Consider the following 72089-nt stretch of genomic DNA (forward strand, 5'->3'; position numbering starts at 1 on the left):
TGGCGGACCCAGAAATTTTCACTTGTGGGTGCACATTTTAGTCGAAGTAGAGAAAATTTAAATGAACTAGAATAATTCATATCATATATAATTGACCACACTAAATTTTTATTTTTGACACAATATTAGATTAGAAAATTCTGAATTTTCAAAAATTAAGAATATTTATTTAATTTATTCTATGAATGTGAAAGACAATAGTTCGCCGAAAGAATGTAAAATAGAAGTAAAAAACATAAACTAAAAACTAAACAAATTAACCACTGAAAATTATATCAAAGATTGTTAGTTCATTTAAGAGATGTGCGTGTGTTAGGAAAAGGATTGCCAAAAAAATATAACATTAACAAAGATTAGATAAACAAAACTAAATTAGCAAAAAAAAATGACAAGAAAAAAATTATGTCAAGAGTATGGGGCAAAAATTGGAGCTAAAAAAATGGAGTAAAAAAACACCACACGGTGGAGTTGAACTTGAGACCTATAGAGTGTAGGATTAACTAAGGAGCCACTTGACTAACTATAATTAATGTATATTTATCACCTATTAAGCTTAATATAGTCTTCTGGCCAGAACTAGGGAGTCACTCATCGTAGTGCCTCTATGGAACCCAGCTTTGGGCCGTGGGGGCACGAGCCCCCGCAGGTCCCTTGCTGGGTCCGCCCCTGGCGTGAGCCTACTTTCTTTACTTTTTATCTTTCTTGAAAATATTTTTTTCTATTCACTCAAATGGAAGTCAGACTTCAGAAATCATTTGAAAAAAAAAAGACAACTATGAGGACCAAGCCAAAACTACAAAAGAAATTAAACAAAATTTATGTGTGTAAACAGATCCTTTTGCCACACTTATATTCATTGTAATTTAAATAGAGAAATTACACTAAATGAAAAAATAATAATGTAAGTGAGTGCGTGAGACTATTTTTCTAATCAAATAGTTACATTAATTTGATAATCCAGTGAACACAACAACTTTAACTTGTTCCTGCAAACACCTTAAATCATATTGTTCATCAATATATCCACATAACTTTGAAAAAAGGGGAAAGAAAAATAACTAAAAAAAAACTAAATCTGGAAAAAGGAGAGAACATAAAATTTATACAATGTGAGAAACAAAGATTTAACTGGAAAAATGTTATCCTCTTTAAAATACAAAGATTTAACTGGAAAAGGAATCCAATCATCCTCTTTAAAATTTGAACATCTTAATACATCTTTAATCTGTAAAAAAAATAGAGAGATTCGAAAAAAAAATTAGACACTATGCAAAAAAAAAGTGAAATTTGACTTGCTTCAACAAAAGAAAGAGAGATTCGAAAAAAAATTGACAATTATGTTTGAGATTATTGACACATTAATATTTGTAAAAAGCCTCTAAGACTCATTACTTCTACCAAAAAAAATAATTAAAATCAGTAAATTAAAATTTATATTGTGAGTCTGACACTACGTAGAACAAACCATTATTCATAACATGGTTCAAGAGAGTTAGAGAGTCCGAGAGTGAGATATGAAGATTACCATAAATATAATGATCCATCACTTTGCACATATCTTCTTATCAGCCATCAAAAGAAAATGAGTTTGATGATTAAGTAATTTCATTTTTGCACTATTATCATAACACATAACAACAATAGACTAAATTACCAATATAATAAGGAATATATATATATATATATATATATATATATATATATATATATATATATATATATATATTCAATAGCATTGATCTCTTTGAAGAATTCCATACAATTTTCACTCTCATCTCCATTGGTTCTTTCAAAAGGTATAGACTCCACCATTTTCTTTCATAATTTTAACACTCTTGGATAAAGAACTATCAAATTTTTATTACGTCTTCGACAAAAGATTCCACTTCGTTTATCCAAAACTAATTATACTAAAATGTGAAAATTTCTCTACTCTCTAACACAAAATTCATATTCTCCATTAATCATTTTTTATTTATCTCCTTTTCTCCCTGAAAACAAAATGAACAACTTTGCCAATAACATCATATGCAGAAAATGGTTAATAATATCCACGACCGTCATGTGAGTGAATTCAAAAAATATGCTTTCTGCAAAGAAAAAGAAGATTAGTACAAAGTGAAACAGTAGAATGAAATAGAGAGCAAATCGAATCAAAGAAATTCGAGAACATTAAAACTTTAGAAAAAAATACTTTCCCCCTCAACAAAAAAACAGGAAACCGATATTCAGAAACAAATACTTATCATCTACTCACATTTTTCCTGCAAGATTAAACATAACATCAATTAGCAAACCACGATTCATTATGGACAACAAAAAAGAAGTTTCTTGCAAAGAGGAAAAAAGATTAGATAAAAATAAAAAACAACCAAAGAAGATGATATTATCTGCAAAAAAAAAAGTTAGAGGTAAAGATTCACACATTAGCAAAAAATTAACAGAAGAAGAAGACATTACCTGGAAAAAAAAAACTAAGATAAAAAAATAGAGATGAGATTAGGTCAAAACAGAATTTCAAAACTCAAGTTTAAACTCAAGTTTTAAAGCACGGTTTGATGAATCACCTATCTATAAGATCCCCACTATTTTTTCTCTCCCACGATTTCCTCCCATGTTTTAGGAGTTAAATGTTAAATGATGATATTACCCTTTTAAGTATATTTTTAGATGTCAACCTACATTTTGAAAAAATGAGGGTATAAAAATATTGAAACAGTTACCAAATAACTACTTAAATCATGCTTAATTAAATGTATCGAACACATGGGCAGGTAAACAACGGATAAAGATTGGAGGATTCCAAGACGACGGTTAAGATTTACAAATAAAGATTGCACGGCCAAGATTTATAGACGCCACTTATGACATGGCAAAAAAACCTAGCTGAATTGTTATATAGATATATCGAGCGAGGGAGACTAGATAGACATATTTGTGAGAAAGAGAGACTAGAGAGAAAGAATTTACGAAAGAAAATCAAATTATTGGTCAAGCTCATGAGAAAAAAATACACATATATGTTTGGACATGGTCTCGAACTCATGACCAACGGCTTGGAACCAAGACTAGTGACCATTACGCTACTAATGTTTCACTATTAAAGAGTGAACCGTGAGTTTATTAACCATTAATACAAGATATAGTCAGAAGTAGGCTCCTTGTGGTGGGCGACCAGTGCGGGCGCACGACCCGCACCCCCCACCACATAGGCCTGGGTCGGATTCCGCAGACCCTTGCCGCAGTGGAGAAGAAATTGTCAACAAATTTGTTTTCTCCCTTACAATTATAAAATATATTGGTCAACTAAAGTTGACCAGGTTTTGACAAAGCCTTTAAACTTCGGAACTATTTTGATTTCTCAAAAAGGATGGACTTATTGAATCTCGATCTCCACCTATGTGAACCTCGTGTTTTACAAGAAAAGGTGTTTTCATGTTTTTAGCGAGAATTTAGGACAAAGCAGACAAAAAGGGCGTACAAGAAATCAAGGACTTTAGGTTTCAAAAAAAATAAAGAAATCAAGGATTTTCAACCGTTTTCAACAACCCAAAAAAAAAAAAAAAGGTCTTCCCACCCGAGGACCACAATATCTTCACCTAGTACTAGGTATGACAGGATCACATTGATGGGATTTGATAGGTGGTCCCTCTCCCTCTCCTAATAATAAGAAAAAGGATGGGATTTGATAGGTGGTCCCTCTCCCTCTCCTAAAAGGTCGTCCCACCCGAGGACCATAGTGTTATAAGCATCAAGATTGCATATGAGACCTCTCACAATTTGTACTTTGATTGAGTGCATACAGTAATTTGGTCGGGTACTTTTAGCCGCACCCTAAGAAATAAAAGAGGATGCAAGTCATGATTCCCCTTTCCAAAACATAGTTTCAAGACGAAAAAGTACAGTACCAAATATACGAGACAATAGTTCAACAAAAAAAAAATATATGAGACAATTTATAATAACAAGAGATAACCAACTAAGTGTTGGATACAACACTAACATGTATCAACCTCCGGGAAAAAATGAATAAACCTTTTCAATTAAATTTAAGACTTGTACATAACTCGGTATAGGGTTGAAATTATTAGACGTTAATTAAGGGTTCGGTGTGACCACTCTGAAATCCAAAGTAAGGGTTTGGACTGGACCAGTCCGAGACTTTTTGGACTAGTTCAAGTCTGAGCCTTTGCTTTAGTTTTCAAACCGACCGTGAGTGTCTTTTATATCTGAGTGCGAACAGGTGTTTGTGGTCAAAGGAGATCGACTAGGTCAATTTCTTCACCAGGGTGCGAAGCAACAATTTTCTCGGGTGTATTAAGATAACTAGACCCAAAGTCAAATTTCAAATATTAATTTGTTTGTACCAAAGTCCTAACTAAGGTTGTTTTGATCCATTGGAAATTCACAATTTGAAATCAAAGGAGTCATATTAAAGCAATTATGAGAAGTAAGCAATACAGCATCATGTTTTGGTTGATGGAGAATTCTGTGTCGAGTTGTTATACGAGTCTTTGTCATGTTAGTGCATTTTATTCATTGCATATAAGTGATTGCACTAGCCCAATATAACATAAACATTAGTATCTAATTTACTGTGTTAATGTTGGAGACGTTTGTATTTGTGTCTCAAAAGTTGTGCCAAGTAATAATTTTGTAGGCTAAAAATAAGTAATCATGTGTTATATCCGATTTTATTTAGTACAGATGAATAACCCATATCCAAACAGTTTATGTAGAGCAGTTTATTTTGTAGTTTCTACATTTTAAACAATGAAAAGTTCAAGTTGATTAGAACTACTTATAGTTCCTTTGATGTCAAATTTATAGGGGGGTAGTGGAGCAAGACTTTCGCGGACTCTTGAGAGTCCGCGAAAGTCTGAGGCATTCAAATCCAGACATTTGAGAGTCCACGAAAGTCTGAGGCATTCAAATGTCTACCAAATGTCCATCAATGTCCACAAATATTCACAGATGTCTACGAAAGTCGAAAAATATATTTTTGAAATGTTAGTATTAATATATTATTTCATGTGATTAAATAATAATAATATTAAAATAATAAATGTCTACCAAATGTCCATCAATGTCCAGAAATATTCACAGATGTCTACGAAAGTCGAAAAATATATTTTTGAAATGTTAGTATTAAATATATTATTTCATGTGATTAAACAATAATAATAATATTAAAATAATAAATGTCTACCAAATGTCCATCAATGTCCACAAACATTCACAGATGTCTACGAAAGTCGAAAAATATATTTTTGAAATGTTAGTATTAAATATATTATTTCATGTAATTAAACAATAAAAATAATATTAAAATAATAAATGTCTACCAAATGTCCATCAATGTCCACAAATATTCACAGATGTCTACGAAAGTCGAAAAATATATTTTTGAAATGTTAGTATTAATATATTATTTCATGTGATTAAATAATAATAATAATATTAAAATAATAAATGTCTACCAAATGTCCATCAATGTCCACAAATATTCACAGATGTCTACAAAAGTCGAAAAATATATTTTTGATTAGCACAAATATAATATGCATTACACATTTTGTCAATGGACTCAAGATCTTAAAATGTCCCCAGGACATTTTGTCTATGGATCAAATGTCTTGAAATGTCTATAAAGACATTTTGTCTACAAACTCTCAATGTCTTGAAAATGTCTATGAACACATGTTGTCTATAATAACTCATCCGAAATGTCTTGAAATGTCTACGGGACATTTTGTCTATGAAAGTCTGTGAAAGTCCCGCTCCACTACCCCCCTTAGATTCCAGATGGTCCTTTTCAAGCAATTAATGTACTAGTACTTTATATGACTCAAATGAAAAAAAATTCGTTCAAAATGATTCATCAAACTTGTATTTGACTTCTTAGCTCTGTTTTTTCTTCTTGCCTTCTCAAAAAAAAAAAAACTTGTATTTGACTAGAAAATCATGTACTTTTTCAAAAAAAAAAAAAAATCATTTACTGTATTAACATTGGTTTTTTTGCTTCATTTTCATATGAAGGCTTTGACTAAAAGAAGTTTTGAGTGTGAGACATAGGGCATTGACTAACCCACACAAGACTATAATGTCTATTATGTTAGGAGCTTCATCATAATCGAAGGATCGCGCTTGTGAGCTTTTAGCTCTGATACCATAATCGAAACAGAAAATTGTATTGATTTAGAAAGTGATTACAACTCAGTTAGAATTTGTTAGAGGTGGTTACGGTTGGTGAGGTTGTTATGAATTACCTATTCAGTGTGACAGGTCACACTAAACAAAAGTACTACACACTCTAAACTCCCTGCTATGTTTACTCACACCTCTTGTACACCAAGACCAAACTTTGACTTCTCTTGACTATTACACCATTGAAGTATATGGATCTCACCATTAAGGAGATGGTTACACCCCAAAAAACATCAATGTATATGACCTTTCAGGTACTATAGTTGAATACAAGGAAACTACTTATTCTCTTCATTTTGGTGATATCATCTTGATCTTTTAAAAAGATGAACAACTTAAGAACACCAACAATATATCTCATAAAAAAAAAACATGAACAATATTATACCCCATGCTAACTTACTCCAATAGGTACATTCCGTAGAAGAGGAAGGTCAGGAACCAATGTTTTAAGCAATATGACAAAAGAAAGAATTTCCTTATTTAGATGAAGTGTTCAAATTGGTGTGGTGGAAATAGTATAACTTATTTGCATCCTAACAATAGGGGGGTTGTCTAACTAGTCATTCATGACTCGCCCCAATTTTTCCTAAAAGGACGCCTAAATTTAATATGTGGAGATGACAATATTTAATATGTGAAGAAAGAATTGCCTAGTTACTTATGGTTGCCTTTGTCGGATGAGGATGTCCTCATTGTCATAGAAGTTTGCATTTTATCTACTAAAACTTGTCACCCTCGTGTCTATCGGGGGTGGCCCGTGATCAAAGCCACCAAAGTGGCCGCTTTGGGCCCAAATAATAAAGGGTCTCATGTTTTCTATTTCGTGTGTAACTTTCGAAAAATTAATTATACTTTAAACCAATTTAAAATATAATTTAAGGCATAACTTAACGGTAAAGGGTTTAGATCTTAGATAAAAGATCAAGGGTTCGATTCCTACCCTTTACATTGTTTAAATTTTATCTAATTTTTTTCTAATATCCATTGTACGGGACCCCAATTTTTAATTTCGTTTGAGGCCTCCGATATACTTGGTCGGCCCTGGTGTCTATAAAAAGCCAAAAGTAAGAGTATGGGATTGTCTTTTTTTTTTGAGAAACCCAACCCTTAGTCGTACAAGTTTTAACAACCCTAAGTTGATTATAGGAAGATTAATAGCAAAGTAACTAAGGCTTGTACCTATTTGAAGTTTGTATTGAATATGATACATGTGTAGAGAAACTAAATTTGCCATGGCAACCAAAAAAAAACTAGAACTTGGCAGATGTACTATATAATTAGGGATAATTTCTAGAAAGGTCAAAATAATATTGAAAATGAGTAGAAAAGCACAAAACATTTGAAAATTATTATTCAGGTCAAAAAGTGTGCAAATACTAAACTACCCCTTTTTGTCATTTTGTGTAACTAAATTATTTTATTTTTCTTTAAACTTTAAATCGATATAACTTTTGTTTGAGATGCCGGATTTCTATAAAAATTATATATTTAGAAATGATTTTTCATTAGCTTTCCAACAAGATCCACTTTCAATACTTTTTTTCAAAAAAAAAAACTCAGAAAAAAACGACGTTTTTTTCTTTCACGTTTTTCTGCAAACGTGTTTGCAACAATCTGTTCTGCAAACATGTGTTTGCATAATTTAAACTGCAAACATGTGTTTGCATTTGCGATATTGCAAACTGAGTTTGCGATTTTGCTAACTGCGTTTGCATGTGCGTTTGCATTGTCGCACATTGCCAACTCAGTTTGTATTTCCGACATTGCAAACTCAGTTTGCATACGTTTACATCTTCACAAATTACTTAAAGCCAACTTTTGGTTTCCACCCAAGAACTTTCCCTACTTTACTAGTATTGATCTCTCCCTGTATATACGAAATTTTTACCATCAATCCATCTGATTTCCAAATTCCACTTTTTTTTTCCTTTTCCTCTTTCTTCACCACTTTTTTCCCATCCGAGTAAATAAAACTTGCTGATCAACAAATTCATATATTCATAAAACTTGAAGCTGTAGTGTATCTTCTAACAAACGATTCAATAGAACAACCATTAATAGCAAGAAGACCCTTGATTTAACATAAACCCAAAAACATTAACAAAGATTAATTCCACATGATAAGATTTTACGGAAAAAAAAATCAAAATCCATTTAGGATCTAAGCTCTTTCACCACGGATTCTACGAGCGGAACAAAACAGAATTCTAATGCTAATACAAAAAAGAAAAATCACAACTTTACATTTTCTGATGCTTTTCTACCTGCACCAAATACCAGAAACATATAGTATATACCGACCTAAGCTACGCCTTCAATTTGATCCTGTAGTGAAATTATGTGCCACAATGTAACAGAACGAGAGCATAACTGATGCAATTGTTTATTGCGGGTCCCCAACCGCTTCTTAGCAACAACCAAATCTACTTTTAACACTTTAATGCCCTCAGCAGATTCACCAAACAACCGCAATATCTGAAAAGGTGTATAGAAAAATCAAAGACCAAAAAAAAAGTTGAAATGAAATTGCAAGGGTGTCTTTGAACTAAGTCACATAGTTACTCCTTCGGTCCTTCCTTTTCGTACTTTTTCTGGCCGTCTCAGATTCTAATGCAAGGACACTTGGATATACGTAGTCACCTCAGTGAACTGAAGTTTTTTTTGTATGTACATATTATGTGCATGATGAGTCATGAAAATGCCTCATCTGAATATCTTAATTTAGACTAGTTAGTCTAATTCGAGCTGTTACTCTGATGTTTTGCTTGTGTTTCCTTGCTCAGGTACCTTTTTCAGAGTTATGTGTGCAAAACGGATAAAATCGGAGAAATGCAGACTAGGGGTATTTTGGTCATTTTGTGATTCTGATCTCATGATCAGTATTAGTGCTCGGATGGAAAGTAGAGTCCAAGAAGAACCCGTAGGCGAAAACGGAAGTCAAATCGGAGTCCGGATGAGTAAGATAGAGCTAGTCAAAGTTCGAGTCAAATTTGGTGTACCAAGAGTCAAGAAGGACACGTGGTGCGCATCGAGCAAAGTAATCGGAGGAACAAGAAACAAAGTGGGCTACTTTCGGTTTCATCAGAGGTACACCGAGCTTTAAACCGAGATGGAAAGAGTAACAACAAGAAAGAAGGAAAGAGGATAATGTAAAGATAGAAGGAAGGAAAGAGTGGTGGAAGATCTTTGATCCTTTCATCTTCTCGGCTGGAAGGATAGAGAGAGAAAGAGTTTTTTTTTTAGAAACCGAGAAAGAAAAAGGAAAGAATAAGATAGAGAGAAGGAAAGTTAGAGAGAGAGGGGATACTCGGGCTATATGAGAAACAGGAGGTTGGAGTCGATCATCATCTCCTCACGGCTAGAACAGAGAGCTGCTCACGGTTAGAAACAGGACCTCACACCTGAGAACCATCCTTGTTTGTATCTTTTCTTCTTCTTCTTGTTCTGTAATTTTTAGTGAGAGAAAGAAACAGAGAGAGAAGAAACAGAGAGAAAGAAACAGAGAGAAAGAAACTGAGAGTGAGAGGATTGTATTCCAATTCGTTATTTAATATAATCTCCATTTTCAATTGGGTTGGTGTTAGTGTTTTCAATTGAAATAAGAAATAGAGAGAGAAACAGTAAAGAAAAAAAGAGAGAGTGAGAGATTTTCTAAGGAAGAAGAAGACCTCGTTTGGTTTGAAGTTCTGCTGGAAAATAGTTTTCTCACAGTGCTGGAAAAGTATTTTCCTTAAGGGACTGTTTGGCTGCCAAAGGGAAAATCAGCGAGAAAATTGGTGATTTCTTATCCAATTCTTTTTCTTTCTCTAATGTTATTATTTCTCATTTATCCCACCATTATTATGATCTCTTTAGTCATGTGTAGCTAATCTTATTACTTAGAGTTAGGATGAAATCTTGATTATGTATGAGTATGTGGCCTCTTTAACACAACATCTTGAATGAGTTATAATGTTACCAAGTTTAAATTCCTCACACTTCACTCATGATATCTCTTTCATTAGTTATTCTTACATTTTGATGTTTCATATTTAGACTTAAAGTCTTTAATGGTTCATGCTTAGGGTTTGATAGCTAATAGTTAAGTTTCTTGTGTGAATGTGTTGGATTTAACGTACAAGTTGCTTATAAGGTTTTAACAAATATAATATTCCGAGGTTGGAGCAAGTGGCTACCAATTCTCGAGTTATAAAAAAGATTTGAGTTATTAGGTCATAATACCTACATATTAAGTGGGATTCCGAAACTCTAGGTTGTTTCCTCTACAAGTTTCTTGATTATTTACTTATTCATTATTTAAGTAGTTTAGTAACTTTAGTATTTCATCACAAAATCAAAATCTGAAGAAAATCCGAATTAGTTATAGGAGTTAGAATAGATTGACTTAGTCTCTGAGGAACGAACCGGTCTTACCGGAATTATTACTTGACGCCCGTATACTTGCGGGTGGAGACCTATTTAGGAAACTTTCTAGGCCCATCAGTGCACTTCACAGAGTGCATAAAAGGTCCTCTGGTTGACACATTTTATATATGTATACACAAAAGTAAGGAATTGGAACTAAAAATAGAGACTCTAATAACGAAGATAAAAGAATATGTGTGTGCATAGGACCATATCAGGGAACTGTTTTTTAACTCACGTATCTGACACCTACTTCCTCTGCCGGAATCGATACAGGTATCCATGTTACATGGATTTGTAAATAGCTATCTTTCCTTTCTAGAGCAGTAACCCTTTTCATTGTATTTAACATATGGCTCTTGATTATGAATTAGCCAGCTTTCATGTTAAGTAAGATCATACTTAAGGGAGTATCTGTGTTACCCTATACAGTGAAGACTTCACAGCTGTATGATGACTAAATACTGTATAAATTACTCGTCTTTCATTGAATTAGCTCATTAGCATATAATTTGTAAAAAAGAAATTCTAAGCTAACATAATAATAATGTTAAACTAGTCTAAATCGTTCAATAAATTCTGCCCACCTAGAATTATGGAACACAAGAATTTGATTTTTTTTATGAAAGATTATGAAGATGTTAACAACTCCAAAAGGAAGAACGGGACAAACTTGGGAATAATTCGGCATTGTTTTGTTAAAGCCAATATGATATGCATGCAAAACTTCATCAACAACTTCTTCAACAACATCACTTTGTTCCTTCAAGAACTTGACTTCGGTTTTGCGGTCCTTTGATGTCAAAATGTGTACAACATAAGGTAACGAATCAAACCGAGCAGCTGCCCAGCTTTCATCTATTGATGAGAGCTCTTCTCTCAAATACTGCATTCCCACAAGGAAAAACAACAAAAATATGAGGCACAGGTCAAAATAAAGTAACGATGAAGAAACAACAGGGAGCAACGACATAGACTTCTTCGCCCTAAAAATGTGATTAGTACATACAAGGAGAACAAAGAAGAATTATTGCGCATCTTTAAGTGCATTTCAGTTATAACTACTTTCTAACATTCACAATTATGCATGCGTATATGTAAATTTAACGAGTAATCGACCAAAGTAACTTGCAGCTTTCTCAGAAGAAACAGGCAATCCATCAAAAATTCCCATTTTGAGTGATCAAAATCCACTTCAAATCATAAAACTACACAACAGTAAGACAAATATTAAAATTAAGTAAGAAATTCAAAACTCAAAAGCAAATTAACCTAAATCCTAAACAAACTAAACCCTAGATTTATCTACAACGTAAAAACTCCACGAATTTACTTAAAACCTATCAAACTAAACTTCAATCCTAATAAAATCGATAAAACAACACATTACAACCAATCAGTCATCGTAAGATTCCGGCGGCGGTTCAGTATCGTAAGATTGAATGCCGGTGGAAGTGATTGTTGAATCGGAAAGGTGACCTAGGGTGTCGTATAGGAATCCTGCTACCTCCAATTACAAATCTTTTGTGTGTATAGATAATTGGGGGTTTAGGGTTTAACCAGTTAAGAACGAGATGAATTTCATCTGTGGTTTTAGATCGAAATCCTTCCTGTTTCAGAGATTACAAAGATTGAAGAAGAAGAAGAAGAGGAACCCTAAAAAATTTTGAGTTTTTTTTTTAGAGAGAGTGGGTTTTGATGGGGAAGGGTATTTTGGGAACCAAATAATTAGAAAATGACCTGAATAGTAATTATCAATATTATTTCAAACTTAATCTATTATTACCCATAATATTTTGGTAATTTCTACTTAATAAGAAAAGATCTAGGTGTTTTTAGTTATTATGATAATTTTGTAAACCCAAATAGTCATTTTTCCTTCCTATGGCGGCCAGTAATACAAAGTATGAAAAAGAGCCGGTAGTTTAATTTGTACCAGAATGTGTACTAATGCATAATTGGATAAGAAGCAATATCCAAAATAGTTATGTGAAAGGGTTTTATTTGTAAATCCCATATAGGGAGTATGATTATCACACACAACAAGTCAACAATTAAGGTTTAATATATTCTACCGGGGTATTATTAGTGCCCTTCAGGCACAATTTTGAAATAAAAAGTAGAAGCATATAAGGAGTAGAAGCCAGATAATTGAGTTTGGTAAAAAAGTTTATAAATATCCAAAATACATGTAAAAAGTAGAAGCCAGATAATTGAGTTTGGTAAAAAAAATATCCAAAATACATGTAAAAAAGTTTTATTTGCACGACGCACATAAGGAGTATGATTTTGACACACAAGAGTCCAGTGCCCCGAGACAATTTTGAACTTGAAAACCAGATGTCAGATGATTGGGTTTTGGAGATTTCGTGAAAACAAAGGGGGATATATTTTTGTGTAAATTCAAAGATAACGTTTATAAATATAATCAGTAGTTAACGCTGGAAGTTGTTCCACACATTCCACACATTTCTTAATCAGATAAAATTCAAGGCCTTAAAGACCATCAACACTGTCCTGTAGACCATCAGAAATCTGTAACCGCCAATAAAAACACTTTCTCCACCGTAAACTCATCCTTGATAACTGTGTTTGTTAGTCCAACGCTCGAGAGCAATTGAACCCTAAATGTTATTACCCAGACTGGTTCGGCCCGTTAATGAGACAACTGGCATGATCGGCCCGACTAGGTCAAACTCACGTCCAGATCCCGAACTGGACCAATGTATAGCTAACCGGGGCTAGGCCCAACTCGGGATTATTTTCGCTCGGGGTGACTAGGCCCGGACTAATAAGCACCATTAGATTTTATCGATGTTCATGGAAGAAAAAAGAAATCAGTTTACCACTATCTTACTCATCGAATTCTTCAAGTAGCAAAATTTTTGGCTACAAATGATTAGGTATCTTTATTTTTGCTAGAATTTCAAAACTCCAGTTTTAAATTGGCACGATATAAAATTCAAAATTGTTATGTTCTTAAGGAATTGGGTCGTCTGTCTACTCCTATTCGTATATATCGTGACAAAAAAAGTGTCATCCTCATGACTTCTGGCCCAGTGTTTCATGATCGTTCTAAGCACATTGCTTTGCACTACCACTTTGCCCGAGAAACGGTGGTCGCCAGATCAGTGAAGATTCAGTTTGTCCCATCTCATGATCAACTCGCTCATATTTTGACAAAAAACTTATCTCATTTTCGGTTGTTGGAGCTTTGTCCCAAATTGAACATTCGCGTCTCCTCGAAGCTCAATTTGCGGGAGGGTAGTAATGGTAATAATAATCAGATTAGGGAAATAATTGAGTAAGGATTTTGGATGAGATTGGACTTGGTTATTTCTAATATTATTGTATGTATTATTTCCTACTCTATGTATTCTCTTTCCTCTCTTATGTATAGCTTGCTATCTATGTCAATTACATATTTATGTAAACTGTTAAAAATATAAATATATAAGGGAGGTTAATGGTATTCTTCACACGAAACCTATTCATATTTTCAGTGTCGTGGCTAAGAATTTGGGGACCCCGTACGAAACTTGAATCTAGGCCTTTCGTAAAAGAAAAAAGTTACGAGCAAAACTTAAACAAGGCCAGCGCTTTGGGGAAAGCTAAATAGTTTCCGGGGTGTGAAGACTTGGTAAAAAATTGATCAATTTTGTTTGACAATTTTATTTAGGGGGAAAGCAAAATACTTCTCCACCTCACCTCACTCTCTCTCCACCTCACCTCACTCTCTCTCCACCTCACCTCTATCTTCTCCGATTAGGTCGCCGGTCGGAAAAAATTTCCGGCCGGCGACCATAAAAAAAAAAAAAAAAATTCACTCTCTCTCTCTCTTTAGAAACTCCGGCGAAGGGGTTTCCCTTCGCCGGAGTTCCGGTCTGTTCTTCAACAGACCCGATCTGGTCTGTTCTTCAACAGACCGGACTGGTCTGTTCTTCAACAGACCGGACTGGTCTGTTCTTCAACAGACCGGACTGGTCTGTTCTTCAACAGACCGGAACTCCGGCGAAGGGAAACCCCTTCGCCGGAGTTTCTAGAGAGAGAGTGAATTTTTTTTTTTTTTTTTTTATGGTCGCCGGCCGGAAATTTTTTTTGGTCGGCGACCTAATCAGAGAAGATAAAGAGGTGAGGTGGAGAGAGAGTGAGGCGAGGTGGAGTGTTTTTTTATTTCTCCGGAAAATTTCTAAATTTCTACATATTCCCTTTAAAATTTCACACCCCGGAAACTATTTAGCTTTCCCCAAGGCGCTGGCCTTAAACAAAATGCAAGATAATTCATCGCTAGATAGATGAAAACCTTAGATGAATCCAAAAATATTTTGAAGAAAATAGTCATAGAAAAAAAATTCTATTTTTATAAAGAATCTACTTTAAGAATTCAAGGTCACCTATGAGCAGAAAGATTTGTTTATTCTATCTTAGACCATAAATTTATAACTACAAATAGCATAATGAAATCATGAATGTGAATCTTAAAATAATATCAATTGAATATTTGGTTTAGAATTTTTAAAAAAAATTTAATGTTCTATTTCTTAAAGCACTTCAAAAGATGAGAAAAATGCACCTGAAATAACAAATGGTTACGAAAAAGCGTAATGGAACACAAGTAAAAAATTAAAGTGTAATGGAACATAAATTATGATTTCTTTAACAACTATTCTCTCAACATCGAGAAAAACAAAAGTATATAAGAGAGGTGGGGTTTGAACCTGGATCGCTTGAGTAAAAATCAAGTTACCAACCGCGCTAAGTGCAGTTTAGAAGTTTCATGCATATTTGTTCCTATAATTATGATATTTCTGACCTTTTTCAGAAGTGGGCCTTTAGTGGTGGTGGGGGGGGGGGGGGGTGGGGGGGGTGCAGTGCGGGCGCCCTGACTGCACTGGGGCACCCACGGACTTGATATTCTCTTAGAAATGAGTTACAATTTTAGAAAGAAAATAAACTAAACATATGAAGAGAAAAAAGAAAGAAAGGAATTGTTGGCAAGTAAAAAATTTGGAGAACAAAAAAGAACGCAATATTTAGAGAGATAAACAAAGTTCATACAAAAGAGAACATGAAAGAAATATTTGTGCCCAATGTAGTAACATAAACCAATTTGTTAACAGGAGACAATTTAAAGCGAAAATATAGTGAAAGACAAATGTTTTGTTGTACACTTAATTATAAGCAACTTTGACTTTGCTACTTAGATTTTTCCGAGACAATGTTAAAACAAATAGGATTTGTGGGCCCTGTGCGATTGGAGGCCAATGTGATCGTCCTGTTCGCACAACCCACCACACGACCTGAACTAGACTACCATTTGTTGGTTGTTTGGAAGCAGTAACTCCTCTCTTTCTCCGTTTTTTTATACTTGAAAGTTAAACTTTTCTCCAAAGAGTGGACCCCCCAACCCCCACTCTATCTTACAACTCAATTTCACGTCACCCTCGTGTTTATTGAGATTCAAACAATGAAAACAAATGGCCGGGTACAAGAGAACAAGGACTTCCAGCATGGGGACCACAATTTCTTCACCTACCTAGTACTACTAGGTGGGTTTTGAGAGGTGGTCCCTCTCTCTCTCTTTTTTTTTTCAAAACTTTAAGGTCCCTCTCTCTATAAGAAATAAAAAAGGACAACTACATTTTTTTTTATTAAGGATAAAGCGGACAAGTACATGTAAGTCATAATTTCACTTTCCAAGAATAGTTCGAACCAGAAAAAGTGATAGTACCAAAAATGGTTAACAATTAGTATAAATAATTAGAGATTAACGCCTCCGTGGAAGCTAACATGTGTAGGTGGCAGTTGAAGATTACGTACTTAAACCTAATTAATAGGATGGAAATCTTTTCAAATTATGCTACTTAGGATTTGTATATTACTAAAATTTACTTCAACTCAATCCACCAATATATTACTATAATATTAATATACTAGTATAACTTTTATAATACGTCTGGTTACACATAGATATTATCTTTAACCAAAAGTGGTTCTTAAACAAATGGTGTATTTCTTTTGTTCACACGTGTAAGTTTAATTCCGTTTTAGCCCCCGATTTGTGACCAACTGGCCGTTTTAGCCCCCATAAGTGTCCGGCAGTTCGTTTTGGCCCCAAAAATTTCCTAATTGGCCCCAAATTTTTTCCAACCTCCCAATTCTACCCCCATGGCATTTCTGTAATTTATTTTTTTTCTTTTTCTTTGTCCACCTCATATAACAATTATTACATCACCTCTGTCCACCTCACCCTCTGTCCACCTCACCCTTCTTCTCCGGCGAAAGGTTGCCGGCCGGAATTTTTATTCCGGCCGGCCACCTTTAAAAAAAAAAAAAAAAAATTTCTCTCTCTTACTCTTCTTCTTCTTCTTTCTCTCTCTTTTCTTCTTCTTCTTTCTCTCTCTTTTCTTCTTCTTCTTCTTTCTCTCTCTCTTCCTCTTCTTTACTCTCTCCCTCTCTCTTTACAAGTCCGGCGAAGGGGAGGATCCCCTTCGCCGGACGTCTGGTTTCCAGACCTTCACGGTCTGGAAACCAGACTTTGAAGGCCTGGAAACCAGGCCGTGAAGGTCTGGTTTCCAGACCTTCGTCTGGATCTGGAGTTCCAGATCCAGACGAATCTGGAAACCCTTTCCAGATTCGTCTGGATCTGGAACTCCAGATCCAGACGAAGGTCTGGAAACCAGACCTTCACGGCCTGGTTTCCAGGCCTTCAAAGTCTGGTTTCCAGACCGTGAAGGTCTGGAAACCAGACGTCCGGCGAAGGGGATCCTCCCCTTCGCCGGACTTGTAAAGAGAGAGGGAGAGAGTAAAGAAGAGGAAGAGAGAGAGAAAGAAGAAGAAGAAGAAAAGAGAGAGAAAGAAGAAGAAGAGTAAGAGAGAGAAAGAAGAAGAAGAGAGAGAAAGAGAATTTTTTTTTTTTTTTAAAGGTGGCCGGCCGGAATTTTTTATTCCGGCCGGCAACCTATTGCCGGAGAAGAAGGGTGAGGTGGAGAGGAGGTGGTGAGATGGAGGAGAGATAAGGTGAAGTGGATGATAAAGAAAGGGGTGATGTGGCTTTTTTTTGTTTTTACCCTTTTTCAGAAATAATTCTGTTTTGGCCCCCGAGGATAATTTCGTCAAAAATTTGGCCCTTGGGGCCAAAACGAACTGCCGGACACTTATGGGGGCTAAAACGGCCAGTTGGTCACAAATCGGGGGCCAAAACGGAATTAACCCTTTTTTAACTTCTGGGTTTTTTTAAATTAATATTCCGGGTTGGGCTTAATGTGGGATTTGGGGCCAATTTTTGGGTGTTTCATCATCAAATTCATGTACATAACCTGTTGAACGAGAAGTCGTAGTTATCATGCGAGTCGGTAATAGTTGATGTTGTTCTTAAAATAAGGCTTTTGACAAATCAAATAAACGATCATGGTTTTACACTTCAATTCCACATTCTGTCAAAACTAAAGGCACGTTTGAACAAGATCCTACTTAATTAGTTGAACCTTGACAAAGTAAACGTTGATAAATTTGTTTCCGTTCTATCATTATAGTTCATTCTCAAACTTTGTTGTATGAAAATTAATATCTTGCTTCTGTCAATAGGGAGTATTTCTTGCATGTTTGTACGTCAAACACAATTATTAGGAACACAATTACGAAAAATAATGACGACAATGAAGGGTTGCTTCTGTGAAAACTAGAATTTTTATTTATCGCATTTCTTGTAAATTAGTCCTTTACAAATTTCTTTTTATGTGGATTATATTTGAGATGCTGATCTATCTCAAAAAGTAGCTGAGTGATTTCATTTCCGTAAAAGACGTATGGGTTTCCTTTTGACGTGGAATGTCCGAATCAAAACAAAATTGAGAGATCTAAATAAAATAATTGAATTTTTGAGGGTTAAAACAATTGTAACAGGGTATTCAGGTGAAACACGTCTTGCCTTGGTAGGTATGTTTTTTTTTTTGTTAAGTTGTAGGTATGTTGTTTCTTTGGCCGTTTTCCTGTCCCTAATCCTCAACGTTAAACTTTCATCCACAAAGTGGACCCTCATGTTTTAAAAATGTCTTTATTGAAACCAATGGAAACAATTAAACAAACAGGGAATTTCCAACCAGGGGACCACACTTCACCTAGTACTAGGTATGACGACTGGATGACAATGATGGGAACTGAGAGGTGGTCCCTCTCCCTCTCCTAACAAGTAGAAGTAAAGTACAGTCCTATCTCCCTCTCTCTCTCTCTCTCTCTCTCTCTCTCTCTCTCTCTCGTTCTTTTCTCTCTCTAGTTCTTCACTCCATCTCTTTATTTCTTCATTCTCTCTCTCTCTAGTTATTCACTCTCTTTAGTTCTTCAAAAGACTCCCTCTCTACTCGCTACTCTCTCTCTCTTTCTCTCTCTACGATTCCAAGATCTTGATTTCTCCTCATAGTAAAAGGTAACTTTGATCTTTCTGTTGGTTTTATTAGTCCTTCTTTGTTGATGTCTTTCTTCAAGTTCATTCAGATAGGGTTTATGCTCAATTTCTCTCCATTTTAACCTAAATAGATGAGATATATAAGTATAATCTATATCTATTTTTTTGTGTGTTTTCAGCTTTGATTGCTCGTCTATTGATGTTGTCTCTGAATCGGGTTGGATTCGGTAAGTTTGGTTCAAGATTTTATTTCGTTTGTGAATTTATGATATGTTAGTTAAGAAAAGTTGAACTATAGTGGTGGTGGTTGATCAGAATATATTATTCTTTAGTCCGATTTTGGAATCACCTTCTTCTTCTACTATAACTAGAGATCCACTGTATGAAGTCGTAGTTCACAAATTATTAATATATGATATCACTGTAATTGTGTCTTTACCTTATGGGCTGTGTTTTTCTCTGTTTTAAATGATAAACAAATGTAATCATTTTTTTCAATTAAAAAACAACCATTTTTTTCACTTTCGAGTCTGACTTGGGACAAAATTCACTTTTACTTTTTCTCTAGGTTTTGAGAAGAGACTATTTCTATAGAGAGTTCTTTCTGTAGTACAAAAAGGGTTAATCAACCAATTTGTTTTGCTTAACCTCCCTAAACTATTTAGGGTACTTTAACATGGAACCTTTTATAATCATTTTTTTTCTTGAACTCCCAAAATGATTTACAGTTCAATATGTTTTTCGCCAAAATAATATCACATGTTCTTAACCAAACATGTAATCTCCTTAAAACAAGGTTGCACACAAAAACCACCTAAAACAACCGAGAGATGTACTACAAACAAAGATCCCCTTATCATTTCTTACTTCATAGATATATGGTAAATTTGATGCATAGATTCTACAATAATCGATGAAAATTTACTTGTACGTTTTTTTTATCTCGATCAACTATAGTTTATATACTTATTTTAGTTCTCAAGTTAAGCTCTTGCGGTCTCAATTGTTGTATCTTATGGAATGTTTATTTTGACCAATTGAGGTAGTTTGAAATCTTTATATGTACTTGAGACATTTCATAACAATTGCCTTCACAATCTTGGTTCCGTCCTTGGACTCAATCACTCTTTCTAAACAAAATAATGCGAACACCATTGGAGTTTCTTCATCCCATCCGAAAATGAACATGGTGAAGTCCTAGCTGCTAGTGCTGGTAGTTCTGCCCCTAGCAGCATTTTGATTCATGAGTTACAAGGTGTTAGACTTGGGTTGCAAATTGCATGTTTGTGAAAATGTAGTGAGAGAGAAAGATAACAAACCAAGATTGGTTTGTTATTATGAGTAGAGTGAGAGAGAACCGAGAGTCAGAGAGTTAGAGAGGGAAGAAGATAAACACCAAATGAGTTTGAATGCTTTCTCTGTTAATTGATTAGCATAGATTTACATGGGTATATATATATATATATATATATATATATATATATATATATAATCCTAAGAGATAATCAAGGAAGAGATATACAAGAGATTTACATGAAATTTGAATTTGAAACTATTGATTAAGTCTTCTTCTATCTTGTGTAACCGGTTATGTAACCGGGTGTTCGATCCGACCATGTGGGTCGGATATACTTGATCCGTAACAATGTTGCATGAGTTTGGAGAGAGTAGTAATTGCCACTGACTCTGCTGCTGTGGTGGATTTGATGCATAATGAATAAGGGAAAATTCCTTGGAGAACTAGGAGCATATGGAGGGAGGTGAAGGACCTGATAAGGGTTTTCTACAGTTGCACGATCACCCATGTGTAAAGGGTGGAGAGAAAGCATTAGAAACAATGAATGAAACCGCCATTAAAGTTAGTTCAGACTTAATAAGATTTTGCAACATAAAATACATGATGAGATTTTATATGGTGTTCCACTTGACTACTCTGCTCGTAGAGTTTTTGGTTGCTTGTTTTATCCTTGTTTCTGTTAGCCTTTGACGAACATTTCTTGTTTGTCGATTCTTTTTGTAGTTTTTTCTTTAAGAACGAGTAAACACACTTTGTATGAAACAGTGCAGTTATTCTTCTATGCAGGATTGTGGGCAACCAGTGCCTTTACCTATTTGGGCTCAAGTATACCAGCCCCACAATTGCTACTGCTATAGGAAATCTGTTGCCCGGATTTACCTATGTCATGAACATTATATTCAGGTAAAGTAGTTTTCTCCATTTTTTAATTTGATTTCACTTAATAATAACTTCTAGAATCTAACTATTTTTCTTTTTATATGTAGGCAAGCAAAATTTGATTATACTACCAGATCCGGGGTTGCGAAGATAGGAGGGACTGTGGTAGCCATTGGTGGGGCCATGATTACTGTTGTCTACAAGGGCATGCCTATCGTTTACCCGTCCGGCGTCTTGTGGCCGCAACTCCTCCAAAGTACCTTCCGCCAAGACAAGGAGAGCTGGATAGGACCCATGCTTGTTATAGGGAGCTGCATCTCTACTGCAGCATGGTTTACTCTTATGGTAAGGTTTCCAATATTATTGCTTATTGTTAAATAAATTATAGTATGCTTGAGATTGTTAGCCGATAGGTCGGGAAGCTTACAAGCCCGAATTCGCCCATCACCGCCCCAGGTCACTTGAACCCCCCAGGCGCACGATGTCGAGAACGACACTATAAAACCGACCAACTAAAGTTAGTGGACGAACATGGACGTGAGGCCTTGTCTGACTTACCGTCCGAGTCAGACCATTCAATTGTCCCCCCGACTATACAAACATGTGTGGGAGTCATAACTTATTATATAAACCTCCTCAACATTATACTAGATGTTTTTGCTGATCATTGGCTGAATTAAAGGAGTTCGGTCACCTTTACTTGGGTTTTGCCTTGGCCTGACATCTGTATGTCCGAAACCGAAATGCCCGTTGCTTTTGACGAGCACGAACCGACAATGGACAACCAAATTTTATAACATGTTTGCCGGTCCACCCAGCTTCTATCCCGATCAGGGGGATTAGGTGTCAATACCATTCGGTCCAACTGGGAAAGTGTTCGTGGGTAGCTGGGCGCGAACACTTCCTCTCCTCTTCGTCCGACTCTCTGTCCTGTTGCCCTCTCTCACTATCTCTCTCTTCTCTTGTTCTCTTACTCTCCGCCACTATCTCTGTGTATGTGTAAGAGAGAGGGAGAGGAAGAAAATGAGATAGACAGTGAAAGATTGTTGATAGTCTTCGGAGGATTTCGATGACAAGATTTCCATTTCGGTACTTTGTTTTGTAAATGTGTTTGATGAAATCTAGTAAGAACGTGGAAATGAAGAGAAAGGTTTTTCTTCATTTTTGGGGTTAAAAATAGAGAAAAATTGAAGGAAAATTGAATAATTTTTTTTGAGAGAGTGGGTTTGATGTTAGGAAAACCTTTAGTTCAGTTAATATGATGTGAAAGCTGGTACTGGATTAAGAGAAAATCTAAAGAAAACTTGGAGGTCATATGAAATGTCATATAGAGAGATAGAAAGAGTTTCAATGGATAAGTTTAGAGAAGAAGAAGAAGGAGAAGAGTCATGGACTAATGCGAAACAGATATTGATGATGCATAACCAGTCTGATAATGAAGTTGAAGCACCAAAGAGAAGATCAAGGTATAAAGGACTGATGCGAAACAGATATTGATGATGCATAACCAGTTTGATAATGAAGTTGAAGCACCAAATAGAAGATCAAGGTATAAATCTACTACTAATTCTTCATCTTTCTCTTTAGTTAATCCATCAAGATCATAATAGTAATTCTGTAATTGAGCAAGAACAAGAAGTAGCTATTACTTTGATGATATTATCTAGAGATATTGGGTACTGGGGAGGATTAGATTCAATTTCTGACCACAATTCTGTAGTTCTTGAAGTTCTTGGTTGAACTCAGAAAGCTGATGAACTAGAAGAAGTGACTGCTGTTATGCATAGTCCGGTGAGATGCTAAGGAAACATTTGATCATAGGTTTTTTTGGGTAGTGTAGAGAGATATATGGTAAGAGCCACTAGGTTGCTTTTGGTTGTGACAGATTAAGTTCTTTTGGTTGGGGTAGAGAGAGAGAAGAAAGACAGTGAAAGACCCTGAGAGACAGAGCACCATGTCACGGACCATATTTGGACGCACCAACCAGCAGCTTAGAAGGCCGAGTATATCAACTTCCAAGACTCGGAATGCAGCAGCTTATGAGGATGGACACCAACTTGCACAACCCATAGAGAAGCCCAAAAACAACAATCAAGGATGGTAGAAAACCCTTGTGGGTTGGGCTGCCTTGTGCATAGTGGAAGGCATCATGCTCCATCTTGTTGTCCCAACCCAATGGAGTTCTCTAAAGATGGAAGGAGATATTCTTGATAAAAGGCTCCAGAGAGTGGTAGAACCAAGAGTTGTCTAGAGAATTCTCAGGAAGCTTACAAGCCACTAGATGTGAATCATATGGCTTAATCCTAGCAATCCATTTTGTAAGCCAACCAGTATAAATAGGGGATGACCCCTCATTTTTAACCAACCAAGTTGGAATTAAGCAATCTAATGTTGGAAAGTGTGCCAACACTTGTATACCTAGAATTCTTGAGCAATAAAGCTTAAAGTTCTTTATAATAGTCTTCTTGGAGCATCCTTAGAGATAGAACTTGCCTATTATTAGTCCAAGTTACATAGGAATTCAAGAAGAAAGCTGATGAACTAGAAGAAGTGACTGTTGCTATCTATATTCCAGTGAGATGCTAAGAAAACATTTGATCATAGGTTGTTTGGGTAGGGTAGAGAGACATTGTGGTAATAGCCATTAGGTTGCTTTTGGTTATGACAGATTAAGTTCTTTTAGTGGGGGGTAGAGGGAGTGGAGAGAGAGTGAGAGATGCGCGAGAGAAAAGAGAGAGCAGCATCAAGAGAGAGAACACATGAGGAGGCGAAAACTAAGAGACTAAAAACGATCATATGAATTTTGGGGCTAAGGTGATGAAACAATAACGCCAAATAACTGCATTTTTCGATTGATTTGGTAAACAAAAATAGTTATGATGAATGAATTTAGAGAAAGAGAGGCCAAGAATGATAAGAGTGAAAAAAGATTTTCATGATTTGCACTCTCTCCACTCGAGGTTAGATACTTCGTCTGATGCGGAGTGCCACAAAAGCACACTAGAATTCTGTACGGAAAACCACCATTCACAATATCATTTTTGCTACTAATATAATTTAACTTAATGCTCTTATAGGGGAGGATGAAGAACACCTTTGATAGACCGATCACGACGACTGCCGTGACGGGATTTTTCGGAGTGTTCCTCACCGGGCTTATCGCTGCCAGCGCGGAGCACCACGGGGACGGTTGGTCCCTGTCATCCGCATACCGATGGGTTCCAGCGGTTTATAGTGTAAGTTTTATTACCTCTGGTATATTTTAGATAATAATAATTTTTTAACCGCTTATCCTATACAAAAACTGATCACACCTATTTGAATGAATGTAGGGAGTTATAGGATCCGCTTTAGCCTTTTATCTGATGAGTGTGTGCATCAAAGCAAAGGGAGGACTATATGTATCGATGTTTACTCCTATGATGCTCCTGCTAGTAGTCATTCTTAGATTTTTGCTGCAGAATGAGTTAATATTCCTCGGCCAGTAAGTAAATAACACTTTAGAGTTTCTTTCTTTGTAACTTTTTAATCTAAAACTAAGCACTAACTACTTATAAATGTTGTTTTCAGCTTATTAGGGGCCGTGTTGATTCTACTGGGCTTTTCATCAGTCCAGTGGGGGCTGTGGAGGGAGCAACGTACCCTTAAAGAAGAAGAAGAACGTCAACGCATGGAAGAAGCACGAGGGCCAGAGTTGCTTTAGTGCATCTTAGAGTTTTGGTTGTGTATATTATTACTATCACATGCTTTTAGCATTTGTTCCGTATACATCTCTTTCTCTTTAGTTATGATCATGTTCTTATAACTTATATAGAACAAACGATATACGAAATGGTTTTGGACTTTACTTTTTGTCAAACGGATTGAACACCATGATATTTGATTTTCTTTTTTTCAAATAATTAAACTCAGAAAACTCCGAAAATGTTTTGATTTTTGTCCAAATTTTACAAAAATCAAAAGCTCACAATGAGAAACAACTGCTATAATTTTATTGTTAAATTGGACTGCCTGTAGAGAAACCTCTTTATATAACGTTAGAAGTTTAGGATGGTAGCATCTCCAATGCAATATACAATATGAAAAACTTTAAGTATCACCTAAGATTTTTTTGAATTTTTAGAAAGAAAAAACTCTCTTTAGTGCAACACTTAATTTGAATCTCAAGTGCATCTAATCCTGATGTCTCAAGAGAAAAATATAATATTTGAGTTTTCTTCCAAGTATCTCAAGTGATCTTAGTCAACCCCTTTTATATTTTAAACCACGACCTCATCCCCACAAATTCAATTGGCACTCTCGATATTGCTAAGCCCAAGCAAGTAATGAAGCACAATAACTGGATTTTTGGGAAGACAAAAAAACCTAAATAATAACATTTAGATAATGTAAAAGTAGGAAAAAAAATATGGAAATACATGTACAACTTCCACCATGCACGAACAAAGCTAGAAATATGAGTAAGGTATAAAAAGATGGATAATCTGCATACTTATGATAAAATTTTTGAATGATCTGTTACTAATCATAATAGATTAAAAAGGTTTAGGCCTAAAGTACAACAAACAATAGGCAAGTAGTCCATGGATGCCCCATTAAAACTTAGGCATCAAATCTTCTTTCTGTATCTACCATCCTGTTTCTGTAAAACTGACATAGATGAAAGATACAAAGAACATAATATTTTTCAATTGTAACATACTACAGGGTATTAAAACGAAACCCCTTTGTGCCTGCATTTCCAAGCTTGGAATGTTTTTCGTTATTTTGGATCTCCATTTTCTTGTGAACTATATACAGTCTAGTAGAAGATTACCGGGTGAGTAATGTTGTCAAACTAGAATCTGTGATTTAGCAGCGCGACGAGAACACTTCTTCCTCGGGGTTTTGCTCAGCGCACAGATACAGGTCTCAAGTAGCTCTAGATGTTCGTCCCAGGAGAGCAAAGATGCCATTTCTGGATTCTTTAAGAGCATCTTGGAGGTCAAATACCCGGCGATTGTCCATGTTTGGTAGAGCCTAGATTGCTTACTGATGAACCTGCCATTTCGAGTGTCATAATATTCAGGCCATCCATCTTCCGAGAGCCTCTTTTCAGCTAACTCTGGCCTACCCATCTTAATACAAGCTAATGTGAACTGAAGAACCAAAGAAAAATAGGAAGTTAGGGGACAAAAATAACATACCATTGCCCTAATCATCACAAGACAAAAGAACAAATGACATACACCAGACTTATTTACTGGAAAAAAAGTTAACCATACCTGCCACGAGAGTGTCGGCCAAGATCCACCATTATGATATGACCAAGGGCTGCAATATTCAAAAAATAAAGAAATTTAGTCATGCTTAAGCTCTTTGTAAGCCAAAAGAAAAGGAAGAGGAAAGATGTTGCAGAAACTATTTCTACGTCAAAGAAAGCACTCACGTATTTTTCGGGTCACTCCCAGTGATTATACGCCACTCATCATTTTCCAAAGCAGGGTTACATATCTTCAGAGGCATATGGCCCACAAGATCATCCCATTTGGCTTCAATCAGATTCAGAATACCTTGGTTCTGTCGTGGAGTACCCAGAGATGAAACGATCGCCCAGAGGTTACCCAACGTGAAGAACCTAAAATCCATGTGAGCTGGCTGAAGATTGCCAATTAGATACCCACCTTTATCCGGGACCCAATCAACAAGCCAACTAGGAATCTGATCAGGATAGATATTGAGCTTATTGATTGCATCAGTGGAGTATTCCTCAGTCTTATAGCAGTATATCTCATTAATCTTCTTCAGATCCACCCAATAGTACTCCCTGATGTGGAATGACAATGCACTAAGCCTGTTGTTGACGACCCTTATTAGATTCTGGGAGCCATCATCAACAGTAAGCATCTAGCGGGAACTCCTTAGGGATGAATAGAATAATGCCTGTGAAATCATACTCAAGTACTTAGAACTTAGAAGGTAACTACAACAAAAAAGGGGATACAAGATCATAGCACGATAGAGACAAACTAGAACCATCAATCCCAATGCCAAATTTGATTTAGAAATTTTTGTAGATTGAAACAAACGTATAAGCATCTCAAATGATCAGAAAAAGGCAGATGCTTTTAGTAGCTTCTTTGTTTCTATGCTATCAAGCAAATTAATGGTTTTTAAGTTTCTACTGGAGTATGATTTGTTTTCCACAAAAGAATCTCATTATATTAGCGCTTAAAGAAACTGGTTTCCAGGTTCTTATTGTTAAGAGAGTCTATCTGGCTCGCGAAAGCTATAACAAAGTTTCCTGGCCAGCTATAAATCAATCACTTCATGTTACCTTTCCTTCCAGTACCTTGGTAAGTTCACAAACCAGACGTCAAAATTATACAAAAATGTTCTTAACTTTTGTTTGTTCTTACAAAACTTATGGTCGTTTCTAATTTTTTAAGACCACCATATATTTCTTATTTTAATCGTTTTGCAAGGTTGGGAAAAGCATATTCACGATCACCGGGACCGACATGCCTTTCCAGGGTTGCCAATATAATTTTTTACCTTGACTTCTAGATCTAAGTATCCAATAAAGTTGCCTAAAGGCGTGCATCTTACTAGTGCCATCCTAACACAACTTTGATTCAGAATAGCTCAATCAACTCATCTACAACATCAATAGAACAAATGAACTCCCTATATGTGGCCGTAGAGATCGTTTTATATCATCTAACACCACCATATTTAAAGCAAAATAACATTGCTTCAAAGTTCACATCATGATCAATATGGAATGAGCTCCAACGTGGGAGCAAGCAGAACAGATGACCTCACTTGGATCTCAAGAGGATGGCCATGGATTCCCATTCTCCTGTCTATCATGCACGAACCATCAGTCACTAGGAGAGTGGGAAACATGTCGCACCCATCAGCTAGAGACAAATTTAGGATAAGCTTTATGCCAGTCTGAATGTCCAACCTTTCTTGCAATGAGTAGTCACCAGTAATCTTTCCATACGCTCTCAAGAGAATAATCCACCACAATCCTTCCGAATTAGTCAAAATACACAGTGTCACCACCATAATTTATTTAACGGTTTAACTTGTATCCTCCGCATAGGTAAATAAACTAGTAAGTATTCATAAACCTATGACTCCCTGTGCAATTTATGATTGAGCAGCATGCAACAATAGGACCACAGTAAATCACAAATAGCTTTTTAAGTTTCTTCTTATTCTCTCAAGTACTTTATTTTACTAACCAGAATCAACAGGAGCAACACGCCCAATAGCAGATTCGTCAAAATCTGGATCTAAAACCTCCTCAAATGCAACGTTACTTCCATCAAGAGGAACCGTTCTAACTTTAAAACTTGCTGGCATCAACCCTTGCCCAGGGCTGTAGCAATCCACTGTTTTCTCCCAACTCTGAGTGATAAACATGACAACATTCAAGAATGATAATATGCAAAGTTTCTCCGTTATAAGAAGCGACAAGGAAACAAAAGCAAAAGACCCCGCAACACAGTCTGTTCGGACTATGATCACTCATGACTCACCCAGTCCTTAACTGAGCATATTTCAAGATTAGCTATTACAGTAAACAACAACGCATTTGTACTCCATGAACCTCTTTACCATGGTCCATGTATGTATTGTAAACATGTAGCAGGAAAATAGAAAGTTCCTGGATCTCACAGTGTGTACGATGATACGTCACACAACATCAAGTAACCTTCAAATTCTCAAAGCCTAAAAAATCATATGATAAAACCATCATAATACTACTTTTCATGTCACTTTCCCAAGTGTTTTTCTGTTGACAACATAAAAGAGGTTTGTTAATCTGTTTAACAAGTACTATTCTCCGTCAATTTACTTTTTATCATATTCCAAGTCTGAACCAAAAACAATGAATGACAGAAATACATATATATCAAGCTCTTTACAATAGACATGGCACCATTCAATTCACAAAATATCTAAAGCATATAATATGAAATTGAATGGTAATCACAATTATTTGAATTTGGTAAATCACCTGCAATTACAAAGTATGAAGGAGAAAGTTCCTCACAATATCCCCTTCCCCCTTGAGCAAGAAAGCTAGGGCTGATGGTACAAAATCACGAATGAAGACCTGATCGTAATTAAGCGGTTGTTTATCTCCAGGATCTTTGGCCGCAACAGATCCCGCTGGGCTTCCACAATAAGTAACAACTGAATCATTTAGCAACCTCCATGCCTCTTTCTCAATTGATGAAACCCTCTCCTCAGCTTCATTCAAAGTCTTAGGGTTTTCAATATTTACATTTGAACTAGGGTTTCGTTTTTCTTTTAGTTTTTTCTGCTTGCTGTTTTGTCTCCCTAAAACCAACACCTTCTTCAATCGTATCAACCGTCAAAGGCTTCACATTAATCCCACCCTGAATATAAATTCTCTCAAAACCCTTCTCATTGAGTGTAATGCCCCAAATCTAGATTTCCACGTCGGCCGCCATGAAAACCTAAACTCAAAGCATTTCTCTGCACAACAGTAAACATAGTTGATATACCCATCAAAAAAGACAAATAGTATCAAATGTGAAGCTCATAAGAATCAATAAATCATCTAAAAGAAATCCATTAAACTTTCTTAACTCAAACAATGGTTCTGAATCATCGACACGTAGGTCGGATAATAACGAATGAGAGAAATAACTATCTAGAAAGTGAAACTCCAAATAACTACCTAATCTCGAAAGCGAAAACTAAGGAAGAAGCTCTGAGCTGACGAACAGGTATCAAACTGGCGGAAATCCCCTGCCCCTGTCACCTGAAAAATAGTAGGCTGGGTCAGAACCCAGCTAGTAGATTTCTAATTACCTAAGGTCTAAATAGACCAATTCAACAACAAAACCAAGTATCGAACAGAAGAAAAACATAACAGTTTATTGTGTTACGTGTCAACACCACTAAAGTCAACCTGATTCATAGTTGAAGAGATTCAAACAATACAACTTCCCTTTTGGAAGGGCATAACCAACTTTGAAGTCCACGAGATAGCTTCAGTTAGCATCCGTGTTTGCATCGACTTAAACCTCTCAATAAACCATGGATACCACACATAAAGGGGATCCGTGCAACACGAGCACTTTACATATGAGCAGGAGGCGAGCCAACCTCTAGTTGGTAAATTACTTTTCTAACTAGAAGTATGTGGTCCACAAGAATGAACTTGTGTTTGCATCGATCATCCTGTCGAGCCAACCACCGATTACTTATGGATTACAACCGTCAATCCATATTAGAACTCAAGCCCTTGGTCCACTGGGTTGTCCAATATCAAATTGACAAGCCTGTGTTTGCAATCGACCCACATGTCGAGCCAACCAGTCTTAGTTCAATCCATTAACGAAACTCAAGATCATGGTCCACCAAGTTATCCAATATAGCATTAGTAACTAGTGTTTGCAATCGACCCACATGTCGAGCCAACCATTCTTGGTTCCGACTAGCCTATGCTTTTTAGGTTAACAACCTAAAGCAATATATCACACACAACTATTGATAGCACTTATGCTCCAATATCAAACATATAATCTCATACAATCAAACGAGTCAAACATGATAAGTATTGGTTATAATATCACTATAACCTATTACGATGAGTTTACTTTTATAAATATGTCTAGAGATGCAAAATACTACATCTAATTGATCACAAACATCAATTATCAACATCAATCACATAAACACAAATAATCCTTAGCATCTAGGCTGCTGTCCGGGGGTATTTATACTATATTTATATAACCTAAATAACCTAGGTTGTTGTCCGGGTATGTATATACTCCATTAATATAACTATAATGTTCTAGGGTTACTTTATTGTTGTTGGAATTAGTTTTTAATCATAGTGTATGTCTATTGTATCACTAATTGGTACTAATTTGATGATAACCTAGCAACAATTGCAAGTTTAAAGCTATTATAGTTCTACCTATTCAAAACTAGGTTTAAAATTGAAGAGGGTTATGTAAACCCTAAGGAAGAAGAAACCTACCTGATATGGACCACAAAGAAGAAGAAAATCAATTCTCTAGCAAACCCTTTGATTTCCCTCTTAGTCTTCACTTTCTCTCACTAGCCTTTTTTCCACTCAAGAATCTCCCTACTTCAACTATCGGGTGAAGAAGAAACAGGGAAAGGAAGATAAAAAGAGGCGGGAGGGTTAAGGGTTTTAAGGATTTATAAGGGTGCTGCTATTTGCACCCTTGTTTTTGCTTAACAGCACCCTTATTAAGTAAGGGTGCTACATTGACATGACCTTCAACTGAAGTTAAATGATGCCGAATATCAGAAACAACATTTGAAATCACGGAAAACCCCCTATACCTACTACCAACATTGCAACAACCTGAGAAAACCCTAGCTTGTCCCCAGTTCAAATTGCCTAAACATAAGAGATTCTGATTTGGTTTAATTGAACATAAAATCTGACCTTGATAAAGGTTGAATCGACGAGAAACAAATGAATTTTGAATACCCAATTGTTTTTTTTGAATTGGTAAGCGTGTGCCTCTAACCCTTGACCTTTAAGTTGGAAGACTTACCTCTTACCACTTGAGCCAAGGGTTGTTGGCTTGAATACCCAACTGTTGGCAGCATCTTGGAATAGAAAATCCAAAGAAAGATGAAGTTTGAGAACTCATTAGGATTCTGGTTTCATAGTTGAAACTCCCATAGAAACAGCAGAATTCATAACAAAATTAGTGTTAATTGCAAATTTATTTTCAGAAATCAAAATCTTTCTATTTTGGGTGTTTAATAAGTATAACTCTCTGTTTTGATATTAAAAACTGAAAACAGAGAAAAATATCTTAAAGCTAAGTATTTTCCACAGACTGATCACCCAGGTCCAGCTAAACCTTATCATTCTTGGATTTGGAAAGTACTCAGAAAACACTATGATCTCATAGAAAACCACATCACATGGGAAGTTCATTCAGGAGAAAACATAAATATTTGGAAAGATAGTTGGATCCCTGGGGGAATTCAACATCTACAAAACATAAATAACTCAGATTTGAATAAAGTATCAGAACTTATTATCGATAATAAATGGAATGATAACATCCTAAGTTACACTTTTCCTGAAAATATTTGTAATCTTATTAAAGCTATTCCCGTTCAATCTGAGGGTACAGATAAGATGAAATGGAATTTAACACAATCTGGTAACCATTCGGTTAAATCCATGTATCAGCATCTAAGCTCAGTCGACCATTATAATTCTCAGGAGGAAGTAAATTGGAATTTTATTTGGTCCATACCCACTATTCCTCGCATCCAGCTCTTTATATGGAAAATATGCACAAAAGCTCTACCAGTCAGACAACGAATAGGAAAATATATTGGTAATATTACTAACTGTCCTAACTGTTCTGAAACTGAATCTATAGAGCATGCTCTTTTGCACTGTCCCATAGCGAGAAGAATATGGTTTCACTTTAATATTATTTCAAACAACATCCCCTCTCTGTCTGAATGGATTATGTCGTGGCAAAACCTGGATCAAACCAGTAGTACTGCTGACAATATTCATTTCACCACAATTTTATGGTATATACGGAAAACTAGATGTGATCACTGCTTTCAACAAACATTATACAACGTGGATACTATTCTAGACCTAATTAAAACTTTTCCAAAAACTAGCAACGATAAATCAAAACATGATAATACTGTTAGCGCCAAATGGCAACCTCCAATCCACCTTTTCGTGAAAATTAATGTGGATGCATCTTTTGTTAACGTGGAAAAGGTAATAGGAACAAGTCTTATTATTCATGATGCTCGGTCGAAGTTTGTCTCAGCAAATGTGAAGATTGCGAGAGCAAGAAACAGTGAGGAAGGTGAGGCTATAGCCATTCTCAATAGTCTTATTTGGTCAAAAAATAACAATCATATGCAGGTCATCATTGAAAGCGACAATATCAACCTAATAAAACACCTTAATAACCCAAAGCATCAAGTTCAATGGCAATCGCTGGTGCACATGTCAAATCAGAAATTTAAAGCATGAGCTTCAGCAGGTGAAATTCAGCTATATCAAACGACAAAAGAATACTCAAGCTGACAAGCTAGCTAAATGGGCGCGTAGAAAGGAAAGATCTAAAGAGTGGGACTGCATTCCATATTTTCTTCTTAATATGTATTGTAATCATACTCTTATTAAGTAGTTTAATATATATATCCTTAACAAAAAAAATGATAAAATTACAGAAACAATGAAGAATGAAAATCTAGAGCGAAAATTGAAAGTATCTACTAATAGTTTATAGAGATAAAATCTAGAAAGAGAAAAAGAAAATCTTTGTTCTGTTCTTCTACGGAAGTAAAGGTTAGAGAGAAAACGTGTAATGAGAGTCCTTGGTGGCCGTCTAAATTGATATTGTATCAACCAGATTTAGGGGGAGGGAGTACTTATAGTTGGTCGATGCGGAAGTTTCCGTGAAACAGAATTCACCTCAAAATAGTACTACTTGATAAAGATGTTGGAACTTACTGAAATACCCTTGATCTATTTATTTTTTTCTTTACTTATTTTTTATTTTCATATGAATATTGTTTTTTTATGACCGTTTTATTCGATATTAGAGCTCAAAGGAATATTGGCTAAATCTGCCGTCAATTGGCTTACAATGCAGCGAGGAGTCGTAGTGATCTCCCCAGTTTTAATTAAGTTCAAATAAAAAACATGTTTCACTAACAAGTGAGCGACCTAGTTTGTCGTTCTCGAGTAAAATAAAAACGAACAATTTCTAAGGATTTGAGCTTTCCTTTTGATCTCTGCCAATATTGATCTAATTCTCCAAGGACCATCATTCGGGTTTTTTAAGCATGCTTTTACAATCGATAATGCATCTCCCTCTAGTATATAGTCGTATCGAGGAATAAAAGACGCATTATCGCCAACTTCGCCGCTTTTGCCTTGGCTTCCAATGCTGATGACGCCCGACTAAGTGAGGTCACAACCGTTGTGAATTCCCCATTTCATCCTCTACAAAATGCCGCTAGAGCAACTCTCTCACCAACAAATGATGCATCAAAGTTTATTTTAATTTTATCGTTGTCTGATGGAACCCAGTCATTTTGAGGCTGGAGTTGTTCATTCTCTTATCAATATTTCCTCACAAGCTTGGTGAGTTCAAGAACTCCTTTGGCATGTCTTGAGCATCTCTGACGATGAGATATCAATTCGGTTTTATCCCTTCAAAAACACATTTGTTTTTTTTTCCATATAAACCGCGTGACACATACTCCAAGTTCAATTATGTATTCTTCTTCATTGCTTGTTAACCATATACAAATCAAAGTTTGAATATCTTCATCACCTTCTACCCATATTAATAGGTGAGGTCATCCATGTTTAACTCGCCACTCTACATGTCCGGAGAATGTGATCTAGATCCTCCTCATTTCCTTTACACATTATGCATCAAATAAACTCTTGAAGTAGATCGGTATCCCTTTCTTCTTCTCCAGTCAACATGTCATTTATAAGAAAGATGTTAGCTCTGTCTAGGTGGCCGTTTCTTTTGATAGGTTTGAGTCATGTTAAATTCGGTCCCGAATTCTGATCCTCGAGCCATCTCCTACCAAATAGCAAAATCCATTCTTGATATAAGTTCTCATCTCCAATATATACTTTTTCATGTAGAAGTAATCACCGTTTTAGCTTTATAAGACTAGAAATCTTCACTTTTTAGGTATTTGACCTTCAACAGTTTTACCCATAGAGCTTCTGGCTCATTCAAGAATCTCCAAGTCAATTTTCCAAACTTTGATAGGTTTACGATTCCCATGTCTTTTATGCCTAAACCACCATTTTTTTGTTTTACTTGTAATTTTCGTTAATTAACGTAATGCATTTTTGTTCTTTCCGTGCTATGCCCCTACTAAAAATTCCTTTGACATCTCTAGATTTTTTTCAATAACAACTTTCAGAGCAATATTAGTTGAAAGGAAATAAATTGGTATAGAAGCTAGCTCACACTTGGGTAATATATTTCTGCCGCGTGTGATATAGAGTTTCGTTTCCAACCCATTAACTTCTTTTCAATTTTGTTGATAATGAAATCATATGATGTTATTTTGTGTTTCGACTTCAACAAATAGTTATTCAAATACACACCATTTTCCTTCATCTCTTTAACTCCTAGTATGTTTTTGATAGCATCTCTTCTTTGACTATCACAATTTTTGTTGAATTATATCGAATATTTATGATAATTTATTAGTTGGCTTGAATAGCCTGCATAGACATCTAGCAGATTTTACAGTTGGTTGACATTATATTCTGACGCTTTCCCAAAGAAAAAGAGATCGTCAGCAAATATAAGACTAATACCTAGACCATATTTGTTCACCTTTAACCCGTCATATAGACCACTATTTTCATCACTTATCACTAACTTTGTGAGAGTTCTGAACATAAGATAAACAAGTAAGGACTTAGTGGACATCCTTGTCTCAACCTCTATTTCCTATAGAAATATCCTTTCAGTCTATCATTCAATAATATTAAGAAGGATGCAGTTGTCACGTAATTCATTATTAGCATATGTGTATTGACAATAGTTCCATATCTTCTCAATACTACACTCGAAAACCCCCAATCAATTTTGTCAGATGCTTTGGCCGTATCCACTTTTAGAGTAAATGATCCATCTTTTGTCGAATAGCAATCGAGCGAAACACCTCTTGGACAATAATTAAATTGTCAAAAATCTGATGTCCCGATACGAAAGCATTTTGCATTTCTGATATCAACTTATCCATAAGTACTGGTCTCAATCGATTCCTCAGAATCTTAGTAATTACACTATAGAGTACATTACATAGAGATATAGGTCTAAAACCCACTGGAGTTTCAGGGATCTGTACTTTTCGTATTAGGGTAATAAATGTAAGATTCAGTTTATTTGACATAATATCTGATTCGAATATATGTTTGACATGATCTGGCACCTCATCTCCAACAATGCTCTAACACTTTTTGCAAAAAATTGCAGAATATCTTCTACCAAATGTTTTTTTGCCCTCTGTCGCCAAAAGACCTCTTCTAAATTTTTGAGTTTTCCCATTTTCTCTATCAATTGCTTTTTCTCGCAATACCAGACTCGGTAGGGAGTCGCTTTTGAGCATTGAGTAGCTCGGTTTCGGTTATCTTGATTTCTTCAAATAATTGCTCGACCCTCCTTTTTTAACTACTGGCTTCAAGAATCAGGGTTCATTGACTTGGTTAGTGAGGCCTGGATGATAGAAGTACAGGGAAACCCGATGTATCAGTTGGTGAAGAAGCTCGAATCTGTAAAAAACCGTATTATCCAATGGAGATGATCGCGATACACAAATATGCCAAACCAGGTTCAAGTTGCTAGAGATTATATGATTGAATGTCAAAGTAAGTTGTTTGCAGATCCTATGAATGTGGCTTTAAGAAGAGAGGAGAGAGCTGCTGTTCAATCTTACACTTCAAAGGCAGCAGCTGAAACCTATATAAAGAAGCAACAATCACGAATTAAGTGGTTGACCCTTGATGACCAGAACACACGATTCTTCCACAACACTGTCAAAGAACGACGATGCAGGAACAATATTACAATGAATCGAGAGGAGGATGGTACAGAAACGGCGGATCTAGAGATAATCCCATCAAAGTTTGTTGAATACTATACAAATCTGCTAGGAACTGAGACGCCACACCTGGAAGAAGATGCTATTTTGATAGAATTTGACTTTCCCCATACTCTAAATTCAGATTCAGCACCACTATAGGATATGCAGGTCACACGAGAGGAGATATCCGAGGCATTATCGGCCATAGGGCCAGGGAAAGCACCGGGACCAGATGGGTTTCCATCTTCGTTCTTCAGAACATATTGGCGGTTAGTGGGTGACGATTTCACAAGGGCAGTTCAATGCTTCTTTCGCTCCGGCAGGTTACTTAAAGAGGCAAACTCCACTTTGATATCTTTAATTCCGAAAATACCTAACCCGTCTGCTCTAGGTGATTTCAAGCCAATTTCTTGCTGCAACGTGTTACATAAATGCATCACAAAGATCTTGGCTAACAGATTAAAGCGATTCGTTTCAGGCCTGGTCAGTGAGAACCAATTGGCTTTTATTTCAGGCAGGTTAATACAGGATAATATTATGCTTGCTCATGAACTAGTTCGAGATTATGGTAAAGCTAGTGGTCTTGATAGATGTACTGTTAAAATAGATCTCCGGAAGGCGTATGACACTGTAAGATAGTCTGCGTTGTTCCAAATCCTGAAGAAGTTTGGTCTGCCAGCTCGGTTTATTGGCTGGATACGTGAATGTGTGTCAATTCCTCGGTATTCCATTATGGTGAATCCAGACACAAGATAAAGTAGTTCAAGTGAGGGTTATTTATATCTCACTTACAAAAGAGTCTCATATGTCATACTTTAGTCCCATATCATTGGGATACAAGAGAAAGTAGTCCAAGTGAGGGTTATTTATATCTCACTTACAAAAGTGACTCATTTAATATCTTTAGTCCCATATTTTATTGGGACCAAAAACAAAATAAAATCACATAGCATCTAGTTGAAAAAAATTTCAAAGGGAAGTAAGGTGAATTAAAAATTTGTGTGAAGTTAAAGTAGTAGTATCAAAGTCAGGTGGTTTACAACTACTTTTACTTAGGAAAAAGAATGACGTAAATTGAACTAAGACATATGAAATTATTAGTCCCACATTGCATATTTAGACATAAAAAACGATTGGAGGCTTATATTTAAGGGAAGGGATGGATGCAAAGTAATTTCCAACTTCGAAATCAATAGTCCCACATTGTAGATTTATAATAATTAGAAAGTGGTTGGTCACTTACTTAAGGGGAAGGGAAGGATGTCATGTTAGTAAGAATTTCTAAAATTTCTAAAATTATTAGTCCCACCTCTCTTATTTTGAAATTAGAGAGAGGTTGGGAATTCTTATATAAGGGTGGGTGGTTGATGTGAAGGATAAGTTCTTCAAGATCACCCGAGCCCGTCCGACCCGTGACCGCGGAAGCCCGTTCGGGCTGGCAGGCTACGGGCAGTACGTTCGGGAGATTTGCCTGGCCCGATCCGCCCGAATGTATGGCATGGGCTTGAGAAGTTGGTGCCCGATCCGTCCGAGTCCGGCTCTATTATGCCCGAGCCCGACCGAACCCGCCCGATTCCCACCCCTACTTGGGGGTATAGCTTTAATCCAAACTGACTTGGAAACGCAGGATTGTAAGAGCATACCGTCCTGGTCCAGCCTTTTATAGCAGTTAGAAACTGACAAGGGGTCCTTATCCTCAGCAGCCCAAGCACGAGTATCCGGTGCATCCTTAAGCCTCACGTCTTGTAGAATTTGCAGCAGTTGAACATACTGCTGCAATTCCCAATCGTTTAAATTCCTTCTGATGGTAATGTCCCACGCTCAGAGGTCTGCGTTCAAAGCCTCGGCAACAGTGACATATGACCTAGTAAGAAGTTTGTATATCTCAGAGAAACTAACTTTGAGGGGCTTCATCCCAATCCACACATCAGACCAAAATTGAATCCGAGATCCATCGCCAATTATCCATTTGTGATAAAGTGATATTCTTTTAAGTTGGCTATGATGCCTTTCCAAACTCCACAACTGAAAGTGACTTTGTTGCACTTCTTAAACCAAAGATCACTATTCTGACCATATTTGCTATTGATGGGCCTAGAAGGGTTACCTTAAATAGGTCTACACCCGCAAGTGCACGGGTGTCAAGTTGTAATAAATTCCGGTAAGACCGGTTTGTTCCTCAGAGACTAGTTGAATCTATTCTAAAACTAGGAAGTAATAAGATTTTTAAAATGATTTGGTTTTGGTTTTGGAATGAATAATATATTAAAGTAAAATTACGGAAAGAAAATAATTACAAATGATACAAGGAACTCAAATGGGGGAGAGTCTGGGTTTTCTGAATTCACCACATAAAATCATTTTTAAGAACAAATATTTAGACAAATTAAATCACTTTCTTTTTATAACTCAGAATTTCGGATAATGAACTAACCTAATTCCGGGAGATGTTCTCGTTAAAACTCGATTCAAAATTTGAAAATGGTTTCATCATCTACCCTAGATAGAGAATTAGCTATTCATGATAAAAGTTTAAAACAAATATGACAAATAAAAGAGAAATAGGGAGGAAAACATAACTTTTCTCGCTGATTTTCCACTGGAAGCCAAACGCACCCTTAAGGAAATTGAATTTCTCGTCTTCTCGGAAATAATTTCCCTGTGGGAAAATTATTTCCCTACTGTTTTTCTCTCTTGCTTTCTACTGTTTCTGTTTTAAACTTCTTCTAGTCTCTCTCTCTAATACAACTATGAATAATTAAACTCCAGAGAAACAAAAATGAAGAAGAAATAAATATGTTTCAATTGATTCTTTATCTCTCTCTCTACAAATTGCCCACTTTCTCTTTCTACAAATATTTCTCTCTCTCTCTCTCTCTGTTTCTTTCTCTCACTAAAAGAATTACATAACAAGAAGAAGAAGAGAAGAAGTAGATGAAGATAATGGTGTTTCTCACTCTTTCTCTCTCTCTCTCTGATTTTTCTATAGGTCGAGCTCGAGAAGATCAACCCCCCAAAATCGAGATGCCTCTCCTCTCTGTCCTCCCTCTGTTTTATACAAAAACAGAAGAGAAAAATCCAGCCGATCTGTAACATCCCGTGTTTTAAAGGACACTAGAAGGACCATTTTACATTTGGGGCAAGTCAAGATCTGGGCTAAATCTGCAACTTGTTCTGAATTGAGGGGTCATTTTGAAATATGACCAAATCTAGGGACTTGTTTAGGAGGTGTATGTAAATGTAGGACTTAAAAATGATTTGAAACCAAGAAAAGGTGGCAGTGCATGCATGTGTGACGTGGGGGTTAATTAGAATTTGAAATTGAGATTTTGAAATGAAATAATCGGCTTATATATTATTTTATTATTTCTCTAAAACCACCTCACGCCACAATTGTACACGTTTCTTTTGCCATGCACCCCACTTAGTTCAAAAGCTATTTGCTTTCTTTTGAAGTCACCTGTAAGAACAGAGAGGTTGAGAAAGTAAATTGATTTATAAAGTTTTTATGGTTCGATTTCGACAACTAATTTCTTCGCGCTCGGTTATCGAAATTCGATGAAATTTATTCCAGGTAATTCCAATCGACTTGTTCTACATATCTATCCATTCAGAATTTTGAATTTCGTCCGAATTTGGTGGTTTTGTGATAGCTATTTCGTATACTTTATAGTGGTACTAATTTCATTTGGGATCGAAATTTGGAGCTATTTAGACAATTATTATTCGATTTCGTCTAATGATTTATGTTGAGGATCATGTTTAGAATGTTATGGACTATTTTGGAGTGACCATATATAGACGGGGTGCCGCCGAATTATTTGACGGCTCGAATTTCATATTTGGACTAGTTTTGAGAATGAAATGGAATAGAGATGGTTACCCGAATTTTGTCATATTTCATAGGAATTGACAATTTCAGCTATAGATTTATATTGTGTGGTTCATTATGTGATCTGTCAGCTTATGGAGACTCTAAAATGAAAAAATTGAGTTTATCGGAAGTCGGTTGGTTGGTTAATATGCATTTCGTGTATTCAATGGACATGGCTATGAAAGTTAGAGATCAAATCGATTATTCGAAGTCTTCTATCGTTATTGATTGTTTTTCGTGTTTTAAGTTTTCATCGTTTTCTCTTTGATATTGTCTTTATTGTACGAAGGTTCTTAGTATAAGAACCTAATGTTTCTGTTCGGTGTGTTTGGTTATTCTTCCTTATCTCAGAGTATGCGAATGAGGAGGAATAAGGTCGTCTGGTAGGCGGGAGTCTTTGGTGATGCAAGGACTGAGGTAGGGGTTCTAAATCCTTTATCCAGCATGGTTTTATAGATAACGAATATGCTAGATTCTATAGTTGTATACTCGCCATTATAACTAGAGTTTAGGTAGCATGAAACTCTATTTATGTGATGAACTGAAATATGCTTGAAATGTTTTGATGCGATATGAGAAATGTTTTCGAACTGATTTTACGATGATTGTGAACTACTGGGGATTTTCTTGTATGTATCCGACTGCGGATTATGTCAACCTACGGGCACGTAGCCATTGAGGGTAGGATGACATGTGGACACGGTTGTGATCCGTGTGAGACCGGTGAGGTGGGCGACATTAGTCATGAGACCTGTGGGAGTAGAGTGCTTCACTTGCTGGCCATTGGTGCTCGTGCCTCCAGTTCGAGGCTCAGGGACGTACTCCTGACCGCTCGTCTGGGAGGTGACATTGATTGGGAATCCCTCTGCTTTGTGGCGATATGACTCTTGGTTGTTCCACTTCCGTGTTTGATAAGATAATGATTTGAATGAGAAAATGGGTTTCGAGATTGAATGCGAATATTTGTTTTGAGATATGAACGTAACTGATTTTGAAAGATTGCATTAGATGCATGACAGGGTATCGAAGAGAATGAGGTTCAGGTCCTTCCATGGGTATTGGGGGACGACTCTCTTATTCGAACTCGGTGATCAAAAACGTATTTAGATACTTAAGGTATATATGTATCATGAGGTAAACTCTTCAATGATTGTGGAGTCCCTTAGTGGGAGAGGGACTTACCGGCTAGGGGTAAGTCTCTTTCTCGAGGAGACGTAGTGCATTAGCTAGTGCCTAAATGGCTGGTACTATCTAACGCACTCTAGGTTCTCCTGAGGTACTCTCCTCTTATTGGGAGCGCACCATGAGTGGGCAGCTAATCACTGTCATTGTTTGCTAGATTAAGGAAAATGGTTTTGTATATAGTATATACAGTAACTGGTTTGATAACTCGTTTTGTCATGATGTTTACAACTTATTGAACGAACTTTTGAAAACGTGATGGGTTTTGGATTGGTCTTCTACCAGAATAACTCGTGTCGGTGAGTATTCTGACCCCCTACCAGTTGTTAGTGTGCAGGTTCTTGTTGTAGCCTCGAGGCGGAGTGTGTATTCTAGCCGGTGATCTTGTCTGACGAGGCTAGCAGGATTATGTCGTTGTCTTTGGTTTTGTTTATTGATTTTTTCGTTATTTTAAAGTTATGTATTTATTACAGAAACCAAACTCTAATATGTATATACGTAAAACTTAGAGTTGTTTATAAGTTGTATCGGCGTTTTATGAGGCGTTTGTATTTTTTTGTGGTTCGGGTTTCGACCCGAAACTGAGTTGAGTTTGTTTAGCTTCCGCTTTATAGTTTATTCTTTGTGTATGCGAATGTATGGTTTGCATGACAGGTTTAGCAGGTGCGACTGGTTCGATTTTCAGAGGAGACTCTGCCGGTTTTTTTGTCTCTTCTGTGAGTTGCCGGGGCGTGGTCGTGTCTATTTTGGGACACGGGGCGTCACACGATCAACTCCATCACTTTCCTTCTTCAACCAGTTGACTCCCAATCTCCATCAAATCCTCCTTCCTTCTCTGTTATTAATTTCATCTCAAGAAATCCAATCGAATATCTTGGAGAATGTTTCTCAATCTTATCATAGAAATAGAAGAAGAAAATATCACCACTCTTATTTCTCTCACACTCTCTCCAGAATATTTCAATCATCTCTGTTAAAGTAAGAAAGAAAGAAAATTTCTTTCTCTCTCTACTGTATATATCTTCAGCCAAGCCCTCTCAATCGAATCCCACTTTCCTTGTCCGTCTATCTTTAAAATCTCTTGGAAATCTCCATCAATCTTCTCTCTTATTTCCAGTTATAAACATCCTTTCAAATCCCCTCTCTCTACTGTTTAAAACCTAAAAGGAAATAAACCCTTTTGTCTTTAAAAAGATAAGAGAGCAAAAAAAGGAGATGAGCATGGCCTATAAACGTGTGTAGGCTGGCAAGAAGAGGAAATACAGTGTAGCAGCAGCAGTCTAAAAAAAATGGGACACACAAATACAAGGCGCCGGATAGCAAGGATCGCACGGAAGCCGTCAGATCACATCGTGTGGGGAGATGAAAGGCTGGACCACTCGGGACTATCGTAGTAAAACTGTCTTCATGTGTACGGGATTGAAGATTCTTAGCTATCCCGAAATTTATCGAGAAACTTCATACGAACATTCGGAATTGTGCCAAGTGTCTCTTGAAGACTTGGTCAATTGATTTGTTTGACCCCAACTAGGACTCGCTCCAATTTTCTCATCCGGACTCCGATTCGACCTCCGTTTTCACTCACGGGCTCGTCTTGGACTCTACTTCTCGTTGGAGTATCAAAATTGAACAAAATTATCAGACTACTTCATCACCAAATGACCATAATGCCCTTAGTATATCTCTCGTCCGATTTTAGCCACTTTTCGCGCATAATTCCTTAGAAGATACCTGGACAAGAGAAACAAACAAATCATCAGAGTAACGGCTCGAAATGGACTAACTAGTCTGAGTTAAGAGATCCAGATGGGATTTTCATGTCACATCAGCTATAAATCACTTTTGCCATATATTGCCATTCTCTTGATCCATGCTCCAAAGCCACTTCATAAGGAGAGCTTGGATCATGTAATGCAAGTTCTTGACTTCCAATCCACCCTTAACTTTGCTGGTATGAATCTGCTTTCACTCCACCCAATGCATATTTTTCTTTTATCGTGGCCGGAATACCAGAAAAAGGACCACATTTCCTATTAATGACCTTAAGGATACCTTTAGGAATAGTGAACAGAGACAAGTAGTACGTGGGGAGAGCTCGGATGACGGACTTCAGGAAGGTGATTTTGCCGCCTTTTGAGAGCAGGTGACCTTTCCAAGCTGCTAACCTCTTGTTGATACGTTCCAAGATCGGATCCCACAACTTCTTGGACTTGTACCTCTCACTCAGTGGAAGGTAGAGTTCGCACTTGGCACCCAAACTCCTTAATCATCTTATGGTTCATGTTCTTATCACCCACTTTAGTAGCAATATAGATATAGGACTTCTTCAGATTCACCTTAAGTCCGAGATGATCTCATACCAAATCAAAAATATTCCCGCAGTTTTCTAAGCTGGGCTGCATCCTCATCAATAAAGAACAAAGTATCATCAGCAAACTGGAGATGATTAATCATCTCTCCCCCATCTGCAGCTTTAAAACCATTAATCCAGCCCCTCCTCCCTACCTCTTGGAGGCACTGACTTAGCACTTCTGCTACTAGGAGGAAAATCCGAGGTCACAGAGGGTCCCCCTGTCTAATTCCTCTAGAGCTCTGAAACACCTCAGAAGGCCTCCTGTTGATTAGAACAGAGAAAGTAGCAGTGGAAATGCAAGTATAGACACAACTTCTCCATTTATACCCAAAGCCCATTCTTTCCATGGCCTTATATAGAAAATCCCAGCTAATTCTATCATAGGCCTTCTCGAGGTCAGCTTTCACAACCAAACCATTGCCACCCTCTTTTCTCTTGGAGTCAATAAGTTCATTGGCTTTCATGACCCCATCCAAGATTTGCCTACCAATCACAAAAGCACCCTGGAAAGGAGATATGATGCTGCCAATTACACCAGACAGCCGCATGGCCAGAATTTTAGAGACTATCTTGTATACACCCAAATACAATCCAAGTTATACAAGTCAAACAAAAGATACATAATGAAAATTATAAAAGCTCCATCTTCCACGAAAATGTATGATGAGTCATGAAAATGCCTCATTTGAATCTCTTAATTTGGGTTAGTTAGTCTATTTCGAGCAGTTACTCTGATAAATTGTGTATTTCTCTTTCCCAGGTGTCTTTTACGGAGTTCGGTGTGAAAAATAGTTAAAATCGAAGAAAAGACACACATGAAGGGCAGTTTGGTTATCTGCTGATTTTAGAAATTTTGAGGCTCGGATGAAACTAGACTCCAAGACGATCCCAACGGCGAAAACGGAAGTCAAATTGGAATCTGGACGAGAAAAATATAGTGGGTCAAAGTTGGTGTCAAATTCAAGTCAACTTTAGGTTTGAAAGACACGTGGCGATCAACTTTTGGAGAGGTATAAATTCTCGGTTTAATGATGGGCGCAATGGTTATTTCAGGACCCACTACATGAGTTAATTTCACGTGGTGCGACGCAAGATAAGGTAATAGTATGGGAGGATCGGATGGATGGAAATACTTGCGGCTTGGTCAAACTCATCCAACGGCCACTTAAATTATGACGTGAACTAACTCGGTATCCCGTGTTACACTGGATCTTGTGCTGCTAGTAACCAGGTTATCCTAACATTCACGTGGGGATAGTTGATTGAATTTAAAATTCAAAACAACCCTCTCATATGAGATGTTGATTGGTGCCTAAGAATTGGGAGATTTCTTCTCTTAAGGCATCTTCCTCTCATTTCTATCTTTGGAAATAAACAGTACAAAGAGGGCTTAAAATAAAGAAATATTTCCAAACAAAAGAGGGATGTAAGAAATTCTCCAACTCTATTTTATTTCAATCTTGATTGTAATAGTAGTACAATGTTCTTAATGAAAAACTATTATTACACAACTTATATACTAAGTAGAGAGAGAGTAGAGACAGTCTGTTATTATAACAGAAAAGAGAAGATTAGTTGTTAGATTAACTAACTAACTAATCTGTTTTATTAGTTGTTAGATTAACTAACTAACTAATCTGTTTTATTATTTCAGGGACACTGTGGGTGCCTATAAGAGAAGAGTTGCTGAGTTGCTGGCTTTGAAATGGACTCCTTGTATTCACTTTGACTTGGGTCTTTGACCATACAAAGAGAAACATCAGAACCCTAAATTTGTAACTCTTCTTCTTCTTCTTCTTAACCCTAGTTCTAACATCCCCCCTCAAACCGATGGTGACGACTCCGAGAAACCATCAGTTTGTCTTCAAGATCAAAAGATAACCCCTTATTGAGTAAATCTACAAGTTGCTCTGTGGTAGAGATATGTTTAATGTCTACCAATCCAATTGAAACCAAATCAAGGACGTAGTGAAAATTCGACCACTAGATGCTTCGTTTTCTCATGAAAAATAGGGTTCGAAGCAAAATAGACCATTGAAGATGCTTAGCACTGAGATTAGCAAAATAGAGAGTAAAAAGATCGTTGGAAAGACAACCAAATCAACTCATGAGGTAAGACAACAAAAGCAACTCTGTTACTGTTGTAGATAAAGCTTTATCCAGCTTCTTTTTGACGATTTTTGCTATACTTGCTTGTTTCTTAGAACTCCATGAGATAAACAAATTCCCGAGCTCACAACCCTTTTTAGATATCGAAGTATCTTCTTGATAATAATAACCATGCTTGTTGTTGACAGCTTATGTATGAATTGTGCCGCGTAATGTACTGCGTACGAGATGTCTAGACGAGTAAGAGTGAGATAATAGAGTGCACCTACCAAGCTCCTGCACTCAGGTGAAGTAAACAACTCACCACCATCAGTGATGGAGACCCTTTTTACACAGGAAATTGGTAACTTTGCTGATTTTGAATTTAATAGTGGAGCTTTCTGAAGTAACTGTAAGCTCAAAGGTATATTTCTTTTGTGACATGAGTAATATGCTGGTAGAATCTTCATATGTGACTTCTATACCATCATATATGACTTACTGTGATGCACAAACATTGAGTTGTCAATTTTACCATTCTGAAAGCCATATGAATGGCTTATTGTATTTGCCTTGAACCTTTGTAAAGAAAACACCAATTTTCTGTTTGAACTTGTATAACCACCACTTACAACTCAAAATATTCAGTTGAATATTGTAAGGGGCAAGAGAGCAAGTTTTGTGTTGTTGAAGTGCTTGATATTTTTCATTCATAGCATGGCCCCATTCATTATGTATTTCTGCCTCTTTATATGTTGATGCTTTAGTGGGTAAGGGAAGAATTGATAGATAGGCCATATTGACATTGTGAGGTGAGGAGTAGACGGCCACAAAGTCTGCAGGTAACTGCTTACTTTTGATAATGCCATCCTTACCTCTAGTTACCACTTGATCAATCTCTATAGTAGGTGTTGGAACCTGTGAATTAACTGGTGAAATGGTTTGGAAACTAGATGTCCCTAATTCATGAGAAGCCAAACCTTTAAGACCTGAACTAGCTGATGAGCTAGTATGAGTATTAGATGTACCCAGTTCAGTGGTAAGGATTGAAGAGTTGGTGACTGTTGGCAAAGGTAATGAAATATGTGGCCTTGAATTCTGATCACTACTTGACTGTATTTTACTGATGTTGGCATAAGGATAGTTTCCTTCATAAAAAATAGCATGTCTGGATATATATAGTCTCTTTGTAAGTGACTTATACCATTCTTCACTTGGAATATCATCTTGGAGCATTTCTGATTCACAGTCGAAATATACATCCTCCTGTTCTTGAATATCTATGGCAGTATAACACTCATGAAATTGTTGATTATCACTTTGTGCATATTCATATATTTCTGCATCTTTACATTCTACTTCATATGAATAAGACTTAGGTGATTTGACACCTTCATTAACATCTAGTTCTTCCTTATGAATATGGTTTTCAGTATGATAACCTGTTAGTGACTTATTTTGCTTGTACCTGAAATAACATACTCCTGCTGAATGGCCCCATCTCTTGCATATTCCACATGGAATTGAGGAAAAATCAAAATCATATGCCCTCTTATTTTTATATTGAGCACTTTGATTATTCGGAACAACACCTTCCTTCTTAGAATGAGAGGGATTTCTATAGTAAGATGGTGAAGGTTTGTATTTTTGAATTGATTTCCAATTTGATATGTTGGCATAATAGACTTCTTGATATGTCTCCTTATTAGATAACCATTGTTCATGTTGAATGAGCCTAGATTTGAGTTGGGCTAAAGATAAATCTTCATTATTGACTCTTAGGGCAATAGTAAACTGATCATAGTCAGATGTTAGACCTTGAATTGCTATTCTAACAAGGTCAGACTCATGTACTCTATCATGAATAGATAACAAAGAGTCTGAGAGTTGTTTGATTTCTCTCAAATAATCTGCTATAGAGGTATTTCCTTTCTTTAAAGTATGCAGCTTTCTTCTAAGTTGATCCTTCTTGGATTCAAGTGCTTCATTATTTGTTAGATTAAGATAATCCCATATATCTTTAGCTGATTTCAGACCATATATATCCAAATACACTGATTTTGATAAGACACTTTTGAGAAATGACTTTACAAAACTTTCTTTTGATCTCCAACATTGAAAATCTGGGTTTACTTGCTCTACATTATGAATGTACTGAAATTGGGGAGGTTCTTCTATAGAGCCAGTGACAAACCCTAATAGCTCATAGGTTCCAAGTAGAGTTTCAACTTGGTCTTTCCACATTAAATAATTGTTGTCATCTAGTTTCTCAGTTATAAAACTAAAGACAAAAGAAATGGGAGGAAGATTACCTTGAAGCTGAGTTGCCATGATCAAGAAAGGATGAAGAAATGATGAAGAACCAATAGATTGTTGGTGATGAGTGCGGAAAAACAGTAAGTGATTCTTGATCACTGAGTTTACTTGATTTTGGCTTTGATTTTACTTGATTTTACTTGATTGTGATCTTGATTTTACTTGATTTTGATCATGATTTTGTTTCATGTTGAATTTTGCGAGATGTTGAATGATTGCTATTGAGTTGGAGAGAAGAAAACTTAGCTTTGGATCTTTAACCTAACTGATACCATGTAAGAAATTCTCCAACTCTATTTTATTTCAATCTTGATTGTAATAGTAGTACAATGTTCTTAATGAAAAACTATTATTACACAACTTATATACTAAGTAGAGAGAGAGTAGAGACAGTCTGTTATTATAACAGAAAAGAGAAGATTAGTTGTTAGATTAACTAACTAACTAATCTGTTTTATTAGTTGTTAGATTAACTAACTAACTAATCTGTTTTATTATTTCAGGGACACTGTGGGTGCCTATAAGAGAAGAGTTGCTGAGTTGCTGGCTTTGAAATGGACTCCTTGTATTCACTTTGACTTGGGTCTTTGACCATACAAAGAGAAACATCAGAACCCTAAATTTGTAACTCTTCTTCTTCTTCTTCTTAACCCTAGTTCTAACAAGGGATTAAGAGAAAGAAACGTTGAGATTTTTGGGATGAAATCAAAGATAAAGAATTAGACTAGGAAGGAAAGAACAAAGATGGAAGGCACGGATGATTGAGAATGGAGATTTGTTTTAATCTCTATTTTCAGAGAAGGATTTCAAAAGAGATTTCCAGGAGTAGAGAGAGAAGATTTTAAGAGAGATGGCTGAATATATTTTCATAGAGAGAGATGAAGGAAAGCTGCAGATTTTATTTTCTACAAGAAGGACAGAGAAGGATTGGATTGCTGAAGGAGATAAACAGTATAGAAAAGGAAGATGAATATATTTCTAGAGAGAAAAGGAAACTTCTCTCCTTATTTTGTTATTGATTTGAAGAAGAAAATTTACAGAGAGAATCATGGAGCTGAATATATTTTTAGAGAGATAACCGAGCAATATAAAAGGCTCTTCAGCATTCTTCATCATGATCTCATCTTTGGGGGTCCTCTCTGGAGCTCAAATCAAATAGCAAGATCAGAGAAAGAGAGAGAGAAAAACAGAGTCTCAATATCATCTTCTCATTTATGTTTTCTTTGTTATTCTTTTCAATTTCTTCTTCTTCTGTAAGTTCTTTCTTTTAGTGAGAGAAAGAGAGTTTAACAGAGAGAGAAAGAGAGTGATTAGAGAACAAAAGAGGGATTGTTTCATTACTGTTAAATTGTAGAGAGAGAGAGAGAGAGAGAGAGAGAGAGGGCAGTGTTTGCATTTGCTTCTTTTAAAGAGAGAATTGTAGAGAGAGGCAGAATTTTATAAACTATCTTCATCTTCTTTTAACAGAATTTAGTTGTGGTGAAAAGAGAAATAAAGAGAGAGTACATGAGTTCTTAAATCTTTTTGTGAGAGAGAGATTAAAAAGAGTGTTGCTTTGAGTTTTTCTTTGTGTCTTTGTGAGAGGGATTCGATAAAAAATCATCGCACTCCGTCACCTCTATTATCATCTCTCATCAGCATTTTACCATCATCATCATCCTCATTAAGGAGCAACTTGGATATTTTTGTTTGGTGATCTTCTTCACCTTTATATTTGATTTTGTGATAAGCTCATTTGTTTACAATTGCCATGATGATGATGATTTTGTGTAGCTAAATCTCTATCCGACTAAGGTTTATGAGGAAGTCTTAACATATCAATAGTGAGACTCTTTTCATGCTTTAATATCTTGAAATGTTTTAACCGAGTAATATTCAACTCTAGGTGTCGGTCGATATACGAAGATCTCTTCATTAGCTATGCTTTATAGTTTGATGATTCATGTTTAGAATACATCTTTAATGGGTCATACTTACAAATTGATAGTTAATCGTTGCGACTTTGACATTTCGAAGCTTTGAGTTTAGACTTTAGTGATTCCGCTTTAATTTAATTATTTTCCGAGAATTGGTATGATAGGTTACCAATACTTGAGTAATACGAGAGATATGCATGATTATGTGTCATTAGTATGTGTTAAAATCGATTCTAAAACCCTAGTCCTCTCCCCCATTGATCCGTTTACCGTTTTTATTCGTTTTAATATTTTAATATCTTTAATCACAAAAAAAAAACCAATTTTTCAAACAAAACTTTATTACTTCCTAGTTTTAGAATAAGCTTAACTAGTCTCTGAGGAACGAACCGGTCTTATCGGAATTTATTAAAACTTGACACCCGTGCACTTGCGGGTGTAGACCTATTTAGGGTAACCTTCTAGGCCCATCAATGTACAAGGGACATAATAAGATAATGATAATATACTGTGAAACTGAATGATCTCGCGAGCTCATCTGTATCGACCTTGTCATATTGGAAATTATTTTTAGAGCAGAACGCCCCTAGACAAATGAGCGAAAATAAAGAATGCATTTCTATTTATGTGGAACCTGAAAATTTTCAACACATAATTTCTTAGAACTAGAAAGGGTGCGAAGTGTCAAAGGCTGCTCTATTTTAATCTCAAGTACCCGTTACTATGTGATATACCAACACTTAAAAGGAAGAAATAACTGTGAACGAGTAGCTTTCTCAAAAGATAAGAACACTTACTTTGTTATTTCAATTAAAGAGCAGAGATTAAAACAAAAGAGTATCTCTTGGTGTATATCACGACAAATATAGAAATGCCTCAAAACCAATATGATATCACAAACATCAGATTCTTATAGCATGACCAGAGCATAGAACAAATACAATCAGCTTTGCCCAACATGAATATAAAAGAATTCTACTGCAAAGAGTATAGCCAATTTTAAAGTTGCCATGCTTGCAATAAAAGTACTTATATATAGCTTATAGAGTCTTTAGAACACAGAAAACTTAGAAACCTAGAATTCGTCTATAAGGAGAGGGGCTCAAGGAAAACTAAGCTAAGCATGACAAATCATGATCACACCTTAAATTGATAATTACCTGGAAGGATCAACTCGACTATACTATACTCTATAATTCCAGCGAGCAAGTGAGCTGCACAAAGAAACTGTTAACGCTTCTCCATCATGCAACATATTACCCCAATAACTTGTTATGCTCTCCACTTTTCCAAAGGTATCTACTATTTAGTGTCTCAGGCATCAAAACTTGTAAAGAATCAAACAGAAAAGATATCCTCTCATCCAAGATCCTCTGCTGAAGGAGAATCACTCTCGACAACCACCATGAAAAGCTTCTAGTTCCACCAGAAGAAGAATCCTTCCTCTCCAGGGACAAGTCTTTGATCTTTGTCAGCAACATTTACGCATGTACTATGTACTAAACCAGAAAATGCATTTCTATCAAAATAATGTACTTGAAGAACTTAAAACGCGACAGGACCTAGTAAAAAAATCGAAAATACCCTCTATCTGAAGAATTCATCTTCCATGATTCCTACAAATGTATGAATGCCTAGAGACTACGAAACCCAAGAAGAATACAACACGAGAAGGAAATACCATTCTTGGGGGAAATACAAGTGAAATTGTAATTTGAAAGGTGCTAATTTTTACATACATGTACAATTGAAAACTTGCCAAGCAAATCTAAACCAGTGAACATGAGCTGATTCCGAGCCCTGATATCCACTCTTTTCCACTTCTGATGGATTTATCTTCTTTCAGCATTGATATTGGCAAAGAGATAGAAGGGAAGTTCTGTGAAGGTCTGGATAAGAAAAGGGTGTTAGTAAAATGTGATCTTTCCCCTAGAAAGCCAGCATGGTTATGGGGTTTTAGACAGTACCTTTAATTGAAGTTCATAACTTTCTACAGAAAATGTGTGAATTTCAGTACGAATTACAGTAAGGAAATGTGAAATAAGGATTTACAAAGAACAAACCAGACGATGAATACTGGCCCAGTGACATTAGCTTGTGTAAATGCAAGAAAAACAACAAAACCAATGTCCAATGCACATAAGAAGAAAAATAACTTTAAGATAGACTAAAAGAGTAAATACTTACTATAATACTAAATCGAGAAGCTTAACAATGTAAAATCATATTATTCTTTCCTCTTAAGTCGGAAACGAAATGGAACGATCTAGAATATAATGTAATTTCTTTGTTTGACTTACTGGTATATTAGCATGAACTAAAAATATTTGTTCCAATTCCTTCAATACATCTGTCGTCGGATCTTCTTTACGAGTTTCACCATCTTCCTCTATATCTTCTTTAGTTGCATAACTAAACTTCTGAGGCAGTAAAAGTAGCAATCCTCCCAATTGCTGCTTTTGTATCACATATTCTTCAAAATTCATATCCACAAAACAAGAACTAATGTCAGATATCAGAAAAACTAATAGCATTAACAAATCTCAGATCTCAAACTTCAACTAAACGCTAGTAATTAAAAAATAAATGTTCATTTTTGGACAATTATAGTTATGTGTTCTTAAAGCAAGATCATTAAATTCTCAACTAATCTATGAAGTGAGATTTAAATCTCGAAAATGAATGACGAAGACAGTACGAGAGAGATCTGCTCCAGGAGCGAAAGGAAAAGAAAATGTGTGAATTTCAGTACGAATTACAGTAAGCAAATGTGAAATAAGGATTTACAAAGAACAAACCAGACGATGAATACTAACCCAGTGACATTAGCTTGTGTAAATGCAAGAAAAACAACAAAACCAATGTCCAATGCACATAAGAAGAAAAGCCCTAGCAGAACTCATCTCACATAAGCTATGCAGAAATGTAAGATATAGCTAAAGCTTGCAATGTCAAACTCTAAATCACTGTAAAATAAAGAAACTTCAAAACTAACAAAGGTACAAACAAGGCAGAGCTGTATACATAAAATCTTCTACAACTAAGCTTTTTGAAGCAAATCTCTTAAATCAGCACCATAATTTACACAATGCATAAGAGCGTCTCCAGACGTCAAACCTCTATATTGGCATAATCTCTATATTTTCACTCCTTAAATAGAGTTTCACTCCAAATGCAAAACACTATTCAAGTCTCTATATTGGCATCTTTGTTATTTTATTAGTTTTAAATTTATAACTTATTATTTTTATTACTTATAACTTCTAAAATTTGATAAATTAAATATAATTAATATAGATTATCTATAAAAACATTATATTAAAAAATACATATAATATTAGAGATATTACAATGCGTACATTACTACAAATTACGAAAATATAAACTAATATTGTTACGTAACTACTCCCATAAAATTATTTAGTACTCCGGTAAGTCTCCACCTTCGCCTCCACTTCTAAATTCGTCTCCGTCTACACATCCTCTAAATTTGTTTACCTCACTAGCACCACTTTGATTTCGATTTTCTATTTGGCGAACACATCCTCTAAATTTGTTTGTTGTTCATTTATGGGCAAGACGGGGTGATACTTCGTCTTAGAAAAATGATTAAATTCTACGAGACGATATGATCTTATTTATTATCTAATTTTGTATTTTGTTAGCCATTTTATGTTTATTAACAAAATTTTAATTATGGCCATTTATAATTATATAATTAATTAAATAGTATTATTAGTTTACTAGAATACAAAAGTAATAGGACACAAGTGTCAATTCATAAAACATATTAAGGACTCAAGTATAAATTTTGTGGGAACCAAGGACCAAAAATCTATTATATCAAATCAGCTCACTATTCACCATTTTCTACATTATAGAGAAGTGGAGGAGCCTATGGAGCTTCAAAATCTCTATATATGAAGAAATAGAGCACGTTTGGAGATGCTCTAAAGATTGAAACTTGTTACCATAGGGTTTCGGTAACCCCAAGAACTTCCCAAACTAAACCCTAAAAATGCCATTACAATAGACAGTAGCCACAACCCAAAGTATTGAAAACCCTAAATCAAACTTGCAAAAAATTATATAGACAATAGCCACAGTCTCAGATTCTCTCCGCTTCAACAAAATCACGTAGATTCTCTGCAATCTCCATTATTATTATTATTATTATTATTATTATTATTATTATTATTATTATTGTTATTATTATTATTATGATTATTATTATTATTATTATTATTATTATTATTTTTAATCATCTCTTCATTGAAGGACAATTGGTAGACATTTATTAATAATATTTTCATTATTGTCAAATCATATGAAATAATATATTTGTACTCATATTTCAAAAATATATTTTTCTACTTTTGTGGACATCCGTGGATATCTAAGGACATTGATGGACAATTGGTAGACATTTATTATTTTAATATTATCATTATTGTCTATTCATATGAAATAATATTGGTACAACTACTTCGAAAATATATTTTTCGACTTTCGTAGACATTCGTGAATATCTGTGGACATTGATAGACATTTAGTTGATATTTATTATTTTAATATTATTACTGTCTTACCATATCGATGAGACATGAAAGTGTCCCATCTGAATCTTTTAATTTGGACTAGTTAGTCTATTTCGGGCAGTTACTCTGATGAATTGGTTGTTTCTCTTACTCAGGTGGTTTTATGGAATTGAGCACCAAAAATGGTTAAAAACGGGAGAAAGACACACAAAAGGGTAGTTTGGTCATTTGTGGAGTTTTAGTAATTTTGGCCTAACGTTGATGCTCCGATGAAAAGTAGATTCCAAGATGAACCCAACGGCGAAAACAAAAGTCAAATCGAAATCCGAATGAAAGAGTTAGCTCGGGTCAAACTTTTGGTCATATCTAGTTGACCAGAATTCGAGAAGGACATGTGGCAGGTGCCCAACACAGCAGATGGACGGTGGTAGGCGCAGTCGGTATGAATTTGGTGGTGTAAGGAGGGCTCTCAGGATTTTATTCGAGTGTGTTTCGATACTTTTCGGAACCTCAGGTCCAGTACAAACAAGAGCAAGACATTTCCGTACTCCATCACAGTCGTGACAAGTGATCTGATAGACTCACTCCTACCGCTTGATCTTGCGTCCAGGGAGTGATGACGCATTTGATTTTGTAGTACCGCGAAGCACTGAATCGTTTGACAACCTAAGTACCAGCTCATCCACGCGTAATTGGCTACCATTCCCATTAACTGATTGGGGTTCTTCCGCCAGTTGTTCTCTCTCTCTCGTCTTTATCATCTTGTATTAAACAAGGCAACATTTTCCTTCCTCTTTTAACAAAGCGAGAGAGAAGGAAATAGATTTACAACAAAGATGGAAAGAAAACGTGAAAATTCTAATCCAAAGATTACGGGAGATTTTCAGAAAAGAACAGAAAGAGAACCGAGATGGAAAGAGTTGTTGTTGAAGATTAGAAAAACAAAAGAACAAAGAAGGAAAGAGAGATGAGACAAAAGATGGTTGGACAGAGTATACTTACTGTGATGTGAAAAGAATTCGACTGAAGGAGAGAGATTAAAAGAAAAAGATTGGAGAGGGGATTTCTTCTCTTTAGTTTTAGAAACAGAGAAAGATTTATATGAGGAGTTTTTGAAATAGATTGAAAGAAAGAAATAGAGGGAATCATTGAAAATCAGAGAGAGATATATGTGTTGTTAGAGAGAAGAAGATTTTCAGATAAATTGCTTGAATGGAGAAGATATTCTTTTCTTAACTCAAACCGAACCAGAGAGAGAGGAGAGTGTGAGTTGTTCTTTGTTTCAGAGAAGGAAAGTTATTAAGAGAGTGATTTTCTCTTTCTTTTTCCTATGGTATGGAATTAAAAAACAGAGAAGATTTGATTGAAAGAGCTGTACTCATTTCTTTTCCTATATAAACAGAGAATGAAGAATGCAGGAAATCATCTCTTAACCGGGGGGACATCCTCTTGGTAGCTCAACCAAAACAGAAGTATTAGAGAGAGAGGCCCATAGAGAACAAGAGCATTATCATCTATCTTTATCTTCTTCTTCCTCTTGACTTCTTTTCTTTTTGTGAGAGAAAGTGAGAAACAGAGAGTGAGAGAGTTTGAATGAGAAACAGAAAGTGGTATAGAGAGTTTTAACAGAGAGTTAGCATCTATCTTTTCTTTCTCTATTTTATTTACTTTTTGTGAAAGAAAGTGAATAACATAGATCTTTATAAAGAGAGAGGATTCTTCTTCATCTTATATGATCTTTCTGTTCAATTTATTTGGTGTTTGATTCTCTGGATTGAAATAAAAGAAAACAGTAGAAAGAGATAAAGTGTAGAAGAAGACACTATTTGGATCAGAATTTTTGTTGGAAAATTATTTTCTCCAGGGGAGTGTTTGGTTCACAGAAGGAAAATAATTTTCCTGCGAAAAAAAGTTTAGTTGTTCTTCCTTTTTCCTCTCTTATTTGTAATATTTCTTTCAATCTCGTATTATGATTAGATAAAACTCGTTGTCTAGGGTTTATGATGAAGTTTTGACATATGATTTTGATATCTTTTTCATGCTTTAATATCTTGATGTGGTTTAAATGTAGGACATTTCCGTACTCCATCACAGTCGTGACAAGTGATCTGATAGACTCACTCCTACCGCTTGATCTTGCGTCCAGGGAGTGATGACGCATTTGATTTTGTAGTACCGCGAAGCACTGAATCGTTTGACAACCTAAGTACCAGCTCATCCACGCGTAATTGGCTACCATTCCCATTAACTGATTGGGGTTCTTCCGCCAGCTCTTCTCTCTCTCTCGTCTTTATCATCTTGTATTAAAAAAGGCAACATTTTCCTTCCTCTTTCAACAGAGAGAGAGAGAGAAGGAAATAGATTTACAACAAAGATGGAAAGAGAACATGAAAATTCTGTTACAAAGATTATGGGAGATTTTCAGAAAAGAACAGAAAGAGAACCGAGATGGAAAGAGTTGTTGTTGAAGATTAGAGAACAAAAGAACAAAGAAGGAAAGAGAGATTTTCGATTGAGACAAAAGATGGTTGGACAGAGTATACTTACTGTGATGTGAAAAGAATTCGACTGAAGGAGAGAGATTAAAAGAGAAAGATTGGAGAGGGGATTTCTTTTCTTTAGTTTTAGAAACAGAGAAAGATTTATATGAGGAGTTTTTGAAATAGATTGAAAGAAAGAAATAGAGGGAATCATTGAAAATCGGAGAGAGATATATGTGTTGTTAGAGAGAAGAAGATTTTCTGATAAATTGCTTGAATGGAGAAGATATTCTTTTCTTAACTCAAACCGAACCAGAGAGAGAGAGAGGAGAGTGTGAGTTGTTCTTTGTTTCAGAGAAGGAAAGCTATTAAGAGAGAGATTTTCTCTTTCTTTTTCCTATGGTATGGAATTAAAAAACAGAGAAGATTTGATTGAAAGAGTTGTACTCATTTCTTTTCCTATATAAACAGAGAATGAAGAATGGAGGAAATCATCTCTTAACCGGGGGGACATCCTCTTGGTAGCTCAACCTAAACAGAAGTATTAGAGAGAGAGGTCCATAGAGAACAAGAGCATTATCATCTATCTTCATCTTCTTCTTCCTCTTGACTTGTTTCCTTTTTGTGAGAGAAAGTGAGAAACAGAGAGTGAGAGAGTTTGAATGAAAAACAGAAAGTGGTATAGAGAGTTTTAACACAGAGTTAGCATCTATCTTTTCTTTCTTATTTTTATTTACTTTTTGTGAAAGAAAGTGAATAACATAGATCTTTATAAAGAGAGAGGATTCTTCTTCATCATATATGATCTTTCTGTTCAATTTATTTGGTGTTTGATTCTCTGGATTGAAATAAAAGAAAACAGTAGAAAGAGATAAAGTGTTGAAGAAGACACTATTTGGATCAGAATTTTTGTTGGAAAATTATTTTCTCCAGGGGAGTGTTTGGTTCACAGAAGGAAAATAATTTTCCTGCGAGAAAAGTTTAGTTGTTCTTCCTTTTTCTCTCTTATTTGTAATATTTGTTTTAATCTCGTATTATGATTAGATAAAACTCGTTGTCTAGGGTTTATGATGAAATTTTGACATATGATTTTGATATCTTTTTCATGCTTTAATATCTTGATGTGGTTTAAATGTAGGAATATTGAATTCTTAGTTTGGATAGATGACGATCTCTTCATTGACTATGCTTTCGATTTGATACACTATACTTAGGTTTAGTTCTTTGATAGTGTATGCTTATAGATTGATAGTCAATAGTTGAAACTTTAATATATCAATGCTTTGGATTTAGACTTTAATTATTTTTGGCTTTAACTAGACTATTTTCCTAGGTTCGGTATGATAGGTTACCGAAACTTGAGTTATAGAAAAGATATACATGACTAGGTCTTCATTATAATGTGTTTAGATGGATTCTCAAATCCTAGATTCTCCCCATTGATTCGTTAATTTTATTTGTTTTAGTAATTTATTATTTTATCACCAAAATCAAAACCAATTTCCAAACAAAAACCGTGTTACTTCTAAGTCTTGGAATAGGTTTCACTTAGTCCCTGCGGATCGACCCGGTCTTACCGGAATTATTACTTGACGCCCGTATATTTGCGGATGGAGACCTATTTAGGAAACTTTCTAGGCCCATTACATATGAAATAAAAAATTTAATTAATATTTCAAATATATATATTTTTCGACTTTTGTAGACATCCATAGATATTTGTAGACATTGATGGACATTAGGTAAGTATTTATTATTTAATATAATAATATAATATTAACATAATATAGTAATATAATATTAACATAATATAGTAATATAATATAATAATATAATAATAATAATATAATAATATAATAATAATATAATATAATATAATACAATATAATAATAATAATAATAATAATAATAATAATAATATAATATAATACGCCTCCATCCCATTTTGTTTGGTTGTTATTCCTTTTATTGATGTCCCAAACTGTTTGTTCACTTTCCTTTTATAACATTCATGTAATTATTAAAATGATAAAACTTCCAAAACTACCCTTTAGTTTGAATTCCATTCAAAGGTTCTAATTGGTTCTACATCCTACCAATTGTATTTAATGAAATACTCTATATCAAATAAGGGTAGTTTAGGAAAAGTCTTTATATTTCTCAACAATAAATGACATTCCTTAATAAGTTGAATTCCCCAAAACTACAAACAAAATGGGACGGAGGGAGTATTATATAATATAATATAATAATATAATAATATTATATAATATAATAATAATATAATAATATAAAATAATATAATAAGAATATAATATAATATATAATATAATAATATAATAATAATATAATAATAATATAATATAATATAATATAATATAATATAATACAATATAATATAATATAATATAATATAATATAATATAATATAATATAATATAATATAATATAATAATTAATTTAATTTGATAATAATAATAATTTTTATTATCTTCCTTACTCAAATGTCCCCAAGTATCTTCCATATTTTGAGAAACATTTTCTCCCCAAAAGCTCTCCGAAATTTACACTAAAATGTCTCCAAAACCAATTTGTCTTGAAATGTCCATAATTTCGCGTCCCAAACGAATAATACAGAAATTTCAGGACATTTGAAATGTCCCCTACCAATAACACAGACATTTGGATATGGGTGAGCAAAAAAACGAACCAAACCAAGTTGAACCGCATCAACCGATTTTTGGGCCAAACCGATCACCGTTCGACTCGGTTCGACCGAACAAACCAAAACTGTCTGGTTTGGCCTCGACTTGAGTTTCTACCGTTCGACTCTGTTCGACCGAACAAACCAAAACTGTCTGGTTTGGCCTCGACTTGAGTTTCTAGAAACCACCCAAACCGAATCGACGGATCTCTAAGGAAAGATGAATAATAATGATAATTTTAAAAAGTTAGAAAGTGTTTAACTAAAAATCCATAATCAAGTCTTCCGTACTATTGTGCATCCTCCTTCCTAATTATTCTTGTCAGCATCATCAACCACAACCTATTCAACTTGATTGAAATGTTTTAAAGGTAATTCACTGATTTTCTATGTACCACAACCGACTCTTAGTTACTAACTTAAAGTTATAGATTTTTCATTCGCACTTCTACTTCTGTTTTTGTTTGTCATGGTGGGAAAGTACGATGAATTTTAAATTTTTATTTCGGTATATCGAATGATGTAAAAGTACGATGAATTCTTAATTTTTATTTCGGTATATGCAATGAAAAGAATAACATTAGTTTACAATTTTCTCTAAATTATGTTCGGTTAAACCGATCGACCGAACTCAACCGAACCGAACCAAACCAAGTCGAACCACGTCGGTCGGCCGAATGATCGGTTCGGCTTCAACAAAACCAAAAAAAAAAACGATTGTTGCTCACCCCTACATTTGGAGACATTTGAAATGTCCTCAACCAATAACACAGACATTTGGGGATGGGTGAGCAAAACAACGAACCAAACCAAGTAGAACCGCACCAACTGATTTTTGGGCCGAAACGATCACCGTTCAACTCGGTTTGGCCGAAAAACCGAACAAACCAAAACTGTCTGGTTTGGCCTCGACTTGAGTTTCTAGAAACCGCCCAAACCGAACCGACGGATCTCTAAGGAAAGATGAATAATAATATTATAAAGTTAATAATAATTTTAAAAAATTAGAAAGTGTTTAACTAAAAAAGTAAAAATTAGAAAATCCATAATCAAGTCTTCCATACTATTGTCCATCCTCCCTCCAAATTATTGTTGTCAGCATCATCAACCACAACCTATTCAACTTGATTGAAATGTTTTAAAGGAAAATATTCACTGATTTTCTATGTACCACAACCGATTCTTAGTTACTAACTTAAAGTTATAGATTTTTCATTCGCACTTCTACTTCTTATTTTGTTCGTAATGGTGGGAAAGTACGATGAACTTTAAATTTTTATTTTCGGTATATCGAATGATGTAAAGGTACGATGAATTCTTAATTTTTATTTCGGTATATGCAATGAAAAGAATAACATTAGTTTACAATTTTCTCTAAATTATGTTCGGTTAAACCGATCACCCGAACCGAACCAAACCGAGTCGAACCACGTCGGCCGGCCGAATGATCGGCTCGACTTCGGCCGAAGATTTAGTCAAACCGCCACTTATTGGTTCGGCTTCAACAAAAACCTAAAAAAAACGACTGTTGCTCACCCCTACATTTGGAGACATTTGAAATGTCCCCAACCAATAACACAGACATTTGGATACATTTGAAATGTCCCCAACCACATTTGGAGACATTTGAAATGTCCCCAACCAATAACACGGACATTTGGGAACATTTCAAATGTCCCCAACCAATAACACGGACATTGGGGGACATGAAAATGTCACCATCCACTACCCCCCACCCTTAAGTTATTATGGATATGGAAGAGGGAGAAACGGAGAAAGAAATTCAGAGTTTAATTTGCCTAAAGCTGTTATAGATTTGGAACAGGGAGAAATAAAAAAAAATGATTTGGACGGCCAGATTGAATATAGGCAAGATCTGGACCGTCACATTTATGTTTTCATTAATTTGAGGGGTTAATGAGAAATAGTTAATGACAGGCAGCTAAGGTTAAACGGACACGGGAGATTGAACGGCCTGATTTGTAGCTAAGGGATAGTTTCTATAGAACATCAAGTAACATATACCTTAGTAGTTAAGCATCTACCTCCCACAAATGAGGTCCACGCTTCAAGACCACATAAAAAGTGAAAATTTTAGTGAAAACCCAAAAAATGGGCTCAATTACAAAAGGGCCGGTAATTCTAAGCCCCAAAATATGAGGGTTAATAGAGAATGAGGTCCAATCTTAAATATTAATGAGAAAAAAATCCACTTTGTAAAATTACCATGTTACCCTCATTTACATAAACAAGACCAATACTATCCTGACCCTTTTTTCCTCCCAAATTTCCAGCCCAAAAATGAGCAATCCCATCAAGTCAGATTGGGTTATCAACCCAAGACTCAAAACCCACGTAACCCTTTACTCTTTTAGCCGAAAGAAAACGCTTCATTTTCTCACTCTCTCACTCTCTAAAAAGACCATCTTCCCTCTCTCTCTTTACAAATCGATTTTAAGCTCAAACTCCACCTTCTCTCTCAAAATTTCGGTTGAAATAGAGAGCAACTTAGGTTATCTAAGAAATTTTTTTAGGGTTCCGATTCGAAAAGGAAAACTTCATCGGTTATGTCTTGAAAAAATTAGGGTTGTGCCGGTTCGGGTGAGAAACACCTCTTAACTTGCCCCCGATTGAGAAGCAACTCTCTGAAAGGTATAAAAGTTGTTTATGTTTAAACTAAAAGGATTTTTATTCACATTTAAACCCCCATATGTTTCGTTTCTTGTAAGTATCATAATAGTTAGGGTTTTCTTACTCGATTTTTAGGAGAAAAATAAAGATTTGTTGTTGAATACACAACAATTTTATGTGGGTGTTTCTTAAGATCTTCATCACGTTTTGATGTGTTTTTCTGGGTAAACTTATCAGAGACGTATCTTTGATTTGGTGTTTGTTGTTTTCAAAAAATGAGATTTTGTTCTTCAGAAAAATTTGATATGTAGAAACACTAGATACAACCCGTGCCTCCGGCACGGACACTCATTATAAAATGGAAAAATGGCTACTTAGGTCAATATAAAATACATATTAACTAAAAAAGCCAACAACATTTTTAAATAACCAAAGTTGTCAATTTTATTATTGGTAATTGTTATTAGGTTTAAAATAATATCACTAATTATCATTAAGGTCATTTTAGATTATTTTCATTCTAAATATACCCCTCCATAAGATAAATTAATTTAGGTTTCCTTCAGCTTTTTCCCCGCTATCTTCTTCTTCTCCTTTGCTCTTTCCGCCTTCTCTCTCTCTTTCTTCATCAATGGCTTCGCCTAGAGCAGAAATCAAAGCCACGATTTCTTCTAGAGTTCCTTCATCCCATTTACACCAAACTTATGAAAGCTGGTCTCAAGATTTGGGTGTACAGGTATAAATCATCATTCAACTTAAACCTAAAACCAATTTTTTGTTTGTTTTGTTTTTCATAATTTTCTATCCATCTAAACTGTGAATTTAGAGAAGAAGTTCAGTTTAGAGTATCCACCATTTGTTATATGGAAAAGATCTTGACTAGTCTGGACAGACGGAAGATTGAGATCACATGATAATCTTCTTATTGGATCCATTAATGACGGACGATCGATTTCTCCTTGTTTGAATTGACATTCATTTTTAATAACTTATACAAAAGATTGAGGTGGTAGTTTTATGTGTTTGTGAAGTACAATGGTGACGCAGATGGAAGGGTACCCGTGATAGGATCACGATTCTGGACAGAATCATTGAGTCTACCAATTAAAATACCATGGCGGACTTGGTACCATAACTCTCAGGTACCTTCATCAAAACATTCTTCTCTTCATCAAAACATTCTTTGGTCGCTATGTGTGCTAGATGTGGTGCACTAGAAGAAGCTAGGCAAATGTTCGATGAAATGTCTCAAAGAGATGTAATAGATAACATATCTTGGAACTCAATTGTGGCTGCTTATATGCAGTCCGAGGATTCAAATGAAGCGTTAGAATTGTTCGTTAGGATGGCGAAGGATTTTAAGTTTCGGCCAGATGCGGTTAGTTTATTTAACATTATTCCTGTTTTCGCTTCTTCCAAAGCTTTAGTACATGGTAAGGAAGCTCACGGTTTCGCGATGAGAAATTATTTATTTGATGATGTTTTTGTGAGTAATGTTGTCACTGATATGTATGCTAAATGTGGAATGATGTGTAAGGTTAATAAAGTTTTTGAAGTTATGGAAATTAAAGATGTAGTGACTTGGAATGCTATGGTTCTTGTGTATTCTCAAAATGGTTGTTTTAGTGTTGCATTGCTTTTGTTTGAAAAGATGAAGGCGAAGATGATTGAGTTGAATGTCGTTACATGGAGTGTTGTTATTGCTGGTTACGCTCAAAGGGGACTTGGGTACGAGGCCTTAAATGTATTTAGACAAATGCAGATTTCAGGGTTTGTGCCTAATGTGGTTACCATTTTTGATTGATTGAGGATAGGTGGGATGAGGGTTGGATTCCATATATTATTCATCTACTGTAATTCTTCGCACTTCCTCTGAGTCAGGATCCAAGTTCACGCTTTGATTTCTAAAACTCAGCATTCATTTGATGTTACAATTTGTAACGTGCATATTTCAATGTATGGTTGTTGTTGTATGAATTTAACATTAGATGTTTGTTACGTGTTTGATGGCATACGAATGAAAAATTTGATAGCTTGATGTTTGGATTTTTTCTTACGAAATCGAGTTGGCAAGATCTCTAACCTGAAATCACATATGCAATGCTTGCAAATCATGTTTGCAAACACAGTTTGCAGTTTACATCATGCAAACACATGTTTGCAGATCAGATTTTTGCAAACACGTTTGCAAATCAAAATTGTTGCAAACACGTTTGCATAGTAGATTGTTGCAAACACGTTTGCATAACAGATTGTTGCAAACACGTTTGCAGAAAAACGTAAAAGAAAAAAAAAACGACGTTTTTTTCTAGGGTTTTTTTTTTTGAAAAAAGGTATTGAAAGTGGATCTTGTTAGAAAGCTAATGAAAAATCATTTCTAAATATATAATTTTTATAGAAAACCGACATCTCAAACAAAAGTTATATCGATTTAAAATTTAAAGAAAAATAAAGGAATTTAGTTACACAAAATGACAAAAAGGGTATTTTAGTATTTGCACACTTTTTGACCTCAATAATAATTTTCAATTTTTTTGTGCTTTTCTACTCATTTTCAATATTATTTTGACCTTTCTAAAAATTACCTCTTATAAAATTGTAGAGATTCTTGTTGTAGAGGCGCGGAATACTAAATTTAGTACTTTAATTTTAGCAAGAAAATACCTTCTATTTTTTAAATAAGTCGGTATTTGCTAGGCATAAATGAATTTCCGGTTATCACACTAATTTATTCTTTCGATGAAAATAAAGTTCCATGAAGGTAGGTGATTAGACACCTTCTGTCACATAAGTTAATTTTCACTTAGCATAAACAAACCTCTGCTTGATAGTTGATGTCGATGATGATTGTGGTTCTTCATCTCCGATCCCTTGTGTTTTGTTAGCAGGACAAAGTATTCTCGGGCAATATATGACTTTTTAGGGTTGGTTTGGGTCACAGTCAAAATCAAAACCATAAACCATGTGACTCCTTACTGGTCACAATATCATACATTTTGTTGGGGGCTAGTTTTTTACATATGAAATGGTCAAATGTAATGCAAGTAAATCTCATAAAAATGTATCAACAGTAACTGAACAAAAATTGTTATTATAACTATACCTATAAAAGAAACCTTTATCCCTTAATTTTAAACCAATCTAGCAAGTATAGCCCTTCTTAAACATTACGTTCTTGGATTCTTCATATTCATCCTCTCCGATGTACTTACCGAACTATGCATGAGAATTAGCCTTGGCAGAAGGAGTAGGATGCCCTGCGCAGAGTTGAGTCTCTAAGTTCTTCTCTCCATGTCTCCGAACAAGTACTTTCTAGACGATAGATGTGGTTCTTAAAAATCTCTTCATTCTCTTGATGATTCTATTCATTTCCTAAAAAGAAAAGGTAAAAATCATTATTGGAGGAATTGCCATTATAATTGTAGTAGATCTAAGGATAAACAAACCATCATTTATAAGGCTAACAATGATTAGTAAGAAACTTGAGTTGATAAAGAATAGCTAAAATGCTCAACCAACCTTTGCTAAAATGAAAGTTTTTCTCGAGGTTCAAATGGTTCATGAATAATTTTAGGCTCATCATAGATATTTCCAAAGACCCCTGAAACTGAAGTACTACACGAAGCAAAACACGAAATACACTTGACCCAGACAACAAATATGTTAAATCGAGTAGTAAACGCATGCGACATCCATCAATGGATAGGATACAACCTGCAAAAAGTAAACCATTACTCATACTATCTTGCCCATGACTAAGAACTTATTATTAAAAAAAAATTATTTGAAGTTGTGGATTCGCAATTTCAGGAATCCAACTACTTGGCTCATGGTCTTTAGATGATCCTACAGTAAAAATACTTTGGTACCACAAACCTGAAACTGCAAACCAGAGAAAAGATAAATCAAATTTAACTAATCAATCTTTCAAATTCTTCTTCATTATAAAATAGATTCAAATGTGTATGATTGAGCTTAAGAAAGAATTCATTTTCTCTTAAAGTAATTTGTGTACCATTTTCATCAGAATTAAAGTACCTAATTCCAAACCTATAATCCAAAGCTTTATATCTATTAAAAATCTTCTAATACAAATAAAGTAGATTAAGTTAACATTACCTGTAGAAATTGAAATTGGAGGAAAATTGATAAAAACAAATCTGAACTCATGTAGATGGAATTCTTCGTGTTTCAAGCGAACGTTATACCTATAAAGAGTACGCGATCATTAAAAAAACATATTTTGGTTTCAGATTCAGCTACATAGAAGCAATATGAAAACGTCAGAATTAGTAAAAGTCAATTAAACAAACCAAAACACTAAGAATTAATGAACGAAAAATAACAGTAAGAGAATGTAAACAGTAATTAACGAAAGATATGAAATTTTAAACGACATGGCTTACCTATTTTGAATGAGGTTACTACCCAAAAAAAATTACCTTACTGAGCTATTATTGATTATTCAACAACTCTTTCATGCAATATATCAAACACTTTGGTGGTGTTGTAGTTGAGAATGAATTAGGATTTTACAATTAAGGAAAAAGCTGGTGGGAGATAGTGAGGTTACGGGGGATAAGGTTGAATGAATTTTTGATTCATTGGATTAAATGAATAGGTTGTTATAGGAGTAGAGGGGGTTTAAGAACCATTAGAATTCCATGAGAGCATTTATGAGGGTTTATGGAGAAGTGTTTTGGAATTCCTACAATACAAGAGAGGATATGGGAGATGATTGAATGAACTGCCTGTTTGAGAAGTAGAGGAGGTTTAAAAACCATTAGTATGTCCTAGTCAGTTTGAGAGTTAAATACAAAGGGTAGTTTGAAGGTTAAAGACTCTTCTAATCTAGTTGGCAATTGTCCTCTTTTTTTGTCTAGTCAGCTTGTCCTAGTCACAACTTTTATGTTTTGTTATATAGATTTAGGTCTTCCCCAAACACATTTTGATATATTTTAACAAATTCGGTTTATTTTGGATGGTTTGTTCTTCAGATCTACATAAAATATTCATGTGTTGTAAACATTTATGGTTTTTGTGTAACTTTATGTGAGATTTATTTCCTATTCTTTGTTTTCAAAACTTGAGGGTTTGTTTTTCAAAACCACAATACATTTGTAAAGAAGTTTATATGTGTAAAAATTTAAGTTGTTAATATGTAGAAAAATCATCTTTTCTAGAACACATTGAGGTGTGTTATAAACAATTTGAGATTTATTTAGATATATGGGTTTGTGCATGTTGTTTTCTTGAGTGTTTTTAACATCTGGTTTTATGCAGAAGCTTAACAAAGATGGGAAAAGGAAAAACACCAGTTAACAACCTTCCAAAAAAAGTTGGATCATCAAAAGTGAAGGAAGATAAAACTTTAAGTTATCTTTTCTAGAACACATTGAGATGTGTTATAAACAATCCCCAAAATATTTGATTTTATGTAAGTATAAAATAGTTAGGGTTTTACTAGTAAATGTATGGTTTTAGGTAAGAGAAGAATTATTAGGTGTTTTGGTTAAAAGGTGAAATATGTTGAAGATTTTTAGGTTTTTGTTTGGGAAAAAGCTAGGGTTTCTTATTCTATAAAAGTGGAAAATATATTTTGAATATGGATTTTTAGGGCTCTGTTGAAGATTAATTGTGTTTGAAACACTTGTTTTTTCTACATTTAAGATGGATTTATGACCATTGTTGATTTGCTTTATATATTCAATGATATGTAATCAACATTTTTGATTATGCAGAAGTTTCTATCATGATTGTTTGGTTGCATGTCAATTGTTGTTGTAGGTAGGTTTTAATTGTTTCAAACAGTATCACAAATATTTATGTACCAACTAGTAGGTTTTTATCATGATAAATCTTTCCAGCAATTATGAGTACATGAATGCATTATGTTTCATGATCTTCATATAGATATATGTTTCGTGAACATATTTGAAATTGTATACGTGGTGGGAGGGCAATGTTGTAACCAAATATTTTTTTTTTTCTTTCAACAAAAAAATGTTTCTTTTTTCCACTTTAGGTTTTGCAGTCACACTTTTATCAAAGAGGGCAACAACTTGGAAGTGGAAAAAAACCCTAGATTAGTGAGGTGGTTCATTGCCTCCTTTTATGCAGGTCTAGAAGAACAAATTGCAACCTTGAAAGCAGATCAGGTAGTTGCGACAACATAATTTCATCTGTTATATACTTCTCAGCGACTACTCTGACTGTAATTAGATATGTTTGATACATCCATTATGATGCTAAGTGCATATTATATTATGTTGACTTGGGTAGCAAACTTTATCATTGGTTGAAAATAAGGTAAGTTATTTGAACATAACTGTATCTGTTAGAAGCGTTTCTGCATGTGCTCTAACGATACTTAATTATGTTTTGAGTACTACCAAAATGTGATGTTCATATTATATTATGTTGATCTGGGAGTAAACTTTTGGGAGCAAATCAAGTAACTAAAACAAACATAGTACATTTTTTCTGAGCATATCCCCATGTGCTCTAAACATACTAAAATATGTTTTGTTTACCCGTAAAAATTCATTGTACATATTAAATTATGTTTATTTGACGAGTAAACTTTAACTTTCAAAACATATAATTTTTCTAAAAAAAAAATTTGATTTGTTCTAAACATATCAACATGTGTTGTCCCCATACTTTAATGTGGTTATATATCTACCGAAATGCTATTTGAATACTCTATTAAGTAGGTCCCAAGTAAGTATTCTGAATTAACTTTCCATCTTCGATATTTACATAAGAATTATCTATTATTCTCATGATATTTCTTAGTATGTTTACAAAAGTTTACAATGTGTCTGAGACATACGTATGAATGTTCAAATATTATTTGTTTTTGTCCTCGACAGTCTTGACTGTGGATTCTTTGTCATTCTTCGCATGGAAGAATTGATATGCAATTTGATTCAATGGAGATTGGAGCAATAGTTCCGAGAAGTTGTAATTTTTTTTTGTACATCTGTTAACTATGTTCTTGTACTTTTGTTCAGATAACTGTGTTAATGCTACATGTAAGGAGTTTTTTTATGTTACCTTAAGAAAATTTGAAATTGCTCTGAAAAATATTGCTACTAATCTTTACGTAACTAAAAATTAACAGAGCATCTTTGAATTTGCTTAAAGCATTTTATGTATTGTCATAAGTATTTGACAATGTGTTGTATGGAAATTCTAAAATCATTTTGGGGCATAATAATAAATGGTGTGGGGCATAACAATAAATGGTTTGTTCAGAAAATTTTGAAAAGTTCTTTCAACATATATAGTCACGTCGAGTAAATATTGATAATGACTTTTACTATGATGTTTGAAGGAAAAGTAGATATATAAATATAAAAAAATTGTGAAAAACATTGAAAATTATAACAACAAAATTTGAGAAACCCATATGAACATATAGAAATATGTCTAATCTTAATAAAATTCGAATATGACACAATAATAAATTCTCCAAACATAAAAGGTTATGCAAAGGAAAAAACGTTATTCCGACAAACACATGTGTAAATGTTGTGATATGTGACATTATGTTTCGAACAACTAATTTTGAAACATAATAAATATCTTTTCCTCTAAAAATTGTTAACTAATGTATAATTTGGGAACATAAAAGTTTATGTTCAAAATTGTTTAATTTTGTTTTTTGTACATCATATTCTTCTTTAAAAACATTGATTTGTTCGATATAAAGTATGAAATTTTAATTTTATCAACATAATAATCTACACCCCTGAACATATAATCTTTTGTTCTCAACATGTTTATTGTTTTAATGTCATTCTGTTTTAAGCATTCGACATATGGAGGTCGAATAATTGACAAAGATTCACGCTAGGTATCTATTTTAATATCTCCTTTGAGGCTTTTTAATTGATGTCATTTTGTTGTTTATTACTTGGTATCAATTGGTAGAAATGGTCAAGGAAAATAAGAACAAACAGATTAGGGTTTATGTTTGTGATGGATAGGAACTTCGAGTCCTTTCAAACGAAATTAGTGTGTTTTGTTCTTGTTAGCACTAGAATTCTAATGAGTTTCTATGAAATTAGTGCATTCGTAAGCATAACTGCTCGTGTTTGCTACACAAATCACACATGCGGGACTACTATTACCTATGCTATAAGCATAAAGTAAATTGTTCAACTTCACTTTGACCACCATACAGTTCTTTTTTATTAATGTTTACATAACGTCTAATTCTTCGATCAAATTTTCTTTGTTCACTACATAAATAACTAATGGTATGACATTTTCGCACTTGTTTATGGTAATACTGTACACTTCTTGCAAACACGTAGCTGTTTTGAATGAACACTTAAAAATATTTTCTTCATTTTAAAGACTCTTAAAGAAATTATTTCATCTTCAAGTTTTAAATTCATCATCAAGTTTTATATTCATCTTAAAGAAATTATTTCATCTTCAAGAATGTTTCACAACACATTGTTTGTTGTCATGTAATCTAGTTAATGTACTACCATTGATACTACTGTTTCACAACACATTGTGAAATGTTCACATCACTACATTTTTTTTTATTACTATTATACTAAATGCTTAGAACAAAATTACATATGTTTGATATCGTCCCAAATCTATTCCGGACAATTACTTGACTATATGAATTTTTTTTCCATGTATAGGTTTGTTTCCAATTGCTTATGCTGTAGTGGACGTGGCAAACGAGGATAACTGGGATTGGTTTTTTCAAAGCCTTAACCTTAAGAAATTAAGAAATTAAGAAATGTTTTTAACATTTTTACATATGTTCGTGGAAGATACTTGTTTATGTGTTATTAACTTACTCGACCACATTCTTGTGTTATAGAGATTCTTCAATTCGCTCCAACATTACAAATTAAGGACTTTGTCATTGTACAAAGCTAGAATTCTTTTACTTACCAGAACAAAAGGACTAGTGTCGAATACAAAACAATATATGTTCAAACCAATCATCGAATTAGAAACAAGAAAACATTAATATTCACGATCAAGATAGCCACAAAAATATAAAGAAACTTGAAAACATTTCCAAAAAATTGAACGGTTTTTTAGAGAATGACCCCCATTTATTTAGCTATATTAGGGGGACACCCCTAAAAACATTTTCGTTTAGGCGTTAACCCCCAAAGTTCATTTTCTGTTCAAATA

General features: G+C 35.0%; 1 protein-coding gene, 4 long non-coding RNA genes and 1 pseudogene across 7 annotated transcripts; 3 read left to right on the forward strand and 3 right to left on the reverse strand.

Annotated features, from left to right (window-relative positions):
* Positions 1-8229: 8229 nt before the first annotated feature.
* On the reverse strand, positions 8230-12311 carry LOC147568162 (uncharacterized). The gene is made up of 2 exons (XR_015238109.1): positions 11288-12311; positions 8230-8685 (listed from the first exon to the last, which is right to left on the reverse strand). It is a non-coding gene; the product is annotated as an uncharacterized LOC147568162 (long non-coding RNA).
* A 6560-nt stretch (positions 12312-18871) lies between these two features.
* Positions 18872-25041, forward strand: LOC147568163 (WAT1-related protein At1g09380-like). Of its 2 annotated transcripts, none has more exons than XM_086654590.1 (7): positions 18872-19039; positions 19198-19408; positions 21081-21218; positions 21302-21539; positions 24272-24430; positions 24527-24678; positions 24765-25041. In XM_086654590.1, exons 2-7 carry the CDS (start codon positions 19401-19403, stop codon positions 24895-24897), a joined length of 828 nt encoding a protein of 275 aa, XP_086510716.1. In that variant the 5' UTR covers positions 18872-19039; positions 19198-19400; the 3' UTR covers positions 24898-25041. The 2 variants fall into 2 exon arrangements, with proteins under 2 accessions (XP_086510716.1, XP_086510717.1); XM_086654591.1 differs by having other exon boundaries at positions 18888-19039; positions 19198-19318; positions 20999-21218.
* Positions 25042-26004: 963 nt separating this feature from the next.
* Positions 26005-31908, reverse strand: LOC147568164 (alkaline/neutral invertase A, mitochondrial-like; annotated as a pseudogene).
* A 7702-nt stretch (positions 31909-39610) lies between these two features.
* Positions 39611-43082, reverse strand: LOC147568165 (uncharacterized). Its single transcript, XR_015238113.1, has 2 exons — positions 42654-43082; positions 39611-39917 (listed from the first exon to the last, which is right to left on the reverse strand). It is a non-coding gene; the product is annotated as an uncharacterized LOC147568165 (long non-coding RNA).
* Positions 40338-42429, forward strand: LOC147568166 (uncharacterized). The gene is made up of 3 exons (XR_015238111.1): positions 40338-40404; positions 41056-41121; positions 42210-42429. It is a non-coding gene; the product is annotated as an uncharacterized LOC147568166 (long non-coding RNA).
* A 2932-nt stretch (positions 43083-46014) lies between the features above and the next one.
* On the forward strand, positions 46015-49309 carry LOC147568167 (uncharacterized). 2 transcript variants are annotated; one of them, XR_015230979.1, is made up of 4 exons: positions 46015-46351; positions 46537-48723; positions 48848-48918; positions 49147-49309. It is a non-coding gene; the product is annotated as an uncharacterized LOC147568167 (long non-coding RNA). The 2 variants fall into 2 exon arrangements; XR_015230978.1 differs by lacking the exons at positions 46015-46351; positions 46537-48723 and having other exon boundaries at positions 48828-48918.
* The last annotated feature ends 22780 nt before the right edge of the window (positions 49310-72089 follow it).

Source organism: Eschscholzia californica, unplaced genomic scaffold, assembly GCF_041429995.1.
Source record: "Eschscholzia californica isolate CP2 unplaced genomic scaffold, dmEscCali1.0.p SCAF_1, whole genome shotgun sequence".
NCBI lineage: Eukaryota > Viridiplantae > Streptophyta > Magnoliopsida > Ranunculales > Papaveraceae > Eschscholzia > Eschscholzia californica.

Coding starts and splice junctions, on each gene's coding strand:
- LOC147568163 (XM_086654590.1), top strand. Junction 24,431..24,526: donor GGGTTCCAGCGGTTTATAGT/GTAAGTTTTATT, acceptor GAATGAATGTAG/GGAGTTATAGGATCCGCTTT. Junction 24,679..24,764: donor GAGTTAATATTCCTCGGCCA/GTAAGTAAATAA, acceptor TGTTGTTTTCAG/CTTATTAGGGGCCGTGTTGA.